Source organism: Gymnogyps californianus, chromosome 18 (assembly GCF_018139145.2).
Source record: "Gymnogyps californianus isolate 813 chromosome 18, ASM1813914v2, whole genome shotgun sequence".
NCBI classification, from domain to species: domain Eukaryota; kingdom Metazoa; phylum Chordata; class Aves; order Accipitriformes; family Cathartidae; genus Gymnogyps; species Gymnogyps californianus.
In genome coordinates, this window is record NC_059488.1 from 9,164,640 (window position 1) to 9,235,040 (window position 70,401).

General features: G+C 50.1%; 1 protein-coding gene across 3 annotated transcripts; it reads left to right on the forward strand.

Moving 5' to 3' along the window:
• The first annotated feature begins 1,512 nt into the window (after window positions 1-1,512).
• On the forward strand, window positions 1,513-35,858 carry OLFM1 (olfactomedin 1). Of its 3 annotated transcripts, XM_050907816.1 has the most exons (7): window positions 12,928-13,077; window positions 13,718-13,726; window positions 15,157-15,306; window positions 20,772-20,927; window positions 23,386-23,605; window positions 30,807-30,913; window positions 34,113-35,858. In XM_050907816.1, the coding sequence occupies exons 1-7, from the start codon at window positions 12,961-12,963 to the stop codon at window positions 34,785-34,787; spliced, it is 1,434 nt and encodes a 477-aa protein (XP_050763773.1). In that variant the 5' UTR covers window positions 12,928-12,960; the 3' UTR covers window positions 34,788-35,858. The 3 variants fall into 3 exon arrangements, with proteins under 3 accessions (XP_050763774.1, XP_050763773.1, XP_050763772.1); XM_050907817.1 differs by lacking the exons at window positions 12,928-13,077; window positions 13,718-13,726 and adding an exon at window positions 1,513-1,708; XM_050907815.1 differs by lacking the exon at window positions 13,718-13,726 and having other exon boundaries at window positions 12,928-13,110.
• Window positions 35,859-70,401: the final 34,543 nt, after the last annotated feature.

Consider the following 70,401-nt stretch of genomic DNA (forward strand, 5'->3'; position numbering starts at 1 on the left):
TGTTGATTACCTTCCTGGAGAAGAGCTGCCTGAAGCTGCAGGGTGCTGCTGAAACCCACCCTTAGGAGGCCCAGAGCAACCTTCCCTTGGACCTTTGCTGATGGCAACACACAGAAGTCTTTTTCCAGTTTGTTCTCAGCTGTGCGTTCCCACTAAGCCTCAGTCACTGTGCTGCAAATTTCCTGGGTTTTGCTGAATGCTGCGCTCTGTGATCCCAGGACTTGGAGAAGGCCCTGTGTCAGCTCATCGCTGCAGAGATCCCATCTCCCGCTCCAGTAATAACCGGTACCAGAGGACTCCAGAAGAAGAAACCCTTTGCAATGAGCGATCAAGGGGGAAAATCCTCTTGTGGGGCCTCTGCTCATTGTGGGCCTGTGGCAAGTGATTTCTGTTAAATCATTCAATAATCATTAAGAGAAGATCTGCATTACATTTCTCACCTCTGGAAAAGGGGGATGATGCTATTCACCTGCATTGCCAGATACTAAGAGACTTAATAGTGTTTATGAGGTCCTGTGGTTTGGAAAGCATTCAAGGAGTGTGTGTGTGAGAGAGAAATGAGGGGTAAACAGTCCCCACGGACCTTGGGGGCGGGGAGGGGGTGTGTGAGAGGGAGAGCACAGCCAGAACAGTGTGGGGTGGGCACTGCCTGCAGCCCCCCCAGCCAAGCCCCTGGTGCACCAGCAGGACCCTCACAGGGTGCTGGGAGCGAACGCAAGGGAGGATGCCCTGCAGAGCAAGAGGGTTGTCACCATGCTCCTACTGCCTTAAATTAATTTGGGTCTGAGCCTTACAGTGGATGTTGCTCAGAGCCTTCCTGGAGGGCTTGGTTTGGGAAGGCATCTTTGCTCGGGGGTTGGTACTTTGGGGGGGGGGGATGAGATCACTCGGCACCCCACCTGCCCCCAGGTACCCCCCCCGGAGAGAGGGGGCAGCTCAGCAGGTCCTTGAGCTCCCGGGCGGCAGGGAGGGAGGGGGTTAACCCCCCCTGCTCATTCCCCAGCCCCAGCTCTGCTCCCCGCGGGGCCGCCGCAGCCCGGTCCCCCCTCGCCCGGCACCGCCGCTCCCGAGGCTGCTTTTCCCCCTCTCCCTTTGCCATGTTTAGTTAAATTTCCCCCGCCTTAGTTGATGTCACATCCTGTTCCACAGCCATCCCCTGCTAGTAGCCAGCCCTACCGATTCCTTTTTTTTTTTTTTTTTTTAATCCCTGTCCTCTCCCCATCACCCCCCCTTTTCAAGGCAAACTTTTGGCAATAGCAGAGATAATCATTTCGTGCTCCGTTGAATTTCTCCTCGCAAATGTCTTTCGATCAGGGGAGCCATTAAAAAAAAATTACCAGAGAGCCAGCACCGGGAGCAGAGGAGAGAAACTGGGATCCCAATAAATATGCAAAGTGAAGGCTCTGCTAAGCAGATTTCTTGCATTGCTTCCTGGGGGTGCTGAGAGCCGCCCGGAAAACCATTCTGATTTTTTTTTTTTTTAATTGCGTTTTGTTGTCTTTTGTCTTTTTTTTTTTTTTTTAAATTAAAATAATAATAACAATAAAGGACTGAGGAGGCAGCGAGGCGCTCGGTGATCGGCACAGGGAGACTCGCCCGGGAGGTGATCTGTATGCAAGGTGCCTAGAACTGGGTGCGAGACATGCAACCGGCAAGCAAGCTCCTGACCCTCTGCTTTCTCATCCTGATGGGCACAGAACTCACTCAAGTAGGTTTCTCTCTTGGCTTCCCCCCCCCCCCCCCCCCTTTCTCTCCCTTTCTCCCCAACGCCATTTTCTATTAAACCTCGAGAGCACAAAAGAAAACTGGAGTAGGAAGCTGCACCTTCGTGCCCCCCCTTCCCTGGGTGCCCCCCATTTGCACAGCCCGCGGTGCAGGTGAACCCTCCGGGCTGGGGGGGGGGGGGGGGGCGGAGCACGGCGGAGGAGGGGGGAGCAGGTCGGGGGCTCAGGAGCTCAGAGCCGGGGAGAAAAGGGGGCTGCCCCGGCATGGTCACCCCGAGGGATGGGGCGGGGGGGGGGGGGGCGCCCACCTGGATGCCCCGCTTGTGGGGAAAGTTGCCGGGCGGGGCTGGGGGGGGCAGCGGGCCCCCGCCGCCGGGCTCGGCTGGCCCCGGCCGGCACCGCAGGGCTCGGGCTCTGCGAAGTTCGGGGCTGCCTGTCCCGGGTCCCCGCGGGGACGCGACGTGAGTGTGCGGTGGCCGTCCCTCCTTGTCACCCCCCCCCACCTCCACACCAGCTCCTCATGTGGGGGTAGCTTTGCTGATTTTAGGTGACATTTAAATGTCCCTTGATGTTTCCATCTGTGACAGTCTTGCAGGAGAGAGGAGCATCTTATTTATCTCCCTCTCCCCCCTCCGCCTTTTTTTTTTTTTTTTTTTTTTTAAACTGGATTTTAATGCTTGCCTTTACTGTCCCGGCCCCTGGGCTCAGTGAGTAGTGAGGCTGGGGGGAGGAAAGGAGGGACACAAAAGCCATCTCTTGCAAGTGGAAATAAAACTCCATTTGACTTCTTTAAGCTAATTGGGGAGAGGCAGGCAGGGAGGTTGTCTTTTGGTTTTTTCCCAGTCACTGAGGAAAGGAAGAAAAGTAATTGCAAGAGGATGCTCTAGATTGTGGGGTTAATTGTGATGCTGCCTGGAAGCAAAAAAGAAAGAAAAAGAAGCTATAAATAGGAGGGGAATGGAGGCTTCTTAGTGTAGGAGCAATTAGCAGCTGGGCTCTCATCCTGGATGCTTTATGTAGATTATTTTTTTCCTTTCTCCTGCTGACAATGCGCTCTCCTGTCACTGCCCTATTGCTGAAGTTTCAGTAGCTGAAGCCTTTCGGCTTTGCACCCTCAGAGTATTTCTGCTGCCCCCAGGAAGAAATGGCTGAAGTAAAGAGCTGCCTTAATTGCATGGAGCCCTCCAGAGAAGGGATGAGAAGGTAGTAATTTTGGGGGTGAGCAAAGAAATCCAAGAGATGTGTGGATGAGGAGGGGTGGGAAGGAACCAGAGCTGCAAGTGAGTGCCCAGGAGAAGCCCATTGTGTGCGAGAGGATGCACGGGGAGTGCGCATGCGCCGCGCTGGACAAAGCAGCCAGCGACCGCCAGCATTGCTCGGGAATCAGCAAAAAGGGGCTCCACGCTACGCGCCCGGCCCGACTGAGGGCACGGCCAGCCAGGGGCCATGGCAGCAGCGTGGTGAAGCAGTGTGGCAGGGCTGCCCCTTGCCCCGCTGCCCCTCCAGCCTCCCCTCCTGCCCAGCCCTGGGCAGTGCACTACGGCCTGGGGACCTGGGTGGTACCCCTCTCCCCAGGGGCTGTCACCGTCCCTTATCGGCCTTGTCAGCCCCCATCGCTCTGCATTGGTGGGTTTTTTCAAGGACACGGAGTTATCACCTCTTGCGCCAAGGATGCCGCTGTGCCTGGCTACTTTTTCCTTTTCTTGCTTTCTTTTTTTGTGAATGCAGCACTCCAACTTTTCGCCCAACTTTCAGTCGGGGTGGGGATGGGGAATCAAATCTGCTCCGAACTGTGGGGCTGAGCGCTGCGGGCTGACTTTGGCAGAGTTACCTCCCAGCCCGTCCCTGCCCGCTGGCGGGAGGTTGGAAGCCCCTGCTAAAGCCCTGGCTTTGCTGAGCTGCCTTGCCAGGGCTGGTTTCTGGTTTGCGGTGTCTACGTGGGCTTTGTAACCTGCAGGTAGCTGAGTCCTGCCAGGCCCCACGTGCCGGCCATGCAGAGCTCTCCCGCCAGCGTGCCTGCTGACTCGCTTGGCACTGCAGAGCCCTTTCAGAGTTTTAGCATCTCGTTTCTGTAGCACAGCTGCCAGATGCAATCCCCAAATATGCCTTTCAGCCCAGGCACCGCCCAGCTCAGTGTCTTCCACGTTTAATTCAGTGCCGGATTCACATCTCCATCACATGTGTGTAGTCTCTCCCATCCCCTACAGAGATCCCATGCCGGGGGAGGAGGGAGTGAGGTTCAGGGGGGAGAGGTTGCTGATTTAGGCAGCTTTCCCTACTGATGCAGGAGCTGCTGCCGTCCCCTCCTCCCCCTCCCTGCAGTGACACTGGCAAGCCAGCGCACAAGAAAGGAAGAAATGGGGAGAGGAATGGCTGTTAAATAGGACTGGAGGGGGTGAGCACATGGCTGTCCTTCCAGCTGCGTGCTGGGAAAGCTCTTCTCGTGGAAGGGAGTTGTCTTCAAGGTATTGGTACTGCAGCATCCTCTGACGGTCCCCCGGGTGGGAGGAAGAATGCCCGCACCCGGCTGGGAGCACATGGGTGATGCACACACTGCGGGCTGCACCCCCAGGTTTGGTAGGGGCTTTGAGACCTGCCTAAGGTGGATGGTAGTTTTACGTGTGTGAAACAAGGGGAGAGCTGCCCCTACACACACACCCCCACATCCCAGTCCTTTGCAGAAGCCCCTGCCTGCCCCTCGATCCCCTGCGTGCCCCCGGCAGGCAGGGCCAAAGCGGGTGGCAGGAGCCCCGGCCCCAGAGCGAGACCTGCACGAGGCTCTGGGATTTCTTCTAGCTGCCAAAGGTCTCCTAATTTGATTTATACCTTGCCTTGGCTCTCCACAGGTCAGGGATCAAAACCTGAAATGACATATTTCAGCTGGGTTGAGCAGGCTGGTTTCGGGGTGCAGCAGCCAGGTATGGGTGCTGGGATGGGGGGGCAGAGCTGCTGCTGCCAGCACCCCGGGGTGCAGCACCCTCACTCTGGCTGTGCATGCAGCTCTGGGCAGAGGGCTTCCTGGGCAAAGCACGGGGCTTTCTCTCCTTGTCTTCTTCTCGGTGAGACCCAGGGCAGCTCTCCTGGTGGCCATGAAGGACCAGAGCCAACTTACGCTCTCTAAGGATCTGCTTGTCACGTGCAGAAAGATAGTGCTGCCAGAAGGACGGAGGATTTGGGCTGCTGTAGTAAAGCCAGGGGTATCGGCAGAGGGGGTTCAGGATGCCATCTGCTTGTCTGTCTGTCTGTCCGACCCGTCCTTTTGTCATGCCTCGTCCTTGCTGGTGAGCTGCTGGGATATTAACAGCAAAAACCTCTTTGCATTCCTCAAAGTTTCGCAGGCACAGAGCGAGGCAGCCGGCGCTCTGACATCCACTTACTCGGTAATCATTGAAACCACGCAGGAAGAAATACCTTCCTGGAGCAGGCAGTTATTAAACATTTAGGGCTTCAGCAAGGCGGGGGGGAAAAAACCCCAAACAATTTTGCCATTGATTTTCCTAAAAGCACATCAGGTCCCTCTTGGGGCTATTTTCAGGGGAAGGTGGGGAGCTGCCAGGGATGCATGCTGCCCTCCCCAAAGCTGCCCGTGCCCCTCTGCCCCAGCAGCACCCAGCCCGGCCGTGCTGGCTCCCCTCCATCCGTGGGGGACTTCCCCGTGCCCGGCTGGGTGGCCAGGCTCTTCCCTCCCCTGTCAGGGAGACACATGGAAACTAGTAGGATTAAGCTGCAAATCTGCAGCCTGTAACAGGAGGCAGCTGCCTCATCTCATAAACCAATTTGTGTCTAATTTCACTAACTTCAGCTTTAACCAATAAAAAAGAAAGGTAATTTTCAGCCCTGGGTTGTATTTATTACTCAAGTTATCAGTCCTTGTAATCAGTATTAGCATCACTGCGTAAAGTAATACAAAACTAATTACTATCTGAGTGAATTAGATAGATGAAGGCTGTAGACTGAGTTGACAGTGGAAGAAGCTAATTCTCGAGTTATGAGTGATAAGTGTTGGCTTTGCTCTGCTGTGATGAAGCTATGAACAAAAGGGAACAAGGCAGGGACAGGGACACCCAAGGAGTGTCCCTCTGGGGTTTGTTGCCTCTGGGTGCCTCGGCCAGGCTCTTTGGGACAGCCGGGCGGGCAGGGGGATGCCTGAGAGGTTGAGTCAGTCAAGCAGTCCCCCAAAAAGGGGAAGATGCACTTGGGGAAACTGAGGCACAGAGCCTTAGACGTGTCTTAGCACCGGCAAATCCCGACCGCGGGGGAAGAGCACCTCAAAATCCTGATTCTGCCTCTTCTGCAGGCTGTGGCCGTTGCTTGCCACTGGCCTCCCAGAGCTGAGCGCAGGAGCCCTGGTCCCAGCCTCTGGACTGGCTTTGTCCTGGGTTTTGGCCCTGGGAAGCTTTCTCCCTGTTCAGGACCGAGGTCCTGACTCCCAGCCCCCCTCCCCATCCCAGCTGGGAGGCAGCAATCAAAACCAGCCAAAATGCAAAAGATCTCCTGGAAAGATAACAGTGGGGCAATAGCACATGTCAGCCCTCGGTCCAGGAGCGCGCAGCAGCGAGCGACCCTGGAGCAATGCCGTGTTTTCTAGCAAGCAATGTGCAGAACACGTTTTCAGTGTAAAGGCGCTTTCTGACTGGAGGCGTGCGAGTGACCCAGGGAAATATGCCCAAAAAAATTGTCATCCCTAACCAAAACATCTGAGTAACAAGAACCCATTGACGCGCCCGCAAAACCTGCGTCGACTTTAATGGGCTCTGATCTAGCCCCGAGGCTCTGACATGCATTGGCACTCGCTGTTAGAGCATGGGTTTAATGTCAAGAGCAGCTTTAGCTAAACACAGATTTGGTGAAGACCTGCAAAGGGGATTATTCTGTTCCAGTGTAACATAAGGAGCATGTTCTTTCTGCTGCAGAGTGTTTCTACTTGCTGTGCGGATAACAAAAGGAAAGGTTGCAGAGCGTTTTGTGTGCAGAAGGAGTAGTCCCAGTGTCCATAGCTGGAGGTTAACTTTCCGGAGCACGTTGGGCTGCCCGATCCCGAAACGTGGCCACTCCTGGAGTGAAGTGCAACACCAGACACAGGCAGTTTCACACGAAGTCCCACCAGGAGCTGGCAGTGATCTGCAGCATCGTGGTCACTGTTTCCAAAGCACTTTGGGGTCTGTAATCGCCATTTTCATTCCTTCCTTCGCTTTCCCCATCTGTCCATCCATAGCCTCCCTGTGATGGGAGGGGAAGAGTTTGCTCTGCGTCGGTACAGTGCCGAGGTGACAGGGTCCAGCTCCAGGACTGAGGTTTGTGTGAGTGATGGTAGCAGAGATAGTGACAAAGCAGACAAAGGGGCAAGGATATTTGGAGGTTAGACCCAAAAATCAGGGAAACCTGGTACCATTTATTGCTGTGGTAGTCATGACCTGCTGAGGGACAGATGCCCCATGGCAAATGCAACAGAAGATTGTCCCACGCTCCAAAGGTGATGGGTACAAAATGTGTGTTCCTTAATGAGGATGAAGTTGCCCACGCTGCCTCCCAGGGTAGGTGGGGTGCCTCTTCTGCCTGGCGCTGTTCACAGCCCTCCTGCTGCCCACAGGCTGGTGTGGAGAGATTTTGGATACCTCCTGCCACAAGCCCAGGCAATGGGGAGTGCGAGGGAAGGGGGTGAATGTTTACTGAGTTGAGAGAGGGATGAGAAACATTGTCCTTCTCTCAAGAGCAGAGTCCAGGGCTCTCCCTCCGTAACCCTGTGGTGCCAGGCAGAAAGCAGAGGGGCAGTGCTGGGGTGGGCTTGGAGCCCCGGCCTGAGCCTGCTGAGCAGGCAGGGCTGGGCTGTACCAGCAGCTCCTTACCCTCAGCCTTGAGCCCCCACTGCAGGGACCCCCACGCAGAGCTGCTCCCCATCCCCATGGCCTTCGGCTGCCAGCCGTGTCGTGCAGTGCCAGGGAGCGCAGCACCTCGTCCCAGTTCACAGGGTGCTCTCCCCATCCGTGCGTGACGGAGGTGGTCCTTTCCACCCTGCAGCTCGCCTGCCTCCATGCAGTCCGCACTCCTTTGCAAGTGCAGGAGCACCTGGCAGTGGGGCAGCAACAGGGACTCTGGCAGCCCGGCACCAGTCAGGACTCCAGGAGGGATACAAAGAGTCAGTGGAAGCAGGGAGTCCTCCAAAAGACTAGTTCAGAGCCCCTCCATCAACTACAGGAGGGAGCTTTGGAGAAAAGTCACTTAGTCCAAGTATCTAAGGAGGATCGCTGAAGTTACACAGCCAGGTCCTTCCAGAAAGGACAGAATTTTCCTGCAGCCCCTGGCCAGAGGGCACGGCACATCTTGTGGGTCTCCAGTGCAGAGAGGAGGAATCGGAAAGAGCTGGACTATGGGCTGTCCCACGTACTGCAGAGCAATCCCAAGGCAGGCCTGAGTGCCCTGCCAAATTACTGAGTCCTGTGTTCCCAGGAGAGGAGCTGCCAGCCCTGGGAAGGTGCCTGGGGCACTGCCCTCCATTGGGCAACCAGCTCAGCTGAACATATCCTCCTCGCTGGAGATGTCGGGTGTTAGCTGAGATGCCTCCAGCATTTACTGAGCCAGCTTGGAGCACCAGCAAGATTTGAGGCTGTTAAAATACAGGTGTATGCATTTTAAAGCAGATCCCATCCTCTCACCATGCATTCAATATGAGTTCTCTGACTGTGGTCTACAGACACTATCTCCACGTAAGCTTGGGAGCAACAGAAACTTCAGCACCTCTTCTCTGAACCAGCCAGGAGAGGGAGACAATGACCGCTGTGTTCTGCACACTCACACTCACTCACTCACTCTCACACACACACTCACACACAGGAGTTGGCCCTGTTTTCAAACCTTGACCCTTGTAGGGCTCCTTTAGGCAGACAGTCACATTTTACATTATCACTTCCCAGCAGCGGAATTTTCCACTAAGTAGCTATTTTGGAAGACCCTGTTCTTTGCTTTTATCTATCGTTCCTCCTCTTTCTCTGCTCAGAATATATGCATGCAAATAGGATCTTTCGTTCCTTAACAGTTCATCTTTTCCTGCTGTTTACTCTCTGCTTACAGCAGGAGAGGCACGGAGAGGGCAGCTCTGCACCCCCTGCTCCTGTGGGGAGGGTGGCTGTAGTGAGCGCATCAGGACAAGAAAAACTCGGGGACATCGCGAGGTTTTTTTTCAAGGCAATGCCTTGTGCAAAAAACCCCAAAGTGATCAGGAGAAAGGAGAACTCAACCAGGTCAGCAAAACTGGTGCTAAAGAGATTTCTGCAGACATTACGATGGAAAGTTGCTCTTTAAGGACCAGATCCTGCTTTGCTCTGGGAAGGCCCATCAGCGAATGCTGTCAGGTCAAAAAGAGTCATCTGAGTCTCCTCCTTGATTTTGCTAGCGTTTCTTCTGGTTTGCTCTAACATGAGTAAAGGCAATGTCAGGTCTCCCACATCAAGTTCATGTCCCTACTGTTTTTTTGCTGTGTGTGTTTTGTTTTGTTGCCATGCTGGGCTTCTAAAACCAGGGAAATCATTAGGGAAGAAGTTTCACATGTTTGCACATCACCTACTTCAGGCACTGAGATGACAGAGGTCATTTTCCTGCTTGATGCCCATGACCCAGCACAGCACGAGGTGACCGGCAGCACCTCATTGCACAGCAGCAACCACCACCTCTTCCCTCTGAATAACCCTTCGCCCCTAAAAAAGGGAAACAGCAGCATTTCTGGGAGCCTCTTTTTTGTCAGGTCTCTGCTTTGGACCAGCTGACGGGGGCTCAGCTTGCACGGCCGTGCCACGGGCAGCCTCATGTGTTGGGGAAGGGCCGTGGCTCTCTGCCAGCACGGGTTATACCCTACGGGCTCGGGGCCATCCTGCTCCTGGCACAGGTCCTTAATGCATCAAGTGACTGAACTTTCTGAAAAGGTATGGAAGAACAGCCGATCTCTTGATGTCCCTACCTTAACTCCCTTTATCTTACCAGAAAGAAAAGACTCCCAAAAAACTGCTGCTTTGGGCTATTTCATAAGCACTGGAAGCAAGAGAAAGAAAGAAAATCACCTGGATTTCTCTCTCCCCCGTTAGTACACGCACAGCCCCTCTTTCAGCTGATACAAAGAGTTTTGCACCAGGGATGCGGAGCAGCTCTGCTGACTGCCGCTGCCAGAGCCCAGCCTCCCCCCGCCTGCACGGCCCCTCTCTGCAAGGCGCTGGGAAAAGACTCCCGGTAATGGGCCCCCTCCTTAGCAGGGACTTATGGCTGCTGCTCCTCTCTCTCTGTGCCTCGCTGTCCCCGTCTGCAGAAGCTTTAATCATCGCAAAGCACTTGAAGGGCATACGAATGAAATCACCTGCGTGGACTGGCAGGAAATGAGTCTTTCTTTAGTCCAGGTGGAATCCAGAGCAAGGCAAAGGAGTGCTTGTTACCCTGCTGAGCACCATCTTAAATAACAAAGTATCCATAGCTCTAATTCCCTTTGTATGTGTTTGGAGTAGACAAATATGAGGGATAAACTTTACTTACAAACTTGGTTTCAAAGTGAACATTAAGATGATTTAAGTGGAGCACTAAAGTGTTTTATATGGTATGAAATCAGATAAGCAATCAGGGTCTCGGCTGCTACAGTGCTGAGCACAGCATAAGCACCTGTTAGAGCAGAACAGGCTGAACTGGAACAGAACGGGGAGCTGTGATTTATTCTAAAAGATCAAAGCCATCCGAGGCTTTTGCCTAATCTTCCTATGACCACAGCCTGAAACACCTCCTTGGTGCTGACCTCCTCAGGCACAACACTGCACGACCTGACAGCAGTTGTGCCATGGAAAGGATGCCTGGGCTTGGTGAAGCCGATTTCACAGGGTGGAAGTAGTTTACTTTGGGAGCCCTCAGCAGGACAGTGTCCAATTCAGAGGGCCGGAGTGTTTTCTTATTGATTTCAGCAGCAGATTGACCTGTCAGCTGGCTGACTCACCTGGATTCGAGCTGCTCTGGCCTGAGCAGGGGGAAAGGGCAGAGGTGACAGGGTTTGAGGGTGCTGGGAAGCGAGGGAAGGGAATGGCATTTCAGCTGCTGCAGCCTGTGACAGGCACCAACCGCTGCCTCCCAGCTGCCAGCGTCCGATTCTGCCGCTGCGTTGTCGGAGGGACAGGATCTGACCTGGCATCAGCGCTTGGACTCTAACTCATCTCTTTTTCTCCACCTGGTGGACTTGCTAAATGTGCTTCATTTCAGTGCTTTACAGAAACTCCCCCAGCGCTCTCTGCAGAAACAGCTCCACTTGGCTGTCGCCGGTCCCCCCTCCCTTTGCCCAGACCAGCAGCCAGCTCCTGGGGAGGCAGCTGTGAGACCCATGACCCCAAAGAGCCATGGCACTGGAAGAGCAGCTCTGGAGGTGGCAGGTTTAAGGCTGGGCTGATCAGACTCCAATGGGAATGTGGTGGCTCCCATGGGCCGGCCAGACTGGGGGTGGTGGGGCCACGGAACAGTGCAGGGTCTCCTGGAGCAGGGCCGTGGTGGCTGCTCCAACATGCTGAGGCCAGTGCTATACCAGTGGAGCGAGGGGTGTCACTTCTATCCTCTGGAGAGGGCCAGGGGATTAATTTCATAATTTGCTTTGCACGGGGTGTTTAAAGGTTCACTTAGGGAAGGATGTGCAAGGAACTGCAGATCTCTGTTGGTCGGAGACTTTGGTTCTGAAGTCACCAGGACAGTTCTGCAAACGCCTTCAGGAAACTTGAGTTGTGAACAAGCTCCATCTTGCTGCAGACTATATGCCAGGCCCGTACAGACGGGCTGCATGCCGTTTGCAGTGTAACAGCCCATGGGGTTCCTCGGCGGGGTTTGCCTCAGAGCCACACCAGCCACAGAAAGCCAAGAGTTTTCTCTGTACTCTGGGGTGGGATGTTCTGGCAGTGTCTGACACCGTCCCATCTCTCCTGTCCGTGCAGAATGGCGCAAGAGCAGGGCTGCCGACTCGAGGGCAGGCTGAGTTGCCAGGGCATTTTGATTCGGCTCAAGCGTATTGGGTTCTTCGTGCTGACGGAGGGCTGTGGTTGCAAAGCGTGGTGAGGGGGCAAGCAGGGATGTGGAGGATGCTCTGACAGCCCACGGCCCGGGAAGACCACAGGTCTGGGGACCACCAGGTACCCCGCCTGGGTCCCACACCTCGTGGGTTTGCGCGGGAGTGGTGCAGCCCTTGCGTGCACCACAGCGGGGAATGCTGCTCCCGACTGCCCTCGCTGGCAGCAGCTCCCCTTTATCCCCTGAGAGAACCTGCGTCTCCGGCACGGCGCTTCTTCGCTGCGGGCCCTGCGGCCGTGCGCCCACCCACCGACCCCGGCCCTGCACCGCACCGCGCCCGGTCCCGGCACCGCGCCCGGTGGCGTCGCCGGCAGCCGGCAGGGGGCGCCGCAGTGCCGCGCCGCAGCGGGGCCGCGCCGCAGCGGGGGAGCCGCCCCCCCCCACCCCCGGCCCGGCCCGGCGCCACCGCCCCCCCCGCCCCTCGCCGACGCTCTTCTCCTCCCTCCCCAAATCTTTTCCGCCTCCTCCCCAATTCCTTTCTGCTCTCCCCAAATCTTTTCCTCACCCCACCAAATTCTCCCCTCTCCTCAAATCTTTTTTCCGTTTCCCCAATTTTTTCCCCCTCCCCAAATCTTTTCCCCTCTCCCCAAACCTTGCTCTCCCTTCCCCAAGCCTTTCCGCCTCTCCCCAAGTCCTTTTCTCTCTCTCTCCCCAGTTCTTTCCCCTCTCCCCAAATCTTTTCTTCCCTCCGCTCCCACTTCCCCCCCCCCCAAAAAAAATTTCTTTCCCTCCCCCAAATCTCTCCTCCCCTCCGCTCCCCCCTCCCCTTCCCAAATCCCTTCTCCCCTCCTTCTCCCACCCGCCCATCCGCAGTCGCTCCGCTGGCTGGGCGCTCCGCGGCGCTCACGCCCCCCCCCGCCCCTCCCACCCTCCCGCCCCGGTCCCGTCCCGCCTCCTGCAGCCGCTCGCTCCGCTCCGCTCCGGCGCGCCCGGCGGCGGGCGCAGGGAGGCAGCCCCGCTCCGGCACCGGCGACACCGGCTCCGGCACAGGCACCGGCAGCACCATCGCCAGCGCCGGGCAGGGCCGCGGCGGGGCGGCGGCGGCGGACGATGGGCCGGCGGCGAGCGGCGGCGGCGGCCGGGCGGCTGGCGCAGCCCGTTCCCAGCGGCATGGAGCCCGGCGCCGGTGCAGAATGAAGGGTGCCTGGCGCCCCCCCCCGCAGACATGTCTGTGCCTTTACTCAAGATTGGAGTCGTCCTCAGCACCATGGCCATGATCACCAACTGGATGTCGCAGACGCTGCCCTCCCTCGTGGGGCTCAACACCACCAAACTCACGGCGGCAACGGGCGGCACCTTGGACCGCAGCACGGGAGTAAGTGCGGGGGGCGGCGGGCGGGGGACGGGAGCTGAGGGGGGGGGGCACCCGGCTGCCCGGAGCATCCCTGCCTCCCGGGGCGGCTGCGCCCCGCCACCCGCCCCGCTCCCCCCCCCCCCCCCCCCACCCGCCCGCCCGGTCCCTCCTCGCCAGGGTGTCCCCCGGGCTGCCTAAATCCCTCCTTGCCCGGGTGTCCCCCCTCCCGTATCCCCGGGACCTCCCCGCCCGCCGGGCTCCCTCCCTGCCGCGCCTCCCGCCGGCAGGCCCTGCAGGAGCCCCCCCCGGCTGCAGAGAGCAGCGCCCCGGGGAGAGGCAGGGCCGCCGCCCCTCGGGGTGATGGGGGGGGGGGGAATCGCTTGCAAAGTGCCCCCCCCGGGGCCGTGCCGGCGCAGGGAGCGGGGTCAGGGAGGTGCGGGGCTAGGGGGGGGCTGGCAGGAGACGGGGGACTGGGGTGGCGGGTGGGGAGCACCTCTTCTCTCCTCCTCCAGATGGGTTTAGCCATCCCTAGCCCCGGGCAGGGGGCTGGGGGTGACCCGGGTGCCCCCCCCCGTGCCTTCAGCCGAAGGGTTGCAAAGTTTCCCTCGTCGCCGCTTTGCAGTCACAGGGCGAAGCAGCTTGGGACGGCAGGTGCGAGTCCCGCAAGATCTCATTTGCTTCCCGGCCTTTAATCGATAGTCGTTAATGGGATGGGAAATGCGGTGGAGAAGTTGCGGTATATTTTGGTCGTGCCGTATGTTTCCTGTCCCTGTTCTGCTGGAGGGCCGGTACGGTGCCTGGTCTTACCACTTTGGAAATGGCTGAGAAAAACAATCCTTCTGTCTGTCTTCCCTTAGCAGGGAAAAAGGGGCACCTTTTGCCTCCAGGCTGCATGCTTGTGCCTTCTAAAAGAGCTAAGGTATTACAGCTCTGCTGTTTCAAGACGAGTATTTCATGTAGTGGTTCCGCTGATTGTGAATGAAGGTGGGATTTTTTTTCCATGTTACCAGGGATTATGAGACCCATTTATTATTTTTCCCCCCCTGTTGTTTTAGCTAGTGAATCAAATTGTTTGTCTGTCTGCCTAGCCTTCTCTCTTAGTACGTGTCTGTCAACACAGATATTTGCAAGGTTATTTGTAATATATTGAAATAGCAGAAAGAACATTTCCCTTCTGGCTGGCAAAACTGTGGTACTTTCAAAGAGATCGGAGGCTAAATTGTGATTAAATAATGTATTTTGCAAAGTGCTGTGAGATCAAAGGAAAATTAAGATCAGAGAGGTTTGGAGAGCACAGGGGGCATGAGGCGGCCTGGGGAACGTGCTGGTTTGTGGCTGGGCTCCCTGTCTGCTGTGTGTCCTGGAAGCTCAGACGGAGGCACTGATCCTACCCTCCGGACCGCATCCCTTCTTTGCTGGCGTGCTTCGCAGGGCACGGCACTGGGCTTTCCCTGCCCAGGACCCGCAGAACGTTTGGAGGGAAATGATTGTCTGGTAAAGCTCCCCATCCCCAGGAGAGTCTGGCAGGGAAGGGGGGAAACATAACTCCCGGTGTCGGCTTACTCAGGAGAGGTGATTTTCCTGCTGCCGGATCCTGGAGAGCTCTGCAGAGGCACATTGATCACAGCTCAGCCCTCAGCCAGGACACCGTATCCTCACTGCTAGCTCGGGCACATCCTTCTCACGGTGTCAAGGAGAAGTCAAGTGCTTTGTAACGACAGCCGGGCAGCGGGTTCCCCACCCCAATGCGCTCGGTGCCTTACAGCACGCTACAACCCTCGCTGCTTCGTGGCTTTCCTCGTGTCCATGCTTTCCCACTTGCGTTGCCTTCTTGCTTCAGCTCTTGCTCTTCTTTGCAGACCCTTCTTTTATTTGTCCTCCATCCATATTTTTGCGTTACAAGTAAATTTTGCCAGCTGGGCCCTCGGAGGAGCCTCCCTCCGCTTCCAGCACCACTCCAGTATCTGCCACATCCCTCCTGCTTCCTCCATTCAGCCCCCGTCACCTCCCACGGCCCTGCCAGGCCTCCCCCCATTTACTTAACCCATCTTTCCCTGTGTTAATTAGGTGTTGCCTACCAACCCAGAGGAAAGCTGGCAGGTCTACAGCTCTGCCCAAGATAGCGAGGGACGTTGTATATGCACAGTGGTGGCACCTCAACAGACGATGTGCTCGCGTGATGCCAGGACAAAGCAGCTGAGACAACTATTAGAAAAGGTAATGGTTGACCCCTTCTGGGAAAGGTGGTTTGGTTTGGCATGACGTTGGGGGTAAAAACCCGAACGAGCTGGGCTAAGCCTTGGTTTCCAGGGAAGACAGACCCCTTGGGCCAGCCCTCCCGTGCCGTAGTTGTCCCCATGCGTGTAGTGGGGAATAATCAGCCGCAGTCGGGAGGATAAATCTCGAAGTGTTTCTGAGGCACAGAGGAAAAGGGACCGTGGCCTAAGGTCAAGTTAAAACTGCTGAGATCAAAGCAAGAATATTGAACCATATCGCTAAAAAAAAAAAAAGTAATTTACTCTTTTTTTTTTTTCCCCATTACATTAAGACAAGCAGTTTCAAAGGATGAGCCTCCACAAGATGAGAGAAGATAGAATTAAAAACCCAAAGCCCATGCATTCCTAGCCAAGCTGATATTAAAAAGGTCGAATAAAACAGTACAAGCTGTCGACATCAAATAGCACAGAAATGACAGTTAGTGGTTTTCTTTCTAATGTTGACATCCACTTGATTAGTTTTTAATAGTCTGCTGTCCAAAGAGATCAAAGAATCTCATTAGGGAAACATTCCCGATAACAAGAAATTTTCCAGATAATAGATTTCACTGAAGAAATGCTGTTTCATGTGAAATGGTGCTCTTCTCTTTAAAATATAAGTGGACTCCTGTGCTGGATATGTAATTATCCCTCACGCCCTAATGCTATGTTGGCATGTGTTGCGCATGACAAAATAATTTTTATGCTGCTGCTTTCAGGAAGTTGATGTATTAGTCACTCATAACAATATTAGACCTACACTTAACTGATTTTCCTATGTGATAAGGACAATAAAGTGAGGCAGGAAACATTTAGCCCTAAAACACTTCTTTGGTATGTCAGAGGCTTCTAAAAATAATCCCGCTCAAGCTTTTATTTCTCTAAGCAATAGCGGCAATCGGTCCAACAGCACATTTGTCTAAGAGGCAGCAGGCGTTATATTAGCAGCTGACACGGGCGTCTGAGAGCCATCGCGTTCCCAGAACTGCTCATACGCATCAAACAAGCAGGATTTGACCCGATGCCCTCTGCTAACGGACAGGCGAGTTGGGCGTACGAGACCTGGGATAGCATCAGTTCCCGTGCGGAGGGTGTAAGTGCTCAGTGATTTTTCCCTGATGCAGCTCTCTGGCTGCCAATGAATAAAGTGAAGGAGGAGTGGTATTTCAAGGCATGTGTTCTGGGGATATGTTACCTGCCTGCTAATCTGTCTGCATCTCACTCCTACGCTAACCTATATGAAAACCCCAAAATAACGAATAGGCTCTTAGTGCCAGACTTCTGATCTTGACGAAGGCTGAAATGATAATCCCTATAGGAAAATGCAACTGCAGAGAAGAGCTTCCAGCTTCCCAGGAAGGATTTCAAACCTGAAAACTCCTTCCTCATCTGACATTTTAACTGTAGCTTTGTGATGGGAAAACTCGCGTCTCCTGATTTCTCTCTGCCAGCAGATGAAGAAGCATAATGTGTCAAAGAGGTAATTGTGTTTGGATTTTCAAAGGAGGAGACCTGGCAGTCACCTATGGAAATAAGGCGGCATTGCTTTTATGGGCAAGAAATAAGCTGCATTTGTGCGTGTGTATGTGTGTGTACGCAAACCACTTACAGCATCTTCAGTGACAATCTCCGCACAGAGGCTTCAGCAGCTGAATGCACTTTGAGGTTCAAAGCTGCCAAGACCCCATCTACCCTCAACACATGGGCACGGGCATATGAGTAGAAGCAGCAGTTCATGCTGCTCGCAAGTGAATCCTGGGCACCCCGTCAGTTTAAAGAGCAGGCGTTAAGTGAGGTAAGGTGAGCCAGGTCTGCTCGCCACCGCACAAACTGTTCAGCCCGTGTTTTGACACCGAGGTGTCTGAGCTCATCTTTGGCTGGAGTACACGGAGTCCTTCCAGCCTTGTACGTGTCAGGTGCTGAGTCCAGATCTTGGACTGCATCCAAACCAAGACATCACCTAAATCCTGTTCATAAACAGATAATGTTTTATCTTCAAATGGATTTTTATTTATTTTTTTTGGCCCTGTTATCTGGGTGGACTTCCTCCTCTGATGGTTAAACCATTTTTGGTTTCCTGCCAATTCTTATTCTTTGCCAGCACTGATTTCCAGATTAAACAGTTCTTTTTGTTCCTTTGATATTCACTCCGAGCTGTATATAGGGAGGACAATTACATCTCTTCTCAGCCTTCACTTTACCTTCTACAGACCTTACAAGATGAACTTTTCATGTCCTGGTCCATCGGCTGAGTCCATCTCTCCGCTAATTCTTCTGGTAGACCATGAAAATCTCCCTCAAGATGCCTCATGCTATTGCTCCACCAGTTTGTCCGGCTACCCAAAGCTGAAGATTCATCCCAGTTTGAACCCCAAAGATAGGCTTAGAACAGCCCTTTCTGAGCTGGCATGAAAGGCTGATCCACGGGGAAGCTTGAGCAAGGTTTAAACCATGGCTTTGACCACGTAAATCTTTCTAGGGTCATCAGGTCAATATTGACTCTGTTACTCTGGTTTAATTCTGAAACAACTCAGTGTCAAGATGACAACAGCAGCACTGGAAGTTTCACTTGTATCAATTTTCTATTCCAAATGCTAAAATTAACTCTTTTCCCCAAGACAATCGCGGGTGTCTCTCTCACGTTAGCTTGATGGAAAATGAGGTTTCACATTGAGAGTGCATGCTCCACCAATGGAGGCAAAAAGCATTTTAGCTGATGTTTGAGGACAGCGGTTAATGGATGAAGCTGAGGGAATTCGAGAGACAGTATCCTTGGGTCTCAGTTCATTAGAGCTCTTATGTACATGCTTAAATTTAAGCTATGAACAGTCTCATTGAGATCTAATCACGTGCCAAAGTACTTTGCTGGATCAAGGGTGTAATATGCTAAAGAAGGAAAACAAGTAGATCTTCAGCTGACGAAGCACACGCTGCTGTCAGAGATCAGGAATGGTGGAGACTGACTTTCTACAAGTCTGGCCAGAATCTTGCCTGGTTGAAAACAGTATGGGCAACAAATAGTGAGAGTCGGGACTTGTAAAACACATCCCCGAAATAGCACAGCAGCTAATTTTAGGCGTCTCAGTTTAGAGACATGAGGAGGCTATTTTCCTCTGCTGTCAGAGGAGAGGCAGACTCCTCCAGAGGTGATTCAGAGCAGAAGCCTGAGCGAGATGCTCCGATTCATTTCCTAGCGGATGCTGTCTCTCCCTCCCCACCATCCAAGAGGCAGCGTAAGGAGCCCCGGAGCCTCGCTCAGCCCCTGCGGGGTCAGATACCAGTGTATCATTACAGAAATGTTGTTTTCTGATTGCCCGCAGCTTGGCCTTTAACTGGGGTTAGGCATTAGTGGAATAAATGAGATCCATTTTGTATGATCCCTACAAGTCATTCCTATTCCAACTCATTGGAACAATTCTGCTATGTAGATACAGCTCGACTCAAAGGAGGATAGACTGGATTACCAGAATAAAAATATCTGCAGACCAGTCATGCTTGTCTAAGACTTCCCTCCTCCTGCCTCAGGGTAGAGAGAGGTCTTCAAACTCCTCTACACCCAGCCCAGGTAAATTAGCACCCAGTTGCGTCCGCTGAGAGCTCACGTACCCCGCGGGAGGCATGGCTAAATGGGAGCCACACGGGCTCAGGCTGATCTCAGGTTTGCTCTTTTCCTCTTCAAACCAAGAGGGTCTTGTTCTGCTCTTCCCTGCTCCTCACACCTCCCTGAGCAGGTCCTTGGTGGTAGTCAGGATGGGTGCTGGTTCATCTCTGGGTGATGTGTTGGGACTTAGAGACTAAAAATAGCTTCACCTTTGCTGAGGGAGACCATTAGGCCCCTGGAGCAGTTGTACTGGTTGTACAAAATGTTTCCTCACTGTTGGCCTTTGAAATACAGGTTGTCCATACATTTTTAATAGTCCCCTGTAATAGTTTTCTTGTCATCGTGCATGAGCAATGGGCATTTTGATCACTTCAGAGATGCAGACACCAAAGTTGGCATTTGACCTATGCTGGTTTCAGCAAGTAGTCTCCGAGACCTGGCTGCCGGCGGGTGTCCTGCCCTCCCCTTGCTCTGTCACTCGAGGTAAGTCGCAGCCCAGTGTGATTTGCTGGAGGAAATACTGCACTTGCACCATTCTTTCCCCATCCCAGCCCGTCTGCGCATGGCTTTGGCGAGGACGGAGACGGGAGCGGATGTGGCAGCATTGGCTCTGGGAAGTGTCTCGGAGCAGATCCGCAGAGACGGTGCTGGCTCACATTTGGGTTTTGCTCAGACGCCCACAGATGAAGAGACTTGAACCAGGATGCCTTTAACGTGAGGGCCCTGACGCAGCAGCATGCTTGGATGCCTGATTCATTTTAAACGCAGGCGTCATCCCTACCAATGCCGACAGTCGTATTTCTGTGGGTAACGCGGCAGCGGCAGGAGCACCAGTTGTGGGCTGAGCCCTGTAACGTACAAACCGTGGTACAAACACAACCATCCCTGATGCAAACACCTTAAATTATACCCGTTGCTTAATGCTAAATAGGTGCTTAAGTGCCTGCCTAAGTCAGAGCTTCATTTACCCTCTCCTAGCCTGAAAAAAGAGAGAAGGGAATATCTTAATAAATCAGATGGCAGCCAGCCTTCAAAATCAGGTCAGCCTAGCTATCGTTTCCCTCCCCTCCTTACACCTTCAGCTCTTTTTCTCACGATGAGCCCAGCCAACCTTCTTGCATCATTCCTTCGGCAGGGCCAGATGGGCGCTGCGCGGGGAGCCGCGGGGATGCGGCATCGGGCGGCTAGAAAAGATGCCGACGCGGCACAACCACCCGACTGGGCAGGCACCAGTGGGGCCAGGCAGAGCGGGAGCTCCTGCGGTACTTCCCAGCTTCAGGATGCCCTCACCTGCAGCTGGATTTGTTGTGGCAGATGCTGTATAAACAGTAGGGCTGTTTGGATAATGAAGTTTTTACTAGCTGGGAGTAAAGTTTGCACTTAGGCAATCAGTAAGTGTCACTTGCGTACACGAAAAAATGGTAATGTGCACCTCAGCAGAAGCATTTCTCATAGTCAGACGTGCTTCTGCTCAAATAAGAGCCTCTCCTCACGCGACGGTGAGTGCCGCTCCAGCGTCTCAAAGAGGCCATCGTGAGTGATGCATTTTAGCCTTGACTACAACCCTTATTTGCATGTGTGATTGTTAAATTATTCTCTGCAGCGCAGCAGAATAAATGTTTATGAAACCAGTTTGCTCCCCTTTAGAGCATGGGGTCATAATACTATGAGGCGCTGTTGATTAACTAGTAAATAATGCATAGGCTGGTTACCCTTTAGCTTTGTTGACTGTGTAGGAAAAGGTCAGCGTTCGGCGTTGGGATGCGAGCGGGGCTGCTTTGCTGCTGGGGAAGCGCCTTCTTAATCAGTCCCTTCTTGTTTGACAGGTGCAAAACATGTCCCAGTCGATAGAGGTGTTGGACAGGCGGACTCAAAGAGACCTACAGTATGTTGAGAAGATGGAAAACCAGATGAGGGGACTGGAATCAAAATTTAAGCAAGTGGAAGAAAGCCACAAGCAGCACCTGGCAAGGCAGTTTAAGGTATGTCTGCATTCCAAACTGCTAACGAAGCTGTGGCCAGGGATTTAGCGGGGTGCGCACAGGACTGGCCCTGGTCCCCGTCAGCTCACGTAGCCGTTGGTCCGGTCATACACGGCGCTGGCAGCCGCCCACCCGTGCAGCTCCCTCCTGTCCAAAGCACGGCCAGATCCAGGTTGCGGCATCGCATCCTCAGCCGCAATATGTTTTTCTATAGGGTAAAAGCATAAATCTCTGTGTTCCCGTACCCACAAACCAGCTGGGTGCCCCAAACAGGGCAGCGTAGGATTGCTCTGTGAGAGGGGGTCTGCAGGGAGACCTTGGGGCAGCTGAGGTCAGGGCGAGGTGGGTTCCCCTCCACGGCCAGGCAGCCCTTCCCTGTGCCGTGCCCGGGATCCGTTTCTTGGGAAAATCCAGGAGCTGGGGCTCCGTTACATTTCTGCAGCACGTGGCAAACCGCAACGGGCTGTCACCAAATCGCTTCCCTCCTTGGGGTGGTTGTAGCAATGGGGCAATCGATCAAACAAATCAAACCCCCCCCTCAAACCCCAAAAGTACGGCTATTGCAGCTGTCCTCGGGCTGGCAAACTGCACATCTCAAGGATGTGCAAATGTCCAATTTTGAGGTAACGGGGTTGGCAGCAGAGCCAGCACCTTCTGATGGATTATACGTGTTTTGTCCTGGTGTCATACAAATGAGAAGTAGAGATACCAGCCTTTTAAATGAACCTGTCATTGCGAGCAATGGTCGAACTTTCAAGAACTTGACTGAGAACAAATGAAATTGCCAAAAAGAGGCTGTCAGCAATATTTGGAATCTTAAATTTTAGTAATGCTTTGGATTGATAGATATAAAAAATAAATTGAGAAGATTTCTAGTGAAGTTTGGGGACATTTCTGATCAGCCACCCAGCTGATTCCCATCCTCATTTCCAGGCAGCTGCCCAGCTGGCTGGTGTTTTAAAGCAGAATTTTTTAATTGATATGTTAAATACTGAAATATCAAGATTACATCATAAAAAGCTGGGACGAAGGTTCTTAAAACTTTTCACCAACTCCACCTCCTCCACTCCTCATCTCCAGTTACTGCAGGACCCTAAATTTAGCTCCGCAGTCTGGATGTAAGGACCATCTTTCTGATTTCAGCATGAGATTTTTTTTTTTTTTTTAATTTTATTTTTTTCCCCCCCCCCTCCATTCTGATGAGTTGAATCCTCCCCATTGCCTGCCAGGGAGCTTGCACCGGGAAGTGCAAGTAAATAAGAAAATAAATATATTCCCCACATGCAAACCGCAGGAGGGAAAGCCTCTTGACTTAAATAGGAGGGGATGGGAAGGGAAGAAGTGAGGCGGAGAAGTAATTTCTGATCCCGTTCACCCCTGCGCTGGTTCAGCAGACAGCCAGATGTCACAGCCCTGAGCGCTGTGAACTTGGCCACTGTGCAGTAGTTTAAGCAGCACCAGGTACACTGTGTATACTAACATGCTTCATTAATGGGTAGGTGCATGCATATTTATGTCTGCTCATTAGCTGCTGGAGCAAAGCATCTTCAACAAAATGCTGCATACCGTGCCTTTAAACGAGGCCTTCATTTAATTTAAAAAAAAAAAAGTCTTCGTTTCTGCAAAATAAATTTGATAATGACTTTGATTTTTATGTTCTTTATAGCATGCCTAAAAACAGTAAGGAATTTTTGTCTAATTTGCTTCCAAAGCACGATTTTAAATAACAGCCACAGCATTTTGTTTCTGCTAATGCCAGCATTAAAATGTGAGTGGTTTGGAGCTCTTGTGTTTTTTTTTTTTTCTCTTTAGTTCCGTAAGAGTATTTGTCTATGAATGGCTATCTATATAAGGCAGGTTAGTGAGCTAGATCCTCAACAGTATTTCATTTTCTTGCTTACAGGGCTAACTTAAAAGCAAGTTTTTTCAATGCTGCAGTGACTGAAGAAGCAGTTCACTCCCATGTAACCATGAAAAGAGGGCCACAGAGCATTTTGCACCATGCATTTATTTTTTTGATTATTTTCCAAATTAGCACCATATCTCACTAAGGAACCTTGAACCACACAACCGAGATCTTCCTTTGCATGCAATTGTAGATGCATTTCATGAATAGTTTGAAACCCTTGTCAATGCATATATATATTATTTTATTTTATTTTTTGGAAAGAAAAAAAAAAGAACTCTTTGTGTATGTGATCTGAAGCATGTAACCCTAAGATGTTGCATTCTAAAAATGACAAATAAAGGCCTTTCCCAAATATTTTGGTGTTCTGCAGCCTGTTTAATATGTTCTTTCCAATACATCATTTGGACCAAAATAATAATTAAAATAATTTTAATGATAATGATTGTGGGATATGAACATTGCACTCACGTAGGAAGCAACCAGGTCAAGGCAGAGTGTTGCAGATTTTTGCACGCATAGCACTGAACCAAGCTTATTTTAACCTTGCAGGCAATAAAAGCGAAAATGGAGGAACTTAGGCCTTTGATACCAGTGTTGGAAGAGTACAAAGCCGATGCAAAATTGGTATTGCAGTTTAAAGAGGAGGTCCAGAATCTGACGTCAGTTCTAAACGAACTCCAGGAAGAGATTGGCGCCTATGACTACGAAGAGCTTCAGAACAGAGTGTCAAATCTTGAAGAAAGGCTTCGTGCATGCATGCAAAAATTAGGTAGGCTCAGAATAACATGGTGGCACTGGCTAAACACCATCGATGTTAAACCACGCATCCCGTCTGGAGGCAGAGATGCTAGACTGGACATCTCCTTGTGCCTGGCCTGGCTGTAAGAGATGAGCTCGCACAGCCAGCTTTGATCCTGTAAATATTTATGCTATAAGTAACATTAATCTTGGGAGTAGTCCTGCTGAGGAGTACTTGCATGACCGATGTTGCTCATGGCGTAAGTGCTTCAGGATCGGGCCCTTACCTAGGCATGTGACATTTTGCAGCGTTTGCATAAGTGGGCGGTGAGATGCGGTAAATGCGTGGCCTATTGCACATAACGCTTATGCAAAGCAAACACATGCACCCGTTTTGCTTATGCATCAATGTCCGATCTTTTTGCTAACTGGACCTGGCACATCAGCAAAGGTCTCTGCGCACCGCTTTAAGCAGCGCGTGTGTGTGTGTGCGCGTGTGCAGGCTGTGACTCGGTTTCCCTTTTTCCTTTCCTTTTGCATCTTGCAAATCCCTGTTGAGAAGAGCATGATGTAGCTGGTGCGGGTTCGCGGTTTGGTCCGGACTATGCCACTGTGCAGGATACAAATCCTCCCCATCTCTCCCATTCCCTGAGGGAGCAGGGAACCCCTTTCATCAGGCCAAGTAACCAGCAATGCTAAAACATGAGAGATTCATCTGTAATCTCATTCAGAGAGTATTAATTGACTGAAGACTGTGGGTCCGTTGTGGGGAGACACAGCTGTAGCAAAACCCAGCGTCTGACCCCAAACAGAGGGTGGAGAAGGGGGGAAGAAGGGCACTGCCTTCCGCAGCTGCAAGAAGTCTCCCCACCATTTGTTGGCCTAGCTCTGACTTGATTTAATTTCTACTTACGTTATTGACTTTCTTGTTAAGCAATTTAGATAATCTAAACACATTAACTGCTCTGCAGTCTATTTTGGTAGCACATATGAAATTACACTCTCAGGTAACTTCATGGAAGATCAGATCTCTTCTGAGCACTTTATGTCCTTGGCAAGGTAACGCTTTGTTTCTCTCTTGTCTCTGCTGGTGGGATTGCTTTTGCTTGTTTCTAGATGCCTCCACGCTTCTGTAAGCAGCCGCCTCCCCTGTATTTCCCCCTGCATTTCCATCCTGTCCTCTGATACTTTGTATGTCCCTTATAAGCTACCTCTCACTTGAAATCTCGGAAAGTGAATTTCCACGTAAGCCTGGATGCTCAGAGGTACTTGAACTACGAGCGTGCAGTGAGTCACGCACCGAGATACCCCCGGGGAGCTGCCCGGCGGGCAGGTATAACCCCCCCTGCCCCAGCTAAGTGAGAGGGCAGAGCCTGATTTCTCCTTTATTAATGAGCGCTGATGTGCCCAGGTTTGGTTCGGGGGCAGAACAGCCTGAGGCGAGTCATGCCATCGCCTTCTGCACCGTGTCTGCGGTCCCTCTCCTCGCCCCGTGATGGCCACGGGGAAGGCAGCAGGGTTGGGGGATGGCAGGGGAGTCCTGTCCTTGTCCTCACCCACTTGAATTTCACCCTGAAAGCTTAATGGGGACAGAAATGATCGAGGGTGTAATGACTTGGTGCTTTCTGTGTTAGCAGTACCTAATAGCTGGAGCTTTATCATGTGGGGACTGTACAGACATCTCAGGAATGACAGTCCTGCAGTGGGTAAGATAAGAAAGGATGGAGAACAGGTCCAGGAGTGTCTGGTTGACCAAGGTCACATAGCAAACCCCCCGGCAGCCCCACACCGCCAGCACAGGGCAGCTCTGCCCTGCAAACGGCTTTTCTCATTCCTCCCCTGCCGAAGGCAGAGGCGGGTGCGATGAGAGGAGATGGTGCCCAAGGAGGGATCCACTTGCTGCATCCGTAGCCTTCAGCCCGTCTCTTGAAGATGAGGAGGAGCTGCGGGTGATGGGGAGAGGGAACAGCAGCAGGACCAAGGATTTGAGTCTGGGCTGTAGAAGTACTTTCCCAGGGATAGTTCTTTAGACAAAACCATCCTGGACCCCCAGCCCCTCTCCAGCCAGCCTCGGTGGAGCTGCCCAGCCCAGGCTGACTCCACCAGAGCCAGGGAAGCTGTGATGATCTTCCCCCAGACCCTGGGCAGACTTGAAGAAGTAGCTCCAAAAAGAGAGTCTGCTCTTGGACCATTAGTCCGTTCTGCTCTGGGCCATGTCCTGGCTCATTACATCCCCCTCGTGCTCAGGTCCTCCAGTTGCAACATCCACCCAAGGCAGTGGCCCAGGTAAGACCGACTGAGGCAGCCAGGATGGCAAGCTCTTGCAGGCAACTTTTTCTAGAAAATTTTGGGGTTTTTTTGAATCTTTTTGAGGCTTTATTTGGGCTTTTTGGCTGTGCCCCGTCTTTCTCCTCTTGCTCTCCCTGTGACCGTGGGGTCAGGGCAGCTTTTCTGCCTTGGGGCATTGCAGCATCCCTGGGTGCTCGCGGAGATGGATGCTGAGTCTCGCAAGGGTTCGCCCGTGAGGGTTTGCTGCTCGCCCAGGAGGGTGATTTCTTTGGTCGCTTAACAGCAAACAGCACGGATTGAATTTCCAATGTTGTTTATTGCTCCAGAGTGTAAACCAGTGAAAATGGTAGTTAATTGAGTTAAATTTGGGTAACAACCTTACAGACACTTTGCTGTCACACAATGAGGCCCTGTTTGCTGAGGATTGCTGTTTGCTGCAAATTATCTGCTCAGAGGGATTCATTGACGTTTCAAGTAGCACGTTTTAGCTTAGATTTGCTCCTGCATGGGCCAGCAATGCTGCTCACCTGGTGCGTGTTCACTTGCTAGAGCTCAGGATACAGCTTAGAGTGCCCGCAACAGGATCGGGGAGCAGCACGGGACAAGGGAAGGGGAGGGGATGTGCCATGTACCCGTCCGGTTCACCTCTCCCCATCTTCCAGGAAGCACTGATGCTCAACAGTGCAGCAGCATTTTCCTCAGACAAGGTCCTGTTTTGCATTTTGGGTTTCCTAAACATTATTGATGGATCAATAGTGAAAACACTTCCTGACTCTGGCATGTGTGTGAAGGGAAAAAAAAATCAATAATGGCACGTTCAATCTGTTATTCTGTTTACACTCTTAAAGATCACTATTTATACAGGGATTTTAACGTTTCCATTAATGTTCCTAAGAGGAGCCTTGGAGGAGTGGAGAGGTTGTCACTCCTTGATTCGAGGGGGAATTTAACTCGGCTGCGCTCCACAGGCTCACGTTTGCCTGATAGCACGGGCTTTCCCTGACCCTTGCAAAAAATCCCAGCTCACAATCCTGGCGCAGGGACGGGGGCAGAGCCCTGCCAGCCTGTCCCAGATGTTTTTGGGATGGGGGGGCTCCCAGCCAGGCAACAGAGGCGAGGGCAGGGCACGACCCAACCGCGGCAGCCACATCCCTGCTGCAGAGAGCTGGGACCGGGATGGGGGGGGATCAGACCTCGGCTTGGTGGGAAGCCCCAGCAGGGAAGGCGCTCGGCTGTAGCAGCAGCAGCCCAAGCAGAACTGTGGAGTCCAGAAGGAGACGGTGCTGGTGTCGGCGCGGTGGCTGCGTTGGTGGATAAATTGCTGCTGAGCTGCTAAACATCGCTTGTGGGCTGGATCTTAGGAGAAATATGGAGCGGAGGTGTTAGTATCCTGGGAGGATGGTAGCGCTCGTTGTAACTGGCTGGAGGAAAGCGTGTCTTCTCCTGCTGGAAAATTCCTCGTGCAGCTGGAGGAAGGGGCTATGTGCATGGAGGTGGTGTTTCGTTGCTGCTCTGCTGAGCTGCAGGAGGGCAGGTCGGAGGCAGTTGGCTGGGTCAGCCTGGAGGGTCACTTGGGAAGAGGCTGATTTGTGCTGGTTTCCAGGAACAGGGACATGCAGGCCCCCGTGGGCCACAGGTCCAGGGACCTGAATAGTGCTGGGGAAACTGGAGTGAAAACAGATCCTCTATGCATGCCCTGAAAGCTGCTGCTCACAGTCTTCCCCTGTGTCCTGGACTCATGGATGAGCACCAGGTCACACTTTCCTGTTGCACATTCGTCCCTGAGTGACTTGAAATGCCCGTAGCATCCCATGCTCCTGCCATCGCAACGAGAGAGCAGGTTTGCTGCAAAAGGCTCAGCACCCATGGGTGCTGGGCTGCCTGGGGCAGGGCTCTGCTGGGCAGTCAGGCAGCAGCTTTAGGGCAATCACAGCCAGGGCTTAAAAACTCCCCTGTGCGAGTCAGTAGAGTCTGACAGAGGAAGGACTTGGATGCTGGGCATCTTAGGCTCTCGCCCCAGCTCTGCTCCCAACCCACCGCCCCATGCTCAGCTCCTCTCCTGCAGAGGAGAGCACTGCTGAGACTGGCAGGTGCTGCTGGTGGGTGCTTCGAGGCTGTGCAGGCTGCTGCTTCGTGCTAGAGCATGGGGAGATGCAAGAATCCTGTCTTGTGAGCTACTGCTCCGATTCAAGCTGTGACATGTCCAAGGGAAGCAGAAGAGAGTCCCGTCTGCCGCCAGCAGAGTAATCTTTCTGCCTTTAATGATTGCTGCCCTCATAGAAGGGGGGGGAAAAGCTGGTGGTGTTTAGAGTGTGGTGTGGATCTCATCAGGAACGGACAGGTGAATGAGGATCACAGAGGCTGTAGTTGTCCACCCCTGGGTGGTAAGCCCATGAGAGCTGCAGGGACCTAGCTAACTAGGGGCCTTAAAGGATCCATTTTAAACTTTCCCCCGAGCATCTGAGTGCCTATGATAGATTTACAACAAGAAAGAAAACACCTTGCCCTGTGTAAGAGCAACCCTCTTGCATTGCTGAAGAACTGTTGTGAATGTGCCTCCAGCTAAACGTTTATGAGATGTAGCCTCACTACTTGCAAACAACACTAGTTTACCCTTATCAGCTGCTGCTGCTTTTTTTTTTACTTTTTTTTTTTTTTAAATCAATGAGCTTTTATACAACCTTTCTCTCCAGGGAAATGGAAGAAAAGAGATAAAGTGACAGCAATGTAGGGCTGCGATAATGGAAGGCAGCGTTGAGCAGATCTGTGATTAGAGGAAGGCTGGTCCTCTGCCAGTGGAATTTTCAAGACATTAAGCATTTATTATTTTAACCCGTTGCATCCCTTTGTCAATACCTTGCTCTCCTCCTGAGCTGAGAGGTTTTGAAGGCATCAAACAGGCAGGAGGACAAATTCCCATACGTCATGTCTCAGTGAGGCCAGGAAAGCTCTCTGCTTTTTGGTGGGATCTCTCTTTATCTGCCTGGTGTCTGAAGGCTGTGGGAAGACTGATGGTCCTTTTGGCCATGTCATGCTGGTGCATATCAAGAATATCTTCATCTATTTTATGCCCCTTTGCCTGCAGCTCAGAGCTGAGGTAGGTGGATGTGTCCTGTGGCCGTGATCAGGAATATAAAGGGGCAGATGAGAGCAGCCTAAGGAGAGAGGCAGCTAAGAGATACCGCAGAGCGTACGTACTGGAAACATTCAAGGTCAGGTTGGATGGGGCTTTGAGCAACCTGATCTAGTTGAAGATGTCCCTGCTCATGGCAGAGGGGTTGGACTAGATGACCTTTAATGGTCCCTTCTAACCCAAACCATTCTATGATTCTACTTGGTAATTTTGAGCAGAAGGACCTTGTCCTGAGCTGGCAGAGCTCTGCCTGCATTTCAGCAGCACCTCCACGGGCTCCCACCTGTGGCCCCGGCCCTGGGTCCCCCCCGCTGAGCAGCGGGGCCATCCGTACCACAGTGCAGCCGCAGCTCAACCTGCAAACCCAGCACCCAGAGCAGCCGCTCCGTCCCAGCACCGCCACCTTCCCCTTCCCTGACCTGCCGGAGGCTTCCACGTCAAAAAGGAGAAGTCAGGAAACACCTTCTGAACTTCAGGTTGTGGCTGTCCCCCTGGTGCCGCTGACCTTAGCTTGTCTTGCTCAGGAGATGCTGCTGCAGGACCAGCTCTGCGCTGAATGGGTCTGGGTTTTAAATGAGTGCTCCTGTAGCCACAGACCATCCAACACCAGCCCCCAGTCCCTCCCGCGGCATCTTCGTCTCTTCGCCTGTCATTCCTTAGCGCACATATGCTAAAATGCTGGTGTTGCAGGAGACCAGAGTGGCAGTCTGCTGAAACTCGGGGATATCGTTGGAAATAGGGACTCAGCGTATGGCTGAGGCTGTAGCGTTGCAGGTGTCTGTTCACAGGCATCCCCAGAGGAGTGCTGGGTTCAGTGTCAGGGGACAGAACCATGGAAGGGAAGCAAGTTGCCACGGGCAGACGGCATGGCAAGCTGGAGGAGAGGTGCCGCTGCTTCACCTTGTATTTAGGGCCAAAAAACACAGCGAGGCACTTAGCTGGGCTTGCAAATGTGCTGACATGCCCACTGAATTCAATGGCATGAAATCATCGGTGTGGAGCACCTGAGTATGCTTCAAAACCTGGCTCGCAGCGCTGTGCGGGTGCACGTCCCTGTTGTGGTGATGCTGAGTCTGGGCAGGATTCCTGGGGCAGCTCCCGAGGGACACCCCACCTCCTGCCTTCCATCCTGCTGTGTCTGGGTTCCTCTCCTGGAGCTGGTGAAGCCCAGGCTGGCAGAGGAGACGGGAGGAGACTGGTGAATTCATTAGTGTCTCCTAAGTGTGCAGACACAATAGGGAACAGAGAAGGTGGCTGGTAGAAGCCCGTAAATGGTCTTTGCAGGGAAGAGATTTATATTGCGTATAATTTCCCACCTTTTTTTCTTTTTCTCCTTTGCATAACCTGTAACAAATGCATGTTTCCAGCAGGGCTGGAATAGACATGTCTCTCTTTTTATCTTGGCTGCACCCACTCTATCATAGCAGAATTGAGCAGAGCTATTCAGCTAATTTCTCCACCTGGCTGCTTGACCCTGACTAACTCTTCTCATTTTCTATTCTGCGACATTGGCAGCACGGCTGGTTCAGGAAAGCTTGTTTTCTTGGGGGCAGTGTGATAAGGACAATTGTTATTAAGAGGCATGAAACAAACAAAAGCATCCGACAGTTGTTCTTGGCCTAATTACCTCTAATTAAATAAAAACAGAGCTGCCCATCAGTGGCGGAGAGCAGCGGGCAGAGCAGTGTGGGTGGTGGCCGGCTCTGGTGCCCCTCATCAGGGCTTCAGGGCTGGCTGGCAAAGACCCACCGCCAAACGAGCCGCGGCGGTGGTCTGACGTGGTGCTCACCAGCCTTGCACTCTTTTTCAGCTTGTGGCAAGCTGACGGGAATAAGTGACCCAATCACAATTAAAACCTCGGGGTCCAGGTTCGGATCGTGGATGACGGATCCTCTCGCTCCCGAGGGAGAGAACAAGGTAAGACCGCAACAGCTTCGTCCCTGTGTTCCCACCTCCACCCATGCAGCTGAGGTCATTGAAAACTCATTACATGCAAGCATCGAAGCCCAGGCTGTGTCCCATGAAGCCTGTGGAGGGTCCTAATTCATCTCACAGGGCTCTGCTGGCCTCCTCTGCAGTGGGAGGGGGACGAGGATCCCGCAGGGAGGGAGGATGAGGAGGGGACTGAGCAGCCCCGTGCAGTGGTCCCTTCCCAGAGCAGGTGAAACTCACTGCAGCAATGAGTGTGCATGGTCTCGGAAGCATCACCATGAGGTCTGTGCCCCCCGTGGGAGGGAAAATCAAATGTTGGGTTTCTTGTCTGGGTTTGGCAGCCAGGAGGGAGCTGGGGCCGAGCAGAGGATGCGTGGTCCCGGTCCCTCCTGCTCTTCTGCTGCCGGTGCCTCCGATAATGTCATCTGACTGCGTTTGTCCTCCATCCTCCACCTTCATTGTTGTGAGGAATTAACTGGCTGCAGCCAGAGAGAGATTTGTTTTGCTTTGTTTTAGTCTTTTTTTTTTCCATTCAGACCATTCAATTTTGATCCCAAGGAGGTAGGAGGCCAATGACTGGCCGAAAATCAATCCAGGTTTCCAATCCATGGAATGGAAAATATCTCGAGTGTTTGCTGAGGATTTGCAGGCAGCGAAAAAAACCAAAAACCCCAGAGTTTGGCTGCACGGTAATTCCCTTCTGCATGCAGCATCCTTCATCAAAGGATGAAGGCACCAGCAAGGGCTGTATCGGGGCAGCTATTTTGAGAGCTTTGCCCTGTGATCGGCTTTCTGTAGCTAAGAGAGGACGAGGGATGCTCTGGAGAAGCCACCCCTGGGGGTGGCTCCATTTGCCCGTGGATGTGCAAGCAATGAAGCAGCGGTGACTTGAGATGTTGGGCTCTTTCCCTCCAGCAGCCAACTGGTTGGCAGTGGTTCCCCAATACAACACCTCCATATTTTACAGTTATTAAACAAAATTTCACCTATAGGCCCAATAAGATCCTAATTATGAAATGAGATGGGAAGACTTTACCCACACCACATCTTGGTTTTGCTCAAGAGAGGGGACAGACTTGTCCCCTTCGGGCTGTGTTTGCTGCATCCCTCGGCACTAACGTGGTTTATCATCTGTGAAGGAAGAGTCAGGCCTGTTGCAGCTGAAGCTGGTTCATCAAATGCTAAAGGTCTTTCCATGTCTTCAGAGAGTTTTGTCTCAAACCAGTATTTTTTAATATTTTTTTTACCCGTGCCTTTTTCTGCAGTGTATTTTTGTTGTGAGAGTAGACAAGCAGTTTTCTCTGGACTGTAGCTCAAGCTTCACAAGCATGTATGTGTATATAATATATAAATCTACTGTGAATTTTATTAGAAACACACAATTAAGTGAACTTCATTGGCTGCCCAGCAGAGTGGAAAACTGGGAACGGGGAGAGATGGGCAGTTTATCATATCCATCTTATGTCGCCAAGCCCCAGGAGGTGTTTGGTGGTTCGTACGGTCATTTGTTCGTGTCATGAAATCATTGAACACAACTGGGGAAAATTGCGAGTCTCGCAGGAGCAGCCCGGCGGCGAGGCAGCAGGTGGATGCTGAGCGCCGGGATTGATGTGTATTGGCAGGAGAAGGTTGCTCAAAGCCAGCCGGTGCGATGAGACGTTGCTATGCGTCAATCTCCGCTTCTCCAAAGCGTGAAATGCCTTTGGGTCCTGCCACCTTGCAGCCCCAGCGTGATGATAGGGGGTTCTGCTCTTCTGGGCTTCTCTTCGTCTCTCTCAAAACTCAGCACGATGCATTGGCATGCGTAATTTTTTAGTACCAAGTAATGAAATGGGAGCAGCAGAGTGACAATCAGTTTTCTGAGGGGTTTTTTTTGTAATTTCCCAAGCTGGTTTAGTTGAACGCAGGCGTTTCATTAAGTGAGGAATGCTTTCCAGCGCCACGTCTGACAGCAGAAGCTCTCCCAGGCTGCAGGCACCGCTCTGCCGTGGGCTCAGGGACACGTGTGGTTTTTCTGTGGTGCTTTTGCAGCCATCCTCAAGCCCACAGCGGAGGTGTGAAGATCAGAGCCATTTGCCACAAGTTCATTCCCCACCCCTGCAGTGTTTCCAGGGAGGTAACGACGGAGGGCTGAAGTTCCCTACAAAGAGTTTGCAGACCCCACTTGGCCTTTCAAATGCAGCAGCCAAAAGCAGTTTACGTGCACACACCGTGTGTAAATGTTTGTCTGCTCTGCTAAGGGACCCTGGAGACAGCCATATTGCAGAGACAATACTATCAGATTTTGCAAGGGGGCTGCAAAAGAAGTTTGCACTACAACATTACCCAAATCTGCATCCTTAAAGGCTTCTGTCTTGCTATTTAATTTACTTTTTCTCCTTCCTAAACAGTTTCTACAAACAGCAGCTATCTTATTTTTAGGCAGCAACTGCATACAGAATGTCACTCGCTGGGTATTTCTTCTTGATATTAACTGCACAGCTTTGTCATTTGCCTCGGAATTGGTTTCATATGACAAAAGCTTTTTTTTTTAAGGAGTCTAGACAGTGTCCCTAGTGAACTGGCGCTTAAATGATGATCTAAAATCTCTCCCCCATCTACCGATAGCAAGATTTTGATGTCTTTGTCTCTTATATTTTAGCGGCCTTGGTTTCAGCTGTTGATGCAGAAGTGTATGATTTTTAAACCAATATGGACTTTGCCTGAATTTCCTTGACAATGAGTGATTGCATCCATCGCTTCTGCATGCCAAATTAATGGAGTTCTGCACAGCAGTTCGTATAATTTACTGAGTGCTACCACGATGGGGCTTACGGGAAGCAAAAGCGGCACCAACATAATATGCTGGGCTTAGCCAGAGCAAAGACGTTAATTGCCCTCTGGAAGGACGGTGCCAGTCATGCAGCACTCCCAGAGAACCTCTTAAGCTCCCAGCTTCCTGAGGAGATACCAGGTTACCCCCCGGGAAAGCTTTGCTATTCAGTTGATTTCTTGGCTGATTTTGGGTTCCAAAAATCGGGTTTATTTCTGGGCGTAGGTGGCAGGCATTGGGCACATCATTTTCCAGTGGGTTGGATTCCTTGCTCAGGATTTCACTCCCAGCTCAGTTTCTAGGGTGATGTGCAAAGGGCTCAGCCGGGTCTCTGCTGTTTTCTAACCCCACGTGTTTCTGTTGCTTGCCCAGGTCTGGTACATGGACAGCTACCACAACAACCGCTTCGTCCGTGAATATAAATCCATGGCAGATTTCATGAATACTGACAATTTTACCTCTCACCGTCTCCCTCACCCGTGGTCGGGCACCGGTCAAGTGGTCTACAATGGCTCTATCTATTTCAATAAATACCAAAGCCACATAATTATCAGGTTTGACTTGAAAACAGAGACCATTCTCAAGACTCGCAGCCTGGATTATGCCGGCTACAACAACATGTACCACTATGCCTGGGGTGGCCACTCGGACATTGACCTCATGGTGGATGAGAACGGGCTGTGGGCCGTCTACGCCACCAACCAGAACGCGGGCAACATCGTCATCAGCAAGTTGGACCCCAACACCCTGCAGAGCCTCCAGACCTGGAACACCAGCTACCCGAAACGCAGCGCCGGGGAGGCCTTCATCATCTGCGGCACGCTCTACGTCACCAACGGCTACTCAGGAGGTACCAAGGTGCACTATGCCTACCAGACCAACGCCTCCACCTACGAGTACATCGACATCCCCTTCCAAAACAAGTACTCGCACATTTCCATGTTGGACTACAACCCCAAGGATCGGGCCCTCTATGCCTGGAACAACGGGCACCAAATACTTTACAATGTCACCCTCTTCCACGTCATCAGGTCTGACGAGTTGTAGTCCATCCTTGTTTAGAAACTGATTTAGGAAAAAAAAAGGAAAAATGGGAGAAATTAATTTAAAAAAAATACTAATATCAAGGAAACACACTTTAAATAAGCAAATGTATAAACAGCTGCCAAAATTAAGACCAACGTCATGGAGGATTATTCAGCATAAACCTGACAGATCAGCATTACCTCTACATTTCTAGAAGTCTGGCCCTGTGTTATAGACTCATGAATAACCATGTACTTGCAGCTGGAACTGCACTTAAAGAACCACTTAAGTTTGGGGTTTTGTTTTGTTTCTGTTCCGATAGCAAACCTATAGTACATACTAAAGAAGTAAGGCAATGACTGTTGAAAGTTTATCCTTGGGAGACTCGCTCTCTTCAGTGTATGGGTTGCATGGACATTTTCCTGACATCACGGTCAGCTGTGATGGATGTGTGATTTGTATTTCTAAGCAGAAAAAGCTGACCCGTGAGGAGCTCTCGCTGTCTGAACAAGACCTGTCACAGGTTAGTTTTCTTCGCCTTCCATTGCAGCTACTGTCTCTCAACTGTGTTCTTGTCACTTAGATTAACTGTGCTGAGACCCGAAGTAGCTCATGGATCTGTGTCTTAGTAACTATTAAACACGATGGTTTAAGTATGTATTATGAACAAGTTGTTGTACCCATATTGTTTGAACTTATGTATTCAGCAAATATATTGTATAATGTATGTCTGTTATTTACCAGAGGTGGCAAAACTTTGTATGTCCAGTTTATGCAATGAATGTTGTAAATGCAATGATGTAGTTTGGATTAATAAATGATGGTTTTGTTTCTAAAAAGAAAAAAAAGATCAGTGTTCACCCTTATACACAGATAACCGATTTCATGTTGATAATTACAAGAATATTCTCTTACTGTTATACTATCTACAAAGCATTATGGTGGTTGGAAATCGCTTCTGTGGAAATTCTGTGGCATCAGATTCCATGGGAAGCCCTGTTTATGGAAGTGTGAAGGTAATTAATTTTTTTTAAGAGGAAAACTTTGTACTATCCACAGTTATCTAAGGAACAATAAAAATATTAGGAGACTTCCCTGCTTTGTTTATTGTCTTCTCTGTACAAGTGACCAGGTCTAGGGGAGGGGTGACAGGAATTATTGTGGGGTTTTTTGGGTAATCGGTGAGCAACCGTCCTGACTTTCCTTACATCTTGAATCGAGCATTACCTGATGCGTAGCTGCAGCTGGGAGCCGGAGGGGCCAGCAGCGAGGAGCCGGGGGCTGAGAGGATGGAGGGTCTGGTGTTCTGCTCCGTAGGGCTCACGCAGCGGGACTGCCTTCCCATTTGCATTTGGAGCAGATACTGCTTCAAGGAGATAAAATCCTGCCTCTGCTCCTACGGCTGCTCTCCGCTGCGAGGGGAAGCGAAGGCGGCTGCAGCGAGGCTGTGTTGCTGCCTGCTAATGCGGGCAGGGGCTCCGGCTGCCCGCAGCGCTGTGCTCAGCCACCTCCCCACCCCGGGCTGACGGCGGAGCGGGGTCGGGGGGTGACAGCGTTTGGTGTCAGTGCTACAACAGGAGGAAATTGTGTCGTCTGTCGCTTTCGTCAGAGTTGGAGGCACGGTGCCTCGGACCGCTGGGTGTAGTTGGATCACTTTCCGTCTCGGATGCTTAGAGTGCTTCTCATCCTGAATTTGCTATAGTCTGGTGTTAGTAAAAATCTCCTTCCATTTAACGCAGCTAGCACTGCGATGCTTATTACAATGAGCAACTATTACTGTTGGGGCCTGAGCACTCAACAATCATTCCTCTTGTTTCTGCCAAAGCAGGGGCCTCACAGCGTTGCAGGATACTGCAGTACCGCAGCACACACCTTGAAATGATCCGAGGCACTTTTCCAGCTGAACGCTCCTAAAGCTCTTGGTATTTTGAAGCTTAAGATGCTGGATGCTAACATGCTCTTCTCAACCACCTTTAATAAATCCTGCACTTCCCCGCTCTCCCCTTACACACTTCCACCGTATGCTCTCCCCATGGCAGGGATCATTTTACTGGGAATCCAGCACCACCGGCAGCTTCATTCTGCTGCCGCTGTCTGGTGTGGGATGTGGGGTCCTGTCTCTCCCTCTGGTGTGGGATGTGGGGTCCCATCTCTCCTCTGGTATGCGATGTGGGTCCCATCTCTCCCCTCTGCCCCAAGGAGAGCAGTATTCAGCAATTCCCATGCCACAGCCAGCCCCAGGCGAAGGGACAGGACCCGTTCTGCCTTCGCTGCCCACCCAAGGAACCCACTGAGCTGGATCTCGTGGGCAGCAGGGATACCTGGTACCTGTGCAAGCTGCAAAGGGCTTGCTCCAGTGTCATTAGACCGTTGTTGCCTCCTTTCCAAACAGAGAAGCAGGTGACCGTGTTTAGCACCACCAGGCATGGCGGTTTTTCAGCCAAGTGGTATGTGAACAGCTATATTCGCTGCTGAGGTTCAGCCTTCGAACTCAGCAGACTGATGCATTAGGGCCCTTGGAAGGAGCGTGGATCACTGAGGTCAGGAAATTGAATATAAGCAATTGGTGACTGCTGCAAATTGCACATATGGATTTCAACCTCTCGGCCTTAGCAGAAAGTCCCTGCTGGGCTCTTCAGCAAGAGGAGAGGGGAAAGAAAAAAATGGTGTAATGTGGTTTCCCAGAGCCGGATTAAACCACAAGCAATGAACGATCCTCCACATGTAGATGTTTGAGCCAGTTACACGGGTTTGAGATACTGCCCTGTGTCAGCGCTACTCCTCTTACTGAAAGGCTGGCTGTATCCAGAATGGGGACAGCTCTCTGAGGACTCGTTTCTGTGCTACACACCATATTTCCAGGGCTCTGGACTGCCAGGTTTGTGGAGATCTTCGATATTTAGCAGTGGTTTTCCCTCCAAGAGGCTAAAAAAGGGGGCTAGAGACCCATGGTGTAATTGGCAGCAGTATTGATCTTCAATGCACAAGAGAAATCTGTTAAGCCAAAAAGCTGTAAGGCACCTGCAGTCATTTCTATTTAATTAATGTGTTTCTTCAGTGCAAACTCATTTAAGGGAAGCGTGCTGTTTTTATAAGATTTAGAGCTGGATCCAGCGACCGCTGCAATCAATGGGACGGATGCCGATGCCTACAACAGGGGCTGGGCTTTTGCAGCCAACTGAACCTGCTCGCTGCACAGCTCCTCAAGTGCATCGAGATGATTCCCTTGCACAGTCTTGCCGTAGTTTTGAATCATGGCTGTTGTCAGCTGTACTACACGCTGAATTGCTTTTCGGTGCAGATTATTGTCCCAGCAGCTGGGCTTTGCATACTCTGTTTCCCGCGCGCCTCGGAGCTGTGCTAATCGCCCTGAGCACCAGACGGTTCTTCTCTAAGACCTCTGTAGGTGTTCACGGAGATTGTCCCAGCCAATCTGTCCAATTCTGGGGAGATGTTTCAGGTAGACCAGAGCACATGGCAGGGCACCACCCGAATCTGCCAGCAACCCGGCCAGGCACGCTGCCACGCCGAAGCACTGCCATGTGCCAAATCACTCAAAGTCAGCTTTGTCATTAGGCAAGATTTGAGGACAAAAGAACACGTTTGCTTCAAAACATTGATCTGCAAAAATAAATTGAATTACAGAAAGGGAAAATAATGCTGTTTGCTTTAGGGCACAGCTACATTTAGATTCTAATTTTCCTAGTGCAATTCGTTTAAGACAAGACTCAACAGCACAAAATGTCCTTGAACACAAAAAAGACAGAGAAGCTTTTCTGTAACATACACCCAAAGTTAATGAGATGAGAAAAGTGCCTTAAGGGGTGTACCTTTGTCCTATTTGCCTGTAGTGCAATATTCTATAAATGGATCCATATGGTCATATACTTAATGATATGTATTACTTTTCAACTGGATGAGCCATTGAAAGACAAGTACGTCCCAGAGGATTGCTTTCTATAGCCTATGACTTAATTATTTGGTGCACGAGGCTTGCTGGTCCAAATTTAGTCACGGGAGTCAGCGAGTTACTTCAGAGAAACATCTGACCATACTTTTGTATGTGTGTTTATGTGTTGTTAATATTTTACAAGGGATTAATTCGAAAGCACTATACTAGATATTTGTGAGGATTTTGCTTTGACGCAGAACCCAGGTTCTGCTCCCAGCCCCATCAGCCATGCCGAGTCCCAGCGCCGTAGCTGAGCAAGTAGCTGGACAGATTTAATTTTCCATGTCATGATATTGCTGTCCTTCATCCTTTGAGTCAGATGAACCAATGCTCTCCAGCTGGTTCACACCTGCCTTGGGATGAATGGGGTATCTGATGGGGTTTACTCTCATTCTTGCAGTTCACCAAGCCATGGTCCTTTTCTATCCTTTGCTCTGAGACGACCCCCTTCCCTGGAGCCCTCGTGCCCACCCCAGAGGATGCCCGCCCAGCTTTTGGGCACGGTAGGACACGAACGCAGCTACGTGCCTCCCGCCAGCACGGCTGTGTGCCTGGCCACCTCAGACCACAGCCAAAGCAGCTCCCTGCACCTCGTCACCGTGATATTTCTGTCATTCTCCAGGCCATGTCTAGCAACATGTGTAACTGGTTTCGTGTGCAGGGGAGAGCCTGGCTTTCGGGGCTGACATACGGAAACCAAAGCTCATCCTTCCTCCGCCGGTGGCGAAGCCCACGGGGAGCAGCAGTGGGCTGTGAAATGCAGCTTAGAGCTGCGACAGCGCTTACCCAGATTGTCCCGTGGAATTAAATGAAGCTCGCGCAGCACCTGGCCTAAAACCCAGGCAGAAATACTGACTGTTGCTTAGCATCGTCACAACACTGAGAGCTAAAAATTTTCCTTTCTTCCTTTGCTGTTACTTCTCTGACCTTCATTAGTTCTGCAAGCACCGAATGCAGAGCCCATATGGAGACAGTTATCATAAAAAAATGAATCCTGGCCCCTTAATTAGCTCCTCATTATCTAAGAGCTCCATATTGAAGCGTTAAGACGTTGCAAAGCAATTTGTTGAATTTCCAATTAAAACTTTTTAGAATTGTTGAGCCTTTTAATACTTTGTGTTTACAAATTGCCTTGGACCTACACCAACACACACATTTCCTTCACTGGGGAAATATAGCTGAGGAGCTGATAGTTATTAATATAAAATCCTTGGGTTTAATAAAGTCATAAACCATGTCAATGAAGCTGCTCTTTTTATACCTGATACAATAGAGATGACTCTCTCTGAATGAGTGCGGAAGAGTAAGAATCATTAAGAGGGCAATTATAGGCTGATTTCCTAATAACTCCACTTTTACAGCACTGTAAAAACAAATGTACACATCCCTCTTTATATTAATTTACCCTGGATATGTTCCTACCAGATGACAGTAGGTGCCAAGACCCTCTGTTTCTGCAGGAGTGAAAGAGGAGTTAGCAAGGCTCCGCTGCTCCCAACAGCACATTGCAGGATCAGGCCCGTCATGAATAAATAAAAGCCAGATGGGCATGGATTATATTCACTATATTGCGCAAGCTGTTAGCTGGAGGAGGGCAGCTAAGAGCACAGAAGAAAAACGGGTCTCTCCTACGAAGCACGGAGTCGCACAGGCTTCGCCTTGGTTCCTCAAATGAGTCTATGTCCTGATCTGCTGCGGTGGCCAAAAAAATGGGGAGGTGGGGGGCTGATTGACAAGCCCAGGGCCGAGCTCTTCCCAAAATCTGCAGAGCCAACATGAAGCAAGGGGAGCAGCAATGGCTCCGCTGACCTGGAAAGGGATTAAGTGATTTGCTTAAAACCTCTTAAAAAACGGTTCCCAAGCCATTTGGAAGGGATGGCCATCTTCACATCGCATCCGACGAGTATAAAGGAGGGATGCAGCTTGCCTGCAGCAGAACAGGCACCAGCCCACAGAGCTGGTTGGCTCTAACTAACCCCAAACAGCTTCTTCCTCCTGTAAAATAGTCCCCAGGTCCGCCAGGCTGAATAAGTTCATGGCCATTAAGAGTCTGTTGTACAATCATCATAGGAGGACACGCATCACCGAGGGGAGCCGACCGAGGGAAGCGGCTTTGGTGTGCGGCCGAGCTGTAAGGAGGGATCTGTGCAAGCCATGACAAACAGCACCGCGCTGAAGCGACGTGCGCTGGGCTTTTGTTCTCAGCCTGTGCCGAGGACTTGTGATAATACGGTACTTATGTTCTTTGGGATGTTGTAAAGCCATGAGCTGATCTGTATTGAACATGTCATTTGTATTCCCACGCTGTTTTTTAAGCAAATCTGTCAAATAAAACCAAAAAAAGAATGAAAAGAGGAATGCAAAGGAGTGATTACATAAGGAATTCGCTGCGCAGGCAGCCATGGCCACTCCGGGCACCGGTGACTTCGTGGCTTTGCTGTCCTCCAAGAGGAGGTAGAAATGACCCTGAGAAACAGCTTTGGTCTGGAACAGAGAGCAGCACCCCAGAGCACTGGCTGACACCCAGACAGGGGCCCAGGGCCATCTCCAGCCGCTGTGCTACTGCCTTTGTCCATAGGCTGCTGCTTCCCTCCTGGCCCTCAGCATCCTCCGAGCTTTGGGGCTGCTTTGCAGTGAATCATCTCCCTCTCGACAGACAAGGGCTGAGCTCTTTCTCGCCCTCCCTCCGGCTTTTTGATCTGGCTTTTAAAGACCTCATCACTTTCAGGATCATTTTTTCATGCCCTTCTGTGCATACTTTCCCATTTTTGCACTTTCTGAGCACCCGGCTACCAAAAAAAAGGTGTCTACAGGCAGATCAGCAGCCGCAGCAGCAATGTGGGTCCTTCCTCAAACACGCATAGCGAGCCCCCAGCAATGCAGGCAAAGCACCTTGGGGAAAGGTAACATAAACCTGCCATCTGTGGCAATTTAGCATTTACCAGCCATATTGCACTAGGGCACTGTCACTTTGAATGAACGTTAAAGCGTTTCCTCTCTGTGGCCTGAGCAGTCTCCTTTTCCCATCAAATTGGCCATGGCGTGCCATAATAAAATAGACATACTGTGGCTGCAAAGGGTCACTCGGAGGGGCTGACATTAACTCAGGGAGGTCCCCTTTTGAAGGAGGCATTCAATTAAAGTTTTATTGCGATTCTGCAATGTGAAGCCGCAAGGGTGAGTCTCAATAGCTGTGCTGGGATTTTAAATCAGCAGCGGAGTACGAATTTGCCAGCGATCCTGGCCGTGAGCACCGGGCAGTCAGCTCTGCTCAGCTGCAGGAGCAAGGTCCAGGGAAAATACACTGGTGGCACCGTGCACTTGGCTTTGCTTTCCATGACTAGCAGGATGAGCAAGCACAAGCGTGGGATGACTTGGGAGCAAATGTGGTGGAAAGATGAAAGGACAGATGTGGCATTCTGGAGTGCCATGGTGAGCGGGACCGTCCGGGGGACACGGGGTGGCTCTGGGAGCTGGGGTTCAGGCAGCACTTTGAGAAATGAGACTTGGGTGAGCCCTGCAATCCAGGAGGAGTTTGCATGAAGAAAAGGTGTCAGGTTAGGCCCACTGTCTTTGAGCACAAATATTTGTGCTCTCAGGCAAGATCTCCTCCTGCAAACACTGCTCGAGAGCTGGCAGCCTTCAGCTGCGAACGCACAGGCTGCACGGTGCATTGAAGAGCTCAGACAAGAGCTGAGAAATGTTTCCAAACTTCCACATTTCTTCTTTCTTATCATTTCCTCTGAAACAGCAGGAAGAATCAGCCCAAGTGACTGATGCAGCAGTGGCCGGAGGCATTCGGGACTTGCGGTGAATGGAGCAAAACAGGGCTGCAATCCTCTGCTACGGCTGTGGTGACAGCAGTGATGATGATGACGATGACACCAGGCCAGGTCTGAGCATCTGTCTCCTTGCTGGACACAGGGCTGGGCGCTGGTTTTCCTCTGCAGATTTTAGGTTCAAAACCCCACTCATCCCTGGGAAGGAAACCAGCCTCGGGAAACGCAAGGCGTTCTGCAGGAGGAGATCCCGAATTTCTGCCGAGCATCCTGAAGTACCTAACACGTTACCGACACACGCACTGCTCAAGTGCAGGTGCTTGGAGCACAGCCGCTGCTGCAGTAAAGACAGAGGAGGGTAAGCTGTTGTAAACGAACAGGGCTCCGTGCCCAGATTTTAGCCATAACGCTTTCTTTCAAAAACTCAATAAACCAGTGTTTTGCACAGGAAAAACTGTCAGACTTTTAATTACCAGCCATCGTTACTGTATTATCATAATGCGAGCGAATATAAGCTGCTCTGCGACTGCCAGATGTTCACGCTCCCGCTTGTTACAGCAGCGACGAGCACGGCGCTGCCCGTCCCCGGCTGGGAGCCAGGGCGAGGAACCCCGGCCCCGCCACAAAACCCAGGCACGCACAAATCTGGGATAAAGAGCTGTAAAATGTTCCAGCCTTCGGCATAAAAATAGCCTCTGCAGTTAAACCAGATGGGATAAAACCTGCGGAAGGGCAATCAACCCTCATGCACCAGGGCGCATGATGGTTGTCAGCTAAGGGTCAGGAAGAAATTTGTCCTACGGGTGATGCTGTCTAATGGACTGTGCTAGGAGTTGTAATGCTCTTGCTGAAAGTGTGCAGCAGTAGCTGCTGCTGGCAACAAGCTACCAGACCTCATAGTCCACGGTGTTGCTCTAATACGTTTTGCATTTTAAATATTAAATGCAGTGTTAATATTGTCATTCCCGTCTGTTAAATCAATATCCTAAGTATTCTGTTATGTCAAACACCCGCCCCGACCCTCGCAGGAGTCCTCGAGCACTGCAGAAACTGCCGGGGCTCTGCCTGCTCACTGCTCAGCCCAGACAGCCCCGTGGTTTTGGCTGGTTTTGGTTTCGGCCCAGTTGCAGCTCAAACTCCGTGAGGGCATAAAACTGGCAGCAGCTAATTAATTCCCTGGAAGGGAATGGAGGTGCAGGGTAGGGACACCCCATGGGACCGTGCAGCCGGGCCACTGGTACCTGGGGAGCACACTCAAGGGTGTCCTTCAGCAAGGAACGAGAGCTGCGCATAAGCAGAGAGGAGAAAAAGTACAAAACCGGGGAACTTGGATCGCTTTATCCCATAGCAACAAGCCCGTTCAACAGGAGGAGCGTGTTCACAGCAGAGCCCTAAAAAAGGAGCTGTTAAAATAAACATTGACATATCTCACACCTCCCTCTTCCCTGAAGGATGCTCCCTGGAAGCACATGTGGACAAACTAGGGAAGGGAAGAGAAGGAAAATAGTGATGAAGGGGAAGATTAGAGGTACTCTAATTAAGTGCTGAAATTAATCCTCTGTTGTCTTTCACTACCTAATATGTTTAATCATTATGGCTTCTCTGTTGTTCACTGATGAATCCAGCAGTCTCTTTCAGAGCATCTGGTCATATTATTCCCTTGCTTAATGATAGCATAAAAAACCCAAGCGTTTTCTGTGGAGTTTTTGCCCTACATATCAAATGCCATCTTGTAGGCAAGTAACGAAGAGGCCCTGTAACCAGAGGCTCGCAGCCTGCAGCGATGCTCAGCCCGTGCCCCTGCGTGTGGAGGCTGTGCACGGGGTGGAGGGCTGTGCGTGGCCCCGTCTCGTACCCCTCGCTGCACCCCGGAGCACCCCCAGGCCGAGGAGGAGATGCTGCCGTTGGAAGGGAAAATCCTGCCGAGGCCGAGAGGCACCAGAGGTGTTATGGCAGCGTGCCATTAGCACGCTTATAAATGTGGGAATTCATCGCTGGAACCGATAAAAGGCCTCTCTGTGAGCACCTTTCTAGCTTTGAGGTGGACGGCTGGTTTCAGGGGGTTTTCCCTGCTTTCTGTGTGTCACACCTTGCTATGTGGAGGGATAAAAAAATCCCATTTTTCTTCTGCAAACTGGAATAAGATACCTGGAGGCTTTACAAGCCTGTGCTGCCCCTGCTCAGGACCTCCTGGGGTGGATGCTATCAGCAGCGGAGGTCTCTTCTGTGGGTAAGCAATCTGCCTTCACTCTGGGCGCGCAGCGCCTAGCAGGCAGAGCTTGGAGGGTGCACGTGCCACTTGGAAACTCCCAAATTTCCTACTTGCATGCAGATAACATCACACGCTGCCATCACGTTGCCTCCAGTGACACTGCAGACCCGAGCACAGTCACGTATGTGTGTGTTGGTCTCCGAGGAAAGGCCAGGACAATGTTCTTTTGGAGTTAGCATCACACTTGCTTTTGCTCCCCTTCCTCTTCCCCCTCTTTTTGTTTTTATCTTTGCATCAGAGCAGACCAAAACGCCAACATGTCACCGTCACCGCAGAGCAACTGAAAATGTGACATGATTAGAGATCAGGGCAATAATGAGACAGTTTATCTTCCTTACACATACAGCACTGGATGAACCACTGGGAAATAAAAAAAGCTTCAATAAATCATATTGTCTCTGCTGCGGAAGTAATAACGCCAGCAACCCCAGGTACAGGGAGAAGTTTGCTCCGACGCTCGCTCCCGAGGCGTTGTGGCTGTGAGCCAGGCAAGTCCCTGCTAAATCCTCCCGACCACCTCCGGGCACGGCTGGAGCTGCTCCCGTGGGCAGCGGGGCTCAGTTGCTGGGCTAGGGGCACAGAGGACATCCAGAGCCATGCAGAGGCCTGGGAAGCCTTGTTCCTGTTGAATTCACTCCTGGGCTGGAGTGTGGATCGTTCTTTTCTTATTACAGGAGCTTTTACCCTGGGGAGCTGTTCAACTCTTTGTAAGGGGGTTGTTCGCTTGAGGAAGGCTGGTTTGTAAGGGGAATTCAGCGGGCAGCGTGTGCAATGCAAGGTTAGCCAGGCTTTTCTTCTTCTTTGCTTTTCCTTGCTAAATCACAATTTCTCACTGAAAATACAGATGCAAAGAGGCTTTCTCCAGGCCCTAAACCCAACTGCATTTGGAGGAGCAAAGTCTGACAGCAAGCTGGGCTCGACGAGGAGACAGGAGCAGACTACAACTCCCATGAAGCGCTGAGCGATGCAGGCACCTGGCAGCCGGGCTGGGAGGAGCAGGGTGGTTTGTCACCTCCATCCTCCGGCAGGACACCATGTCCCACTGCTGGGGGATGGCACAGCTCTCCCTGCCCCTCTAACAGCCCCACCTCTGCAGGACAGACCTCCAGCCGAATGCTGCAGATTGGACACTCCATCTTCTCTTGCATAATCCCTGGGCTGAAGAAAAGCGACTCAAAACGACTTCCCACTCACATGTCCAACCCCCTGCAAATGGCTTCTTGCCCTGGTGGAACAGAATATTGTGAGACTGCCGTAAATAGGTAGCAATCAAATAATGCTGCAACCCACTCCCATCTGCTAGCGAAAAATCCTGCCCAAGTGAAAGCAAGAGCGAGCTGGGAAGAATTGCTGCATCCTGCACCGTACCCTGGGCATCGGCACCTGCTTCATGCTTCGCACCCATTGCGCTGTTGGCGCAGGAATTGGGTGGACAGCACCTCTGCTGAGCCGGGAGGAATTGCTGGTTGCAAATGAACGTGCTGGAGTGCAGATATCTGGCTGACAGCATCGTGCATTTTCTTTATAATATGATATTGGCAATGTTATATGAAAACATTGATCAAAAATGAAGCCAGATACTGGGGGAAATGTGTAAAACTTTGTAATTCAGACTTGCATCACTTTGAACATGACCGTGTGGGCTTAGCTTATGAAACAGCAAGAGACCAGTTCTTCTGCTGGAAAAAAAACAGTTCAGCAAAAATGAGCGTAGAAGTCAGGGCCCCTTTGCAGCAGGCGTGCCGACACGTGCTGGGGGGCTCTGCCCACGCACCACTACACGGCTGCTCCTACTGGGTGATGGGCCACCCTCAGGGTCCTGCTTGGGAGAGAAGGGGCATCCACCCATGGCCCTGAAGCAGCTCAACACCTCTCAGGACTCAAATGTCCCCAGGCTCCATCTCGCCCAAGTCCTTAGGGTGGCTTTGCAGGCTGTGACCTGCCCAGCTGGGCTGGCTTGTGTTGAGCAAGGTGTTGATACCCCCACCATACCCCTGCGTTTGCAGGTGCTTATCTGGGTTTATTACTGGGATATTGGAGAAATGACTTCAGCTCTGCAAAGAGCAGATTCTCCGCAGCTGTCTCAGAGGACACGGTGCTTGTGCTGAAAGGTGAGAGCAATCCCCTGGTGCCTGGAGGGCTTGGGAGTTGAGGTGGCATGCAGGACAGGGAGGACTGCTCTCTTCTGGAGTAACCAGCAAAGGCAGAAAAAAAAACCCCAAAAAGGTTAATCACAAGAAGCCTTTTCATCTGCTTTCTCTGGCTCTTCTGCCTGACAAGTCCTAGGAACATAAGTTCCAGTTGATCTATGGTGAGTCCCTCAGATGAGAGGGGAGGGAGAGGCAGGATGGGCTCCGCTCACACCCTCTGCCCCCAAGCAAGCCCATCATCCCCGGGGACAGGTCAGGGCTTGGGTTTCTTCAGCCTGAGATGCGATCGATGCCACGGGGATGCCCTTGCTTTTAACTGCTGGCGGCAATGCTATCAAAGGCACATGGAAAATGCAGCACTGGAGGCTTTGGGCAGGGGTCCCGGGTGTGGGGTGAGCGCAGCCCCCCCCTTCCCCTGCCGTGGCTTTTTGGAGGGATGGGGCTGCCGGGAGCTGGTCCTGAGCAGAGACCTTGCACGCGTACGGAGAGTGCTGATTCATCTTGCTGCCACTTGAGACAAAAGAACATCTAATTAAGTCACCGGCATATAAATAAATGTACAAGGTATAACCTCAGGAGCACAGAACAGCACTGGAAAATCTCAGAAATGCACAATATGCTTTCGCTCCTCTCTGGCAGGGCTGGAATTCACCTCTGGGACTACCCCTTTGTTTAGAAAATATCAAAGAACAAGATTTTTTTTTTTTTTTTCTGTTGCAGTATTAGTTTTTACATTAAAATTAGGTAATTTTCTATTTCCCTGCAGTTCAGCTGCATCTCAGGTACACCAAGTCTTTGATAACCCTCCAAATCTAACTCAGAGCAGGGCTCAGTTTCCAGCTCGATCAAAGGGTGTGCGGGGTCTGCATTCCTTTTCGGAAGAGAGTGAAAAACAACAGCAAGTCCAACAAAAACAGTAAACAAGTAATTGCCAGTGCTGCTTTAATTGCTAGCACCCTCTGGTACTAATGGCAAAGCTGAGGAGCCTGCAGCTGCAGGATGGCACCAGTCTCTATGTTTTAATTAAACCTCATTAAGTGGACTTTGTATTTTGCTCAGAAAGCAGTCAGATCCTGGCTTACTCCTGCAGCTGGAGCGAGGATTGTGCTAACAAGAGCCTAGACTTGGGGCTGGGAATTATTCGGCCTTTTTTCTGAAACGCCAGAGCTTTGGGATGGGGCTGCGGGAGCTCCCCCTGCACATCCCTCTGCCCTGTCCCCCAGCATCTTCCCAGGCTTTGCAAACCGCTGGTCGTCGCTCGATGTTGTTTTCCCAGCCTGAGCAGGCGGCTGAGGCCAGATTGAGTCTCCCCGGCTGCTGGACATGCACAAGCATCATCTCTTCCCTGTGGAAATCTCTCCTTACCATAAAACTATCAATCATTATTTTTATGGCCCTTTTCCTCTTCAAGCTCTTGCTGGTAACATCCCAAAAGAGGCCTTTGTTGCATGTTGAGCTGTAGCGCTCCAAAGCATCCAGCCGATTTGTTTTGATGCATAACGAGGTTTATAAATAACCACCTTGGCCAGGAGCTTTGGGTGTTTGTGAGAAAAGAAATCCCTTGGCGTCTCCTCTCTGCACGCAGTGCTCGTTAGGGCTTTTTCAGTGCCACCTCTGTCCTGAGGCTAACACGAGCCAACGGTAAAATAACGGGAAGAGTCCTTGCCCATCCCTGCCTTCCCGCGGAGGGACCGCGCTGGTCCCATCCTGCTGCCCTGGAGAAGCTGATCTTTGTGGCGTGGGTGGCCGTGCCCGGTGCCTGAGAGGAGGCGACTGTCCCTTGCCAGAGGCAGCAAGCTGGTGCAGCCGGCTCCCGGGATGACCTTGCCTGCCAAGAATCATATTTTTGAGACAGCGAAGCGCTAATTGTCTCCAGTGGTTTGACTGATTAAAAAAGAGAAGATCTGAAAGTTCTTGCATTGAACGTGAGTCATAACAATGTATCCCTCCGACTGCTCCAAACAGGGGGCTGGGAGATTATAATTAAACCCATAATCCATGCACACACCCCACTGCTTTCCATTGCTTGACACTTTTTGGAGGTGCTGCTGCTCTAGCCCGTGTCACAGGCCCATGCTGGCTGTGCAGGAGTTTTCGCTGTCCCAGTCTCAGAGGCATCTGCCTAATTGCACCAGCATTTTTTTTTTCACGTGCTTTCCTACCTTGCCTACAACTGATAAGGTCAAAACCACCTTGAGGACAGCTGCTCGGCTGTCTATTTTGGCTTTTCTTCTTCTGGATCCAGGGAGGACACAGCTGCTCTGACCTTTTACGTAAACCTGTTTAAAGGTGATCAAGAAACACACATATATTTCCCAAAGCAGTTGGAAGGAAGTATCATCTGGGATGTATTTATTTGTAATACTAACGCTCCCGAAGAATCACTCACAGGGTGGCAGGGCTCTTGACTGTTTTTCACAGAAAATTAAGATAAGTAGAGAAAGGCTACCTCCAGGAAGAACATCCCCATCTAAAATTGGAATTGGAATTTCATGGCCAGAAAATGAAGGAAAGAAACAGCAACCAGCCTGCTCTGTGGTCTTCAGCAAGGCTGGTTTTTCTTCTACTTTTTTTTTTTTTTTTACAGTTGGGACCGACACTGCTGAAGATATGAAAAATTAAGCCAGATTTTCTAATGGGTCCTTGCAAGGCCTGAGTTCGGGGCAACCCCGTTGCTGTGACACGGTGGAGACTTCCATGGGCTTGGCTGTGTTACAGATGTGAAGCCAGGAACTACAAAAAGCTGCTGAGTCCCGCTGTGAGGTCCCTGCTCAGCACTGAGCCTGGCTGCTGGTGCAAACCATGGCCACCTCCACCAACGCGATGAGCTCCAACGCTGGCCTGCAAGGGAGGAACCAGATTCGGGAACCGGTGACTGCAGAAAGCTACACTGACCCATTTTCCTCTGGATGATGGATACAAGGACTGGTAAAAGCTCCATAGCAACTGGATGTGCACAGTTTAATTATGAAATCCCCATGGTGCTCCCTTGCAAAGATAAATGGATCCAGGATATTTTCACCTCTTGCAGCCATTAAAAAACCTCTATATTTAGAAGGTTCTGTTCCACTTTGCTGTGTGCCAGGCAGCAGCGCAGCTTGAGGAAGGACAGTGCTTTGGACGAGTACGTCTAGGTCAACGCATGGCATGTCCTTCCAGGAAGGTTTGTAAGCCTGAGGAATCTGGTTGTCATCGCCTGGCACTTCGGGTGGTCATCTTCTCCCAAGCAAAGCCAGTGCTAGGCACTCTCGATCACAGTGGGGGCATTTCACACCTATTTGACCCCAGTGCAAATATTAATACCGGGTATAACGGAGAACCCAATAACCCCATTCCACGCATTAATCCCAAATGGGGAGACAGATCCAGCGGTGGTGTTGGATCAGTGTATATCACCCATGAAAGATTTGAGAAAGACAAGGCAATAGCAGAAGAACTCTATTATTGAGACTATTTTTTAACGTTCGGGTTCTTCCCTAGTTGTCTTTTGTTTAAGCTCTCCACAACAGCTCAGGTCAGCTATTACTACATTCCAGCTGTCCCTCCTGTCCCCTGGCACGGGGTATTGAGACACAGACAGCAAGAACTTTTAGATGGCATGATAAATAAAATAGATACTATTATTAAAGCACTGTCCTGTTTTATGCTGCCGTGATATCTCTTGTCTTGTCTGGCTTATTGCTGATGTCTTCTGTCAGCCCAGCTTGCCTTTCTCGGGTGTATGATTTATGGTCCAGGGAGACAGAGCAGAAACATGTGAAAATTGCAAATAAGTGTTCTGGGAGGAGCGCAGGCAAGAAGACAAGATGTGATTATGATGAGGATGTGCAAATGGGTCCTTCTCCCACTACCCTCTGACAGGGGATGGTGTTCAGGACAGTGTGCTCTGACAATGGAGCAGCTTGGCTCCAGGGCTCCAGCTTACAACATCCAAGCTGGGAGAAGTAAAACCTGGAGCAGAGACAGCAATCCCTGTCGCTTTCCAAGGTGAGCTTTCCAAGGCGAGCTTTCCAAGCTATGCGTGAATGCCTCCAGCGCGGAGTGGCATCTGGTCCTAAAGGTCCAGGCAACAGCCACCGATGTCCAGATCCAACAAGAGCATGACACCCAGCAGCCAGATCCTCAACTGCTGCAAATTAGTCTCGTTCCTTCTGCTTCAAGGAGTTTGTTCTCTTTTGTACCTGTTGCAGCCCAGCGTGGCTTGAGCGTAGGCAGGACACGCAGGAAAGAAACCGCAGGCTGCTGCGTGCATTAGGAAGCTGTCCTTGCTGGTAGCGGCTGCAGCTCGGCAGGATGCTGTTTTCATTACCGTGTCTGAGGCTCGTGATAACTGAAAGCTGTTCCACTCGGTCCTGCAGCCTCCCCAAACGCCAGGCGCCTCTCGTGCATCCCTCCTCCTGTCAACCCGAAACCTGGGAGGAATGTTGAAGTGCCAAACGAACAGCCCCAGATTTTCGGTGCCTTTCATTGCACCCTCCATGAGAGCAGGCCTGGGGAAGGGGGCTCGTGTTTCTGGGGTGCGTGGGACCCTGCCTGCCCGTCTGCCCCCCCACCCTGCTGCAGAGCAAGCCCCGGCGTGTGAGTACCTGTGTGCTGGGGAGGGAGAGCATGTCCAAAAGGTTCCCTGTAATCCTCCTCAAAATTCAGGGAGAAGATGAGAAATGGGGATTTGGGTTAGTTTGAAATGAAAATTAAACCAGTGAGTCTTTTCATTTCCTTGCACTGAACGGCACAGGAATTCCAAAGGCTGTTTTGAGGCAGATGCTGCTCCTTTAATCTGGTATTTTGGTCAGTTATACACACGTGTACTAGTCCTGCATGGATTACACTTTTGCATCAAGGATTACAGTTCAAATCCAGCAGTGCTTTTAATGCCTGGAACCGGGCAAAGAAGCTGACGTTAATATATTTCAGCAATGAAAACACAGCCAGAGGGGTAGTCATTATAAAGTATGATGTAGGATTGTAATGCAAGTTGGAGAAATCAGACACACTGGTACATTCCCAGCTGTGTATTTTTCTTGGGCCATGTCACCCACTCGTTGATCAGTTCTGGATTCTAGATAATTATTCCAGGGAAAATTTGATGAGCGGAGCCAGTCTGGAATACTAATGCAGGCTGCTGTGCTTGCACAGGGGCTCAGCACACTCTGCCAGATTGCTCTGCCACACAGGGAATCCCAATTAGTGGCCTTGTGATCTACCTGTTTGTGAACCAGTGGAAACTTCAGTACAGGAGTGACTGCAGATATACGAATAAACACCAATATCCAAAAGTTGTCAAGAGGAACCAGGGAATTCAGTTGCTTTGGGTTCTGGGTGCTCTGTTTATGCCAGTTTAACATCCAGCTGAAGAGACAAAGGTGCTGTCTATAGGTACATATATAAACATGATATAAATTACATCTAAAAATTAGATGATTCGGGGTGCCCTAAAGCATCCCTATGAATTGCCATAGTTGCATAGACAACGTTTCTTCCTGTTGGCAGTGCTCAAGATGTGGGTAGATGGTTGCAGGAGATTGAGTTATGGGGGTTTAATGGATGACCATTTATCAGCAGCCACTATGCAGAATCTTAAACTGTTAGGGTCAAAATAAATGAAAGAAAACAATTCCTTCCTTTGTCCAGTCATCTCAGGAAGGTCTGGGTGATCAAGCAATTCCCCAGCTCCTTCTGGATCAAACCTTCCGTTTGCTATAATACAAATCCGACAAAGCAGGTAATTGCTCCTGTTGGCTAAACAGAGGGCTGAATCTGTAGGAAAGTAAGTGTTGCCTCGAGCAGTGAATACCAGTTGGGAAGTGCAGCTACTCAAACTGCTCTGCAGCAGAGGAAGCCGTCACCATGAGCAAGGAGGTACACCCAGTGCCAAAACCAGCGTGCTACAGAACGTGGGGAGAGAAGGGCATTTCCCTGGTTGTGGTCTCAGACCAACTTTTCTGGCTTGGGAAGGGTTAAATCTCTGCTGGCAAGGCTTGTTCCTCCGCTCTCACCCCCTGCAGAGAGGGTGCTAATTGAACAGGCTGAACGGCCAAGGGATTAGGGAGTGAAACAGGTGAAAATGAAATTGGTGAGAAAGAAGGCCAGTTAGCTTCCACCTGCCCAAAGCCATGAAGTACCCCCAGCTGAGGAGCTCACCTCCCCTGGGTGGGAGTTTGCCTTTGACCAGAGAGCTGGAGCTGTGTCTGGGCCCAAGCTGAGGACAGTAATCGCTGTTTATCAGCCAGACCGAGGAATCCTGCATCTGAGTGAGTACTGGGCATCCTTGCTCTCTGTATGACCTTGATTGCATGGCTTTGCTTTCCTTCCTCAGTTTCCTTGAAGCAGCTCTGACCATCTGCGTGTGCCACGCAGGAGGCTGGGCAGCCACCGCTGCAGGAACACGAGAGGTCCTTGTCTGAAGGGCACAGCCTCGCCAGTATTAGGGCTTGGGAGCCTGGGTTTGGGGTTTGCTTGTGGAGGCTGTTGCAGGGAAGAAACTGGACCTCTTTGAAGTTGCCTCTGTCATCCATCCTTCCGTCCGCTTTCGGTCACTGGTGATGATGTGACAAGGGAGAGGTAAATGTCACCGCCTCAGTGGAGAAGCGGGCTGGTTTCTCTCTGTTTTGGGTGTGCCTTAGTCACTGCTGTGGTTAGAGGAGGAACCCACCAGGCGCTGAGCAGCACCAGCGACATGAGCAGCAAGGAAGGGTTGTGTGTCTGTGCAGTGCCAGGCTTCAAGCCCACAAGTGACAGCCTGTGTTAAACACAACCCAGCGTTCCTTGGCAGCATTAAACTAAGCATGGCTATTAAACCTGCTTTTAATTTTAATGTGGCTAAATATAAATATTTTAACTCTTGCTCAGGACATAGTATTAGACATTAGCTGGAGTGGGTTGCTTTCTCTAAGTGTTTTGGACAAAAGGTTGCTATTTTTCCAGTGATTCTCTAAGAGACTCGAAAGCAGCTTGGCATTTACTTGCAAGTGAGGTTTCACATCCTCCCTGGACCACTAGTTTCTTCTGCTGGGCCGTGGGATGTCACAAGAATCAGTTGCATGTTTGCACATAGTAATATTTGGCAAAGCTTCAGCGGTCTCCATCGCTGGGGCCAGGCACCCCACAGGTAGAGATCAACTGTGCTCAACTGAACCGTCTGAGAGCACAGTCCTTTTATTTCATCTCTACTTGGAAGTAAAAAGAGCTCAGAATGGCTTTACCGTTGGAGAGTGAAGTGAGTTCAGTTGAGGACTCTGTCTCGAGTCATCTTGGCTGAAAATCACTCTGGGTAAACTTTCCCTTTCAGTAGATTTAGGAAAGCAGAAATTAACTGCTTGGGGATTTTAAATGGTGGCAGAGGTTAATAAAATATTGAAGAGGCATGCTGGATGGATAGGGGAACAGAAATACCAACCGGGCAGCTTACCTACATGCCAAGAGCAGGAGAGACTGCTGTCCTGTATAGATGGACACCCGTCCTACAGCACAGGAGATGTTCCCAGGAAAAGTACACGTTTGATGGCCCGGGTGACAGATGGCAGAGTTTGCTAGGGATTTGCATTCCTTTTTTTCTGGTGCTTGTGACTGCCACACTCAATAATGTTCAGGTGAGAGGCAGCCCCGGAACACCCCGCAGAGGCTGCGTACTTGCACAGCCTGCCATGGAGCAGGACTCTGTTCTCTTGCTATAACTTTATTTAAATAGACTGCTGTTACATACATTCAATTAAAGCAAAGAACCAAAGGAAACTGTTTCCCTAGAGATTTGATGTTGGTGTGGGACAAAAGAAGAAGTTGTAATGAGACTTTACATTTTGGGGTGCTGTAATCCTGCGTGCTAGGGCTGATGTCTTCCTGCTCAGGTAGACCTTTCCCAGGGGAGGCTCCATCAGCCGTTCCTAGCATAGGGCACATGACACTGAGAATGGTATTGGGTCCATCTAGTGGAATAATTAGGCCCAAGCAATCTGAGAAGCTGTATACAAATTAAGTCATTAATTGCAATCTCAGCCTTGGCAGTCTGGTGATGAGATGCTTCTTCCCGTTCTTGCCAAAGAAAGAACTAAAAGCTGAGTCTCGTGCTAGCAAAATGCGAGGCGCTCTCAGTTTTCACATACGAGGTGGAGAATCCCTGGGAGAATTGGGCTCCTTGTTCCTGCTCAGCTTTAGCTACAGACAGAGTTAAAAGAGCAGCACTATTTGCAACACAAAGACAGGTCTCTTTCAGTTTGTGTGTTTGCTTGATGTGGCCTATGGCTAAGAGATCCTGCTACAGCCAAAGGAGCTGTTCAGATCCTCCTGGAGAAGGCAACTATAAATAGGCTGCTTTGATACATAAAGATGTTAAATGGATAACAAAGGAAGGAAAACAACAAGCATGCCGTTGAAAGCATTTACAGCTCAGAGTGCCTAAATGCAGGGCTGAGCAGCAGAAGTGAAGCTCCAGTGAAGCTGCATGCTGTGGGAGAGGGCAATCAGTGGGGACCCTGCCAGCGGCGGGGAGCAGATCCCCTCTGGTCCTCAGCCAGTTTTGCTGGGATGGGGCTGAATGTGGGACAGAGGGAAGATCAGCAGTGACATGGGAATTAGGTAAGGAAACTTGCTTCTGGGTTGAAGTCTTCTCACATGAGCAATAAGGCAAGGCTTTAGCAAAATAGGTAGGTTTTCAAGTGTGATTTTTTTTTTTAATTTTTTTTTAAGATGGCTTCTTTCTATGTAGAAAGCAAAGTGCTTCTTCTGAAGTCCTACTTTCTGTTATGCACATGCAGATTTTGCTGTGTGTCCTGGTTTTGTCTGGGACAGAGTTAATTTTCTTCCTAGTAGCTGGTACAGTGCTGTGTTTTGGATTTAGTAGGAAAATGATGCTGATAACACACTGATGTTTTTAGTTGTTGCTAATTAGTGTTTACATTAAGTCAAGGGGTTTTCAGCTTCTCATGCCCAGCCAGCAAGAAGGCTGGAGGGGCACAAGGAGCTGGGAGGGGACACCGCCAGGACAGCTGGCCCCAACTGGCCAAAGGGATATTCCAGACCATATGACGTCTTGCCCAGTATGTAAACTGGGGGGAGTTGACTGGGAGGGGCGGATTGCTGCTCGGGAACTAACTGGGCATCCGTCGGCGAGTGGTGAGCAATTGCATTGTGCATCACTTGTTTTGTGTAGTCTAATTCTCTTAGTATTATTATTGTCATTTTATTATTATTATCATTATTTTCCTTCCTTTCTGTCCTATTAAACTGTCTTTATCTCAACCCACGAGGTTTGGGTTTTTTTCCTATTCTCTTCCCCATCCCACTGGGTGGGGGGAGTGAGCGAGCGGCTGCCTGGTGCTTAGTTGCCGACTGGGGTTGAATCACAACACTGTGGCAGCAGAATCAAATCCAGGAGCCACGAGGGCCTGGGAGAGTCCGGCTGTCCCAGGAGAGATGAGAGCTGCTCTCATGCACCGGTCCTCCTGTTGATTCTGGTGACAGTCTTGGCAGAGTCTCTTCCAGCTCAGGTGCAGTGAAATACTCTCATATGGCAGGTTTCTGCAGCAAGGAGCTCGGTAGAAGTTATAATCCAAAATTGCAAGTCATATTTTATTCTTTTTCTGGCTTTGTCACCATATTTCCAGCTTGGCAATTAAAAGCATTGCCTTCTGCTTTGCTGGGACTCCTGCACAGTCCCAGTTTTTCTCAGTCTAAAGTTAATCTGGGTCTAGAAGCAAGTCCAGCCCAAAGTGATCAGTTCGGTGTATCCTTTCTTGCACTGTCCCTGAGAAAATCAGTTCAAGTGCCATGACGTGTGCAGGCAACCTCCTAGGATTCAGGGAGCTCAAAGGTGAGACAGCATCCCTTAGCGACTTGCTGAGTTGGTGCTGGCAGCTGCCACATCTGGGACCTTCCATCCTGCAAACATCTGGGGGCAGTGAGGGACTACAAAGCTACAAACCGAGGCCAAATCCTGCGTGCAGTCCTCTCCTTCCCCTGGAAAGCCCCGCGTTGCACTGGCTTTGCTGAACGCTGCCATGTCAAGCGTGCCTTTTCTCTGCCTCCCTTGCAAGCAGGTGTCTAGAATGCATCACATCTTTGATACATCGTGAGCTTTTCCATTCTTCTTCCCAAACCTTTTGGTTTCCTGCCGAGCCTGCCACAGGTGAAGGGATGCATCTTCTCTGCTTGCCTCCAAAAACAAGTCTGGCAGGCTGCGGAGTCCAGGTGTCGTCTCACCTCTGAAATGATGCATTTTCTTTCCCATAAGTGTGGCCACGTGTTTCCCAAATAGAGTTTCTTTAATCTTTTCAAACTCCTCACTAGCGGGGCCTGCTCTGTTATTTCCAGATCGGGTTGGCATTTTAACAGGAAAATAGCCTTTCCATAAAAATTGTAATTTTCAGCAGCAAAAATGGATTTATTGAATAAAAGAATGGATCTTTCCATTGGGGGAATGGGAACGACAGCTCCCCGGTGCCTACTGGGATGGCTGCTGTCTGCTTTGCTTTCTGCCGGCGGAAGAACCAGCCAGGTGGGCAACTTGCAGCTGAAAACTGGCTCCCTCAAAAGACATCTAATTTTTCTGGAATGATTTTCTGTAAAATATTCCACTTTTTTTATTTTCTGTTCCAATTCAGAGCAAACAAATACAAATAAATCAGCTCCAATTATTTCCCCCTCTGTATTTCCCCTAGGGCTGTACTGCGATTATGCGCAGATAAATAAATTGGGTTAAACAATGGTAAATTGTCCTGAGCTGCCTTTTATTATCAGAAAGTTACGTTGGCAACTAGATAATTTGCTGATGTTATTTTACGTGATCTTAGTTCCTGCATCTATTCATGAGATTATTCCAAATGTTATACTGGTGCATTTAAATTAAGCATGAAAGTGTTTTAGGGCTTTTTGCAATGATTGCTTATTTATTTTATTATCAATAATAAATTTAAACCAAAGCTAGGAGTCTCCACTTTCAAGGACAGTAAAACGCAGATGAGAAGCAGCTGGTGGCACATAAACAGCAGCTCTTTAGAAACAGAGCTGAGCCTGTGGAAAGGCTGAAGAGAAACCGAGCTGAGACTTCTGAGTTCTTCTCCCGATTCTTTCTTTTGAAGCGAATTGTTATCTTCTCTGGGCTTCACAGCCATTCGTAATGAAAGGAGAAGGATCTTTCTCGATGTTGTAATGTTGCTGTGCTACATGGGGAAGTACTTAAAAGCTTTTGGTAGGACTGGTAGAAAATTCGACCTTGTAGTTATTTTTAACAACAAAATTTTGTTTTTCTGTAGAAAGCAACTTTTACAGCCACTACTCTCTTTTCTCTGATATTTTTACAGTTTTAAAATAATTAAATTTATGTTGGAGTATTGTTTTTACATAATTAATTGGTTTCATTTTCCATCCAAGCTTCTCAAGGGGCAGGGAAGGAGTAGAGACAAACCACACCTTCCACTTCAGCTCTGCCTGTTTTAGAATTGTAAAATGTTTCCTTCCACAAATAAGCCAGCATCCTTGCAGGGCATCTGCCCTGAGACTCAAACGGCGGAGGTGGAGCAGTGGTGGGGTGAGGGAAGTTGGTACAGGGGTTCAGGTGGTCATGGGGAAGGGTTTCCAGCCCTTTCTTCCCTCCTACTTCAACCTAGAAATGCTTTGTTTGCACGCTCATTTTCTTTGCATTACAACTGAGCAGCTGAAAAAAGTCCATAAAGCTGCTCCTTGGAGATGTCGTGGCCGCGTGAGGCAGCTCGGGGGAAAGCAGGTCTGCTGGGCTCTGGCTCGCGTGGTGGATGGGCAACCAACTCAAACAGGTCTTGAGCTCATACTCCATCTCCTTGACTGTCCAATTCCCCAGCTCTCTGCCCACCCATCAGGGTGCTATCTAATTGAGAAATTGATTAATCGACCAGAGAGATTACAGCCTTCCTTCCTCTATGTCTTAATTAGACTTGCGCTGCTACTCTGGTCCTGGCACGGAGTTTCCAGCACCATGAATCTTAGAGCTGCATTACAGTGGTGATGGCTTCAAAGGAAAAGGCTGTTCTAGTTTCCTCAATAAGATGGAATTAATGTAATGAGAGAAAAATCAATGCACAAAATTTACTCAGATATGGATGGTGCTGACGTGCATCGAGGATTTCACACCTTGTGAGCTGCGTGCAGCGGGGTGGGTGGTTTCCCAGGCACCTGAAAAAATGACCCTCAAGTTTCCAAGCGGGAGGTGAGGCCAGTCCTTCTGACAGCCATTTCATTTGAGCAGGACACTATTGACACACAAACCTGATTTCCCCAGAAGATGTTGACCCTTTAGGTCTTCCCTTCCCGCACACTAGCTGGGTTACCATGCATTTGCAGCTCTGGCAGGATGTGTAATGAAACACCTAATATATTACGGCAAGGGCTTTGCGGCATGGTAGTTAAAGTTCTTTTTCTTTCACGTGTGTGGTTGATAGATTCTCTGCTGGTTTGTTTTTCAATTACTAGGTACAGTTTTAGTGACAAGGATGCTGTTTCTAGCATTTTGTAGTAGAATCCTTATTATAATAATTATTTAAAATTAGAGGGTGAATGGAAATGCTCCTAAGACTGAGGGATCATTAGTGCTGATTAAAGCCAATGGCAGTACAGGCAGGTATTAATAGACTGTTCCCTGCACATTTTTCTCCCAGCCTCTCTCTCCTGGCTTGCATACTTTGTTCTCTTAGTTGTGCTACTTTCCAGGACATTTAATAGTATTATCAGGACCCTTGCACTTCCAGCTGTGGGGTTATTCCAGAGCAGAAGTCATCGATCTTGCCAAACTGGCCAGTATTTCTCCTGCAAGCTACTGGGCAATACTGGTCCTCTGGTACAGTCCCGTCAGCTGCAGAAGCTGATGCTCTGAAGAACTGCGGGGCCGTTTCACTGTGCTGGCCGTAGCAGCAGCAATCGCTGTCCTGTGCTCATTGCGTTTGTGGGTCAACACTGATCTGGACTGGAGCACTGCAATGCTTCAGTTCGGGGTTGTTTGGGGTTTTTTGCAAGACTTCCCTGAGATCCCATAGACCCATCACACACGCTTGTCCGTGCAACCACTACCTCCCGCTGTTGCCTGATTTGAAAATGCAATTGCTGAATTAGTAGGTCTGAACGCACATTTGTAAGTGTAACTTGCTGATTTGGTCGCCTTTTTAATCTAACTCCTGGGTTTGCTTTCTCTAACTTGAACTAGAGGCACATTTTAAGTAGTGTCATGTATTGTGGATTGATCTGATCTAGTGACACCTTTTCCTTGTGTAATCAGTGCTGTTTTATCAGGGCAGGAAAGCAGACTCCTTTATTTCATGGAAGGAAAAGCTATAGCCCTGTCAGAGAAGACAGCAGAGCTGTAGTCCTCTGGAAGCAAGGGGAAATATATAATATGGTCACTGCCATAACTGGCTCCTAAATAAGACGAGGGGACCGAATTGTCTTGGTGCAATGTAGAAGAACGTGTCTGAAAACGTGCCTGGTGCACTGCAGTGCCGAAGGATCAAATGGTGTGTGCAGACAGGGAGGGCTGAGGTGAAAGCTCCACGAAGTCAGTCCTGAGTGACGGTGCCTGTCAAACCTGGGGAGCCGGGTGGATGAGGACAGCAACGAGCCATTTCACTGGTCACGATGGATTTCATTCCCTCTGTGCTGGAAGGACTACGAGAGACGCAGGATGGCAGGGCTGGGGCAGTGATGTGGTGGGTACGTGGGAGCCTTTTGGAGAGAACAAAGTGGGCAGGATGGGAGGGGGAATGCTCTTGGGAAATGAAGCAGCTCTTCTGCTGCAAGAAACAGCAATCTTCATGCACTGCTGGGCACAGGAACTTTTTGCTGGTATGATGGGCCATCGCAGGCAGGGCAAATTTTTGCTTTTAGTATTGACTTCTGCCAAGCAGGCTTGCATTTCCCTGCAATCAGGGCAAGAACTATAGCCATGTGCCTGCATCAGAACTGCAGGTTAGGAAGGATTCCCATCTATCTGGCTATTTCTTGGTCTTGGAGCTGAACGAAAATTTCACACAGAACCAAACTGATAGCAAGACATTCTGATGTCGGTGATGCTTAAGATAAACCCTGGGATCTCTCTAGCACCAGGAGCTGCTTCTCAAGAACTCCAAGGCTTTGCCTTAGAGAGAAACTGTGTGTGTGTGTGCACGCATGTGTGTATATATATGGCACCATGTAAAAGTCAGGAGATGGGTTAGGAATCATAGCTATTAAAGCCTGTGATAGAGACTGAACAAGAGTCCTTAAGTAGTACAATCACACAAGGCTGTATCATTTGAACTGTCTGGCTCTCTATCACTTTAACAAGTCTATAAGCCAAACATCTTTCTTGTATTTGGACAGGGATTTGTTCTAAGCACAGATGCTGCCTGGTGAGAATAAACTCAAAGGTGTCGTTAATGGATAACAGAAAATCCTTTTCTTAATTTTCTCCCCCCCCCCCCCCCCCCCCCCCCCCACCTGTGATCTTGAGGGTCAGCATGAGGGATGGCAACTTGCCCTTCCCAACCCAGTCAGCATTGCTTTCAAACCAGCTTTCAGTACAATTTCAGTCTCTTGGAGCTGAGACATGGTCCAGGATGTGTCCCTTTCCGACCACAGATAGTATGGGCATGCAGGTGCAGAAAATGTGCTCCTATTTCTGCAGACTTCTGAAAAAGAGCTGTTCTGTGTGTTCCTTACCAGCTATTTACAAGCACAACTGTTATGTCTCTCTCTGCTGTTTGGGTAATTCAGGGCTTTGGCTGGCTGGGGTCCAGTTGTTTGCTGCACGGTAAGATCCTGAGTTTCTGGTGTTTGGTGGCTTTCGTGTACATTGGCAGGGGAACACTATGTGCTGCTGCTGGAGATCACAGAATAAAGGTGAGGCATTAGCCATTGGGAAGAATTTATTAAGCTTAGATTAAATGCTGTTTGTATGGGAAAGCCTCATTGCAGCAAAAGCCCATTATGTACCAGTGGAATGAGTTGCAGCATTATGAAAACTCAAACTGGTTAATCATATGAAGTTACTGAAAGGAAAGAAAGACTTGATCCCCCAGAAAAGCAAATTAAATCTCTCAGCCCACCGAAGTCGTATAAAGAGGAGCATGCTCTGCTGCCTCCATCATGCAGGAGGTGCAAAGGGAAGGGCAATGGGGAGGAGCGGGAGGGCAGGGGCAGCTCCCTTCCCTCGGGAGCAGATGGGGCAGATGCCTCCTGGTGTGTTGTCTTTGGTGGCTCCCAGAGTAGGAAAGCAGCCTCTCTGCTTCCGAAATACTGTTGTTGCTGCCATGGGAAATGTAAGTCTCCGTGATGGAGGAAAGCTGATATGATGCTCTTGGAATGAGGGTGACATTTCTCAAAGGTAGGATGCCTCCTCTTCCTAGTGTCAGACTGATTTATGCTCCTTGGAGACAAACCAGGTCTGAGTGCTCTTTGTATGAAACGCACGTGAGCTTGCCTGTCCCAAGCTGGCTGCCAAACTCTTCATCTTGCAGTGAGTCTGTCCTCCTGCCGTGCCCTCAGGGCTTTCCTAAATCTCCTTGGCTTGTCTAGTAGCTACAAAAAAAAAAGCAGAGCTGACACCAGAGATCTTCCTTGAAGGCTTACTGAAATCCAAATTAATGATGTCATCTGTGATAGTCTAGAGCCCTACCTCCAACATCTATGAAAAAGAAAAGGTTAAAAAAGAAGGCCTAAAAATAAATTTTGCCCTCAGAAGCTGGACTGTATGTTTCCACGCTCTACCTCTCCACTGCTGTTAATGTCTCTGATAATCTCCAAATCCTTCCTTTTTGACTAGCAGTTTTGCACTTAGAATTTCTTATGGAGGTTCTGGGGTGCCTTGGCTGCCCTAAAACAAATAATTGGCAGAGGGGTGATGTTTGCTGTGCTGGGAGCTCAGATGCCCGAATTGGGCACTGCGATCCCTGTGGGGAACTGTGGGCTGAGCAGCCTTTGGGGATGAAACCTCCCTTCTTGGCCATACGCTGTGACCCTGTGGACAGAGCAGAGATTACAGCAGTGCTTTTCATCCTAAACCTCCCAAACCGGCCTGAATTCTGCACTTCCTCTGCTTCGGCTGCAGCATTTGCTGTCCCAGGAATCAGGTGTCTCCACAAGCTGGGATCCAAAATAAATTATTAAGCAAACAACAAATTTCCCCTTCTCAGTTCCACCTACCCATGTATATAACGAAAAAGGAATTTTACACATACGTCCTACCACAGTCAATCCGCACCACCCTGCCCCTTCCTGCTGACCTGCAAACATACCCCCAAGAAACCCTTCAGGGCTGCAAGAGCCTCGAGGCTGCAGAAGGCTTAAACAGAAATGTGTGTGTCTTCCTCCTCTCAGCACTTTCTGTATGAAAGGAAGAACAGCTTTCCCTTCCCCCAGCCTGGGATATTAATAAAAAAACCTGGATTCTGGCCAAAAGTCTGCCTCCATATCTTGCTGGAGTAGATTACTTCTAGCTCATCCTTCTGTGCAGAAACGGCCCAGCACCACCTCCGGATGACTGCAGCCCTCGGGGAAAGGCTTTGCTGGGTAGGGGAGCCTCCCTGCTGGGGCCAGAGGTGATACAGGGGAGAAGGCAAAGGGATGGCTTGGATGAAAAGGCACGACGGTGGGTGAGGACACTGCTTGAGCACCAGCAAGGACATTGCTCTCTCCCTGCTCAGCGCTGAGCCTTTGAGTCAGTAGTTTACACTGCTTTGCAGTTTTATTCGTATTGTTCCTGCAGCACCACCTTCCCTCCTCCCAGAATAAAACATATTGTGCAGCTCAAGTTGTCAGCGCTAATGTGTCCCATCTGCAAGAACAAAAGCAGCAGAAGTCAGCTCCTTTGCCCTTTGAGACTCGCCAGTTATTTGCCACTAGGAATGGCAGAGAGATTACAAGCCATTAACAGGAGGATTTTTGCCTTGTAAGGTGAAAACCATGTAGGAGAAGTTCAGCTCTTGCATATTTTTAGCAGCTGAAATGAAGCTTTAGATGGATGCTCTCTACAGCTCTGCTCCAAGACCATAGCCCTTCTTTTGGGGTGCGGTCAATTAAGGGACTGTAGAGCTGCAGCCAGTGATGCCATGGAGCTGTTGCTCGTGTCCTGCTCCTGACTTCCCTCTCCTCATAGATCCATGTGCAGCATCTGCTGCACAGGGGCTTTTCTACATTCAGGAGCAAGAGAAGCCAAACCTTCAATGGCTGGGTGAGTGTACTTTACCAACCTAACATAGGCAGGCTGCAGGGGTTGTCTGAGATGAGATCAAGCCCGATTGATTCAGATCAAAGGTTTCTTCCCTAAGAGACCGGCTGGGCAAGCAGCTGGCACATGTGGGGTGAAGGATTTGTGATCAAGGACTGGCCTTGCCGCAGAGCAGGGCGAGCTGGTGGAAAAGGAAATATTTGTCTTTAGTCCTCACCCCAAAAAAAGACAGACTCTGGAATGAGTTTAGAGATGTTTTTAGAAAGGCCCATCCACCCCACCTGACAATAGAAGGTGGTTTCCCCACACACACACCCCCAGCACCAGGGCTCCTAAATCAGCTTCGCAGAAGTTTAGCAACTGCCTATTGTTCATTTTGTTGCAAGACGGATCGCATCCTTCCCCAGGACTGGAAGCCGTGCAGTTCAAAACTGGCTGTCCTGGCTCTGCATAGCCTGATTTATGAGATGCACCATGGCCTTATCTTCAGATATCATTCCTCCCTGCTCACTTTATCATTACCAGCTGGAGATGTTGTAGCCAAAAATGTTGAGAAGTCCATCTGTCATGGTCGTTACAAAGAAACTTTGAGTTTGAACATTCCAAGCCACGAGTTGGGTCAGGAAGAGCCACGTGTTTCAAGGAGTTTTTCCTGCATCTTTGGAGGAAGTGATGAAGTGGCGGTTATTGCCTGGAGATGGAGGGCATAAATCAGAGACTGTAGGGTTGGCCATTCCTTATAGCAACGAACAAATTCACAGTAGAATGAGACTTTGATGATGGCAGAGGAGCTTAATGAGAAACATGCTCCAAGAGGAGAGGTTGGGAGAGTGTCATTCACCTTCAGGTTTCTGTTTCCTGTGGTGCACATTTTCTTTTGGTAAGTGATGGGGGGGTCTGTTATGAGAGTAACTGGAGTTAGCAGCCCTTACCTGAGGCCAGGCATTTTGAAAAGCTTTCCTTTAAAGTTGCTGGCCCTGGAGTGTCTCAGTTTCCCCTTGGATGATAAGATCAGAGTGAAATCCCACGTGAATTCTTCTGCAGCCTTCCCACATCTTGCGAAGAACCACATGAAGCAAAACCAGCGCTTCTTTTCTGACCTCCCTCCTGGTTGGATGAGACACTGAGCAATTTCAGATAACTCTTGAGGGACTGTTGCTGCTATGTCTTGTTCTAGGACTCTCACTTAAACATGAATGGTTGGAAGGAAGAGCAAGAAAAATGGGCACCTCCCAACGATAAGTCAGGAGCACCTAAGGCAGACAGCAGGCAGTAAGAATGGGTGGAAGAAAGCAGCGAGTAGGGCAAGGGGTCCAGAGATCACCTCAGCAGAAGAAAACAACAAGAACAGGGTTTGTTTGCTCTGTAGAAGAAAAGGCTGAAGGGAAAGATAGTTCACCAAGTATGTTCAAGTTTTCCACAGAGAGGAAGAGACTTCAATTTTTTCTTTTTTTTTTTTACAAGTTCACTGCTCTCATGGCAAGAAATAATAATGGGATTAAAATAGCAGCAGAAGAAATTCTGGAGGAGAAATCAGACAAACATCTGTCAGGAGTGGTTTTGGTCGAGCTGATCTTGCCTAGAGGCAGGGAAACGGACTCAATAATTTTTCAAGGTCCTTCCACCCTGTCTCCTGTGACTCAGAACAGCCCCCTGGAGCCATTTACTTCTCTCTTACCCTACTGTTCTCTGTCTTTAGATGGCTAAGGTCTTCACTGAGGCTTTTTAGTTAGATGCCTACAGTTAGGAAGTACGAAAGGTTCCCAAAAGACTTTACAACTTCATTTTCCCCATCATGAAAGACCATATGCCTTGGAGTAAGGTGTAGCCCTGCCTTTCATTCACAGCATAGGAGATAGTTCGATTTTATAAAGTTATGTAGGGAGAGAGACATACATATACAATATATGTTGCATCTCTGTCTTTCTCCAGGGTTAGCTTTGTGATGAGTGGACATAGATGAACATGCAGGATGGAGACCGGACCACTTCAAAACTCAGGGCACAGGCCAATTAAAGTGCAGCTGAAGTGAAACTTCAGGCAAAGTGGCACATTGTTCATTTATTTCACTGTTTCATAAACAAAATGCCCTGAAAGGTTAATGAAAGTGCTAGGCAAACTCAGCCAGAATGAGCGTTGTGAGGCCAGATGACAAAAACAGGAGCTGACACTTCCCAACAAGCTCAACAGGGAGAATTTGTTTAAATGTAATTAGCTGGTATAAAAAAGAACAAAAAAATCCCTCTGGAGCCAAGGCCCTGTGACTATTTGCTGTGCCTTTAGATTGAACCAATACATCTTTCTGCATTCTGCTACAAGGGAGGGGAAAAAAATCACTCTCATTTCCTCTGAGAGATGGATGAAGAAGTGTGAGCTGGTAGCTAATGCTGGTAGCTAATGCAAAGGGTCACACCATGATCAACCACTGTCTCTCTGACCTCAAGCAAGTCCTCAAACTCTCAGCATCTGTGGTTGCCCAAGTGTCAAGTGTGCAGCATTAATATTCACAGGGCAAGTTGTGACATTTTGGTATCGTTTACCAAAGAGTGCTTTGGCCCCAAGTACAAAGTGCTCCAGATACACACAAATTGCCATCGTCACCAAGCCCGACTCCGTGGGGACCTGCAGCTCTGCTGCCAAGCCTTGCTCCAGCCTCGCTCCATGGGGGCTTTGACATGCTTGCAGCCACTCTTTCCAAGTGAGTCTCAGCCTGACTTTTCCAGCCAGATCTTTCTTTCTTCCCTTTTTTTCTCTCTTGTATTGATTTCCCAGCCAACCCACTGAGAGAACAAAACCCTGGTGGCTATCCTCAAGCCATTCTCTCCCTTCCCCTTACCTCTTGTTCATTTTGTTTTGTTCATCCTTTCTTTTGGGCAGTAAAATGTCCAAATCCTTCTCTGGACGCTCCTGTGATATCATTAATGGCACCCCACTGAATGACTGGCATGGCTTTTGGGGTACGCAGCACCCCTGGTCGGTCTCAGCTTGGTTCCAAGCCACGAAGCAATTTTGACCCAGGGCTAGTCTCATCTCCAGCTCAGAAGCAACTTCTCTGTCCCTTACTCTGTCCCTCCAAGTGAAGGGATGCACCTTGATGTTTCTTTTTCAAGCTGCAAACCTCTTGCACAGCTCCCTGTGCCGGGGGAAGCCCATATGGGATGGAAAAGGCACCCAGATTGCTGGGCTTGCCTGCTGCTGCCCAGGGGATGGTGTCTGACAGAGTCAAGGAAACAAATTGCCTTGCCAGCGCAGGTGAAAAGCTTCGGGAGCAGATGACACGATCATTCTTCTCATTACTTTTATTGCCTTCCGAATGGGAGAAAAGTGAGTGCTTCAGGGGCTGAAGCAATTGCGGGCTGACAAATAGGTGTTGGACTCTCTCCGGTACCTCGGCTGATGCTGTAGCTTGGGGAGGAGGGACTGGGGGTGGCAGAAAACGGAGGGATGGGGCAAGATGCCTCATCAGCTGGTGTCCCCTTAGACACGAAGGGTGAGGGGGCTTTCGCTGGGAGATCAAGAGGACGGCTTGGACAATGCTGTAAGCCAGGGAGAATGGTGGAGTGTGTTGGGAGTGACACCCACCAAAGACTTTGAGGGAAGGCTCACTGGCTACTTCTGTCAGGAATTTAGAGGGGGCTGAGGAAAGCACTGCACATCCCCTACAGCATCACTGAACCAGAAGTGCAGTGCCTTTCAGCGATGCTGTTAAACCATGTTTTGTTAAATATTGAAATATAACCTTCTCTCTCCATTCCTTGTACTCTCCTCCCCTCCCTCCCCCACCAAGCAGTGGCCTGAAAATTGTGTGTTATGGCCAGAAATTAAAACAATGTCTTTCTGGAGCCTTTCGTCATTAACTGTTCATCACTTTGGAGTGCCTCCTAAGGTCAAGAGCATTTCATCAGAGCCATTCATCAGCCAAGCGTTTGGTGCATTATCTAGGGCTGTCTCTCAGGGAAGCCAAGGTCGAGCAGTAATACACCAGTGAGGTGACCTGCTCATTACTTTTGGAAACATTTTTTGTCAATGAATGGCCCTTAGTGAGCATTTAATTTAGATTTAATAAGGCATCTAATGTTTGTTGAAAAGGACACTATACCTTCAAGGTATTTGTCATAATTGGAAGGAGGATATTTACCCGGACTGTTTATTAATAAATCCCTTAGAAGATGGAAATTGAAATCAGCTCCTTTAATGTCTTCTCTGGTACCCAGAGAGGTGGTCCTTGCAGTTACAAGAATCCCCACTCCCAGCCTGCACCCAGAACAGGGAAAGCTGGAGTTGGACCAGAGCGTTGGGTCCTCTGCACAGGGAGATTCAGACATCGGTACCTGCGAGGATATCTACATCCGTGGGGTGTGAATGCATTTACTCTGCCTTAGTCTGAGCCCCCCGTGTGCTGTGAGTCTGCTCTGCAAAAAAAAAAAAAGGGAAAGCCCCAAATTTATTTTGAGGCTGTCTCCCTCCACACCTTTTTCTAGGCATCTGCGCCAGGGAGCCAAGCCGCCTCTCTCCCCCCGTTCGAACGGTAGGCGTAATATCATGAGCTGGGTGGTAATACCATGAAGAAACTAAGTGATCTTTGCACGAGATGTGCCACACAATATCAAAGGCTCGTCGTCTTTTTATTCCTCTTTGGATATGTAAAACTCTAAGACTCGAGCAAATGGAAAAAAAAAAAGAAAATGCTTTTATGTACTCTCTCAGCCGGCGCCCTTGACAGATTTGTACACCGAAGAAACAGAGTGGTGTCAAGGCTGCAGTTAAAACCGGGACACGATTGTCAGTTGAGAGGGCAGGCTGCAATACACAGGAATGCAAATTTGGGAACGGCGCAGCCTGCCCGAGCCAGCAGCCCTGCCTGCTTCTGCCTGCTCTGCTGCCCCGGGCCAGTTGCTTACCCTCTGTGAGGGCAGAAAGAGGACGATCTCCCAAACGGGAGCTTCGTTTTCCATCGAGCTCCTAACAACCCGTACGAGGCTGGGCTCTGCCCCGCGCCTGGGAGCAGGGCGAGGGGCTGCTCGCTCTTCTTTGCTAAGAGAGCAACGAAAGTGCCAATTCCCCCCCAAGAATTCACTTTGTTTTATTCTGTGAGGCACCGTTGCTAAGTGAAGAACCCATTATGTGTTATCAGTACGTTAAAAAAAAAAAAATTAGCTGATATTTAAGTCTAAAATTATGTTGCCAAATAGCAGGAATTCATTCAGAAGATCATTAGGAAGAATCTTAAAATGAGATGGGCTAATTTCAGGCTGTGTCTTCGTGTTCCGTTGTTTGGGAGGCCCTGACAGTGAGATAGATGCTGGTGGGAAGCTATTAGAAATGGCAATTCATTTTTAATCCCATTACCTTGACACACATCAGTTTTTAAATCAAGGGATATACCTTTTCAGATGATCCTGCTGTTATTAGGTGCTGTCTATTGCTTGAGGGGGGGAGAATAGATAGAATTAATTCTAAATATGTGCTATAATGTTAGATTGATTTCTTTATTAGCACCTTTTATAGTCAGTTCTCTTCATTGAAGAACTCTGTCATATCTCCTGCTGACATAAAAAGATAGCCATGATGTTTTAAAATGAAGCCAATAAATGTAGAAATTTGTGAATGTGGGATATTTAATGGCAAAGCGTTATAGATGGTCCACCAAATTGGGGAAGCGAAGACTGAATTAAGCCTCCTGAGATCTGACATCTTATTTGCAAGATAAAAAGCACAAGCAGAAGCCTGGGTTGGGGACTGATGAATAATTCGGAGGTTTTACGCTACCCTTCCTGGGTTTATAATAGTTCCTTCAGTCGTGGTCTGCATTGTTCTAAGTTGATGAATCACCACCGGGTTTCATCGTGTCTTCCCCGTACAGGCAGTGTCGCCGATTTTAACCTTTCTCCTCCACTGGTTCCAGCAAAGCACAACAAAAATTATCTCGCAGATCAGTTTGTATCCGTCCGATATCCCAACAGTGAAAAAAGCAGCTACAATTTATTAGCAGCATCAGTGTATTTTACTGCTCATCTAAGAATACCATTAATATTCTTTCATCACCTTCTCTACAGCTTTAAAACCTACTTCATAATATTGAACTCACAGCTAACCAGGAATGAGCAAAATTTAAAATTTTTATTCCTCAGAAAATCCCTGCGTTTCCACATTTTGGCATTGTGTCATAACATCTCAAAGGATGGTATGTAAAAAACAAAACCCGATTTCAGACATTTTGGAACATTTCATTTGCTATTTTTCCACTAGCGCATTTTCTCACTCCAAAAGTGAAATGTTTTGGAGCAGTTGATTAAATTGCCCTGCTGCCACCGGATTCTG

Coding starts and splice junctions, on each gene's coding strand:
- OLFM1 (XM_050907815.1), top strand. CDS start 12,961: ATGTCTGTGCCTTTACTCAAGATTGGAGTCGTCCTCAGCACCATGGCC. Junction 20,928..23,385: donor ACCTGGCAAGGCAGTTTAAG/GTATGTCTGCAT, acceptor TTAACCTTGCAG/GCAATAAAAGCGAAAATGGA. Junction 30,914..34,112: donor CTCCCGAGGGAGAGAACAAG/GTAAGACCGCAA, acceptor TTGCTTGCCCAG/GTCTGGTACATGGACAGCTA.